This window comes from Siniperca chuatsi, linkage group LG20 (assembly GCF_020085105.1).
Source record: "Siniperca chuatsi isolate FFG_IHB_CAS linkage group LG20, ASM2008510v1, whole genome shotgun sequence".
NCBI classification, from domain to species: Eukaryota; Metazoa; Chordata; class Actinopteri; order Centrarchiformes; family Sinipercidae; genus Siniperca; species Siniperca chuatsi.
Window position 1 is genome coordinate 17,499,820 of NC_058061.1, and position 70,233 is coordinate 17,570,052.

The following is a 70,233-nucleotide window of genomic DNA, read 5'->3' on the forward strand; positions in this document are numbered from 1 at the left end:
CCAGTTATCCTTGGAAATAAGAAAAAAACTCTAAAAATGTTTTGTAATGGTGACAAAAAATCTTTCCATATCTGACTAGTGAGTCAAACAAGAATCAACAGCCTACGAGCCTGACCAAATTTAGGTGGAGATGAACAAAAGAGGTCATATATACTGCCATATCCACTTCCAGCTCCTGAAGATGACTGGACTTGAAGTGGCCAGAAGACATGTTACGTAAGCAGCAGCATGTCACGGTCTGCAAGGTGACACAGCCATGCTCTCAGGGTGCGTTTGTTCTTGTACACTGACAGACAGTTGTCATATAAGACTGAACTTGGGGGAGACGGAGACCTTGGCGTTATGGAGGAGTGGGGGCTGATGCAAATATACGCACACATCATTTCAGACACAAATAGAGATAATAAATAGTAAAAGAGTGGGTTTACGTGCTAAAAATGGTCACTGAATGAGAAAGAGATACAGTGAGAGGGTATCCTTCATTCTGACCTGTCATGTCTCGTCTGCCAGAATAGCATGGCAACCAAAAGTCACATAGCACATTAAACAATCAGCACGGACAATGACAGGCTGACATAATGCTATTCCACACACACACACACACACACACACACACACACACACACTTAGTTTCTTTATAGCACTACTTACGTTAAACTCACATAATTTAATTTGGTGGTTGTATAACATGAATTAGGCTGCTTTCACGCTTTTATATGTGGGACTGAGAGGAGTTATGGTTTCGCTTTTTGTGTATGTGTGTGACCTGTGTGTGTGTGTGGTAGCAGCAGGTCATTTGTATTGGTTTGCCAGGGATCAGCAGATCCACAAGGAGAAGTGAAGGCATCAGCAGCCACACACACACACACGTTTGTTTCACTATCCCCGTGGGGGACAGTCACTGACATAATGCTTTCCCTAGCCCTAACCTTAACCATCACAACTAAATACCTAAGCTTAACCCTTACCCTCACCCTAACCTAATTGTAACCTGTACCCTAAAACCAAGTCTTAACCCTGAAAAAGCAGTCTCTACCCATGGGGACCTCAATTTGTGTCCCCACAGTGACACAGGTCCCCATGGGTTAGTGTGCATTCAGATTAAAGTCCCCACCGGGATATAAGAACATTAAACACACACACACACACACACACACACACACAATACCAGTGACCGTGAAAGGATGCTGTGCTACAGCAAAGGGACATCTGTGTGTTTCATTTGAAAGGCAGAAAAGGTCAGTTACAGAGGAATAATATTTCAGGGAGGCAGGGGGTCAGAAATAAAGCAACAGATGGAAAGGGGCGATGGGGGGCAGACAGGGTGTGTTTATAATTTACAATAAGTAATGATATGGGTGACAGCCAGACTGGATAATCATACTAGCTAAAGCAGCAGCAGCAGCAACAACAACAACAACAACAACAACACTGGGATTTATTCAGCACAGAGCCACTAAAACATGTAGGCACTTCTGTCTTTGCTTTAACATTTCTTCCATAAGAGTGGTTTTATTTTACTGCGGGTAAATCTGATTTAACAAGCTTGAATAATATGGAAATTAAGCTCAAATTCAAACAAAGGAACCACAAACAGCAAAGCTTGAAAAGACTTACCTTAGCCAATAGCCACAACAATTCACAGATGAGCCTGAATTTTAAGCCTGGGATTACAGAGGAGACACTTTATTAGTCGGGTAAATAAATGTTACCGTAAAGGCAAAGTATTTCTAACCTGTTTTAGAGGCTAGGCTCACCTGTTAAAGATGCTGCTGCTTTAAAATCCTCCTCAGCCACGTCACACAAACTCACGACCAGAAATAACCCAAAAACGGACTTAATTTCTCCTCAGAGCCGCACCGTTGCTCCCCGGACATCCATGTTGAGCCTTTCTGAGACTGCCCCGTTAAACTCTGCGTCTCCCCCCAGAAACTCGCCTCTAAACTTTGTCGCTCATGTTAAACTTCTATATTATCCTTTTAGTGCTCCTGGCTGTACATTAACATCGTCCTTAGTCAGTGTTTTTGAAGTTAGAGCTGTAAACGCCGTCATTACTCTCCGCTTCTCTTTTTCCACTCCGTTGACTTCACACCAATCCCTGTAGGATTAACTGCCGATACCACGAGCTCCGCCCACTCCGCGAGGACGAGCCTGTGCAGCCAATCACACACAGACTACCATTAATAATCCGGAAAAGGGCGGGGTTTGTTCATTGAACACTGAGCATGCGCGGGTCTATTCTCGGTCAAGCAGCAGTGGAAATGTGGGTGCTGGACTGAAGAAAGGGAACACTTCTTCCACACACTCAGTGATGAATTATTTGTTTCTTCCTGTCCTAACTGTTTAGTCAAATTGTGTGGGCAACAAATTCTCACCGTAATAATATTTGGTACTTTTGTTATGTTATATTGTCCTTGTTCACTGAAAGAGGGTACTGAAAATAACTTCAATTTAAAAGATTTTCATATTGTTCCAAGGACATTCAAGGCCTCTCCATAGACCTTTTTCATCATGGACAATAGCTACTATTGAGGTCAATTTGAGGCTTTGATGACTATTATTGCACTTCCTTAAAGTTGGGGCACACACAAGAAACACATTAAAAACAACAGACTTGTTTGACCCTGCCTGCCTAGTCAATGCGAATGTCTTTCAAACTCCAGATGACATCATTAGGGTTATTTTTTCAGACTCCAGAGCCATAGAGGCATTATACAACTGTTTTCATGGGCTAAATAGCACTCCTCATTACAAGTAAACTGACATTTGTGTGCAAAATCAGTGGAGTGTTTCTTTAAGAGAAGTTTACATTCAGCAATTATTTTTCAATCGACTCTCAGATGGTCCGGGACAGGTGTGCTTACTGCTCACTCCCCAGAGTCAGAACTAAACACAGAGAAGCAGCATTCAGTTTATATGCACCACCAAACTTGAGATCTGCTCCAACTCAGTTCTTTAAAATCAGGTCTTAAAACCTTTCTGTTTGTCACTGCATTTTATTAAGTCAAACTTCGGACTCTTCTTTCATATGCACTGCACTGTAGGTGCACTGTAAATTTTATTGTTTAATTTGTTTTACTCTTGTTTAGCTTATTTTAGCCTCTATTTTATTTTGTTTGACTCTTTTTAAAATCATATTTATGTCTTTTTATATTGTCTTCTTGTATTGCCTTGTGTTAATAGCTTTTATAAATGCCTTTTATGTCTTATGTAAAGCACTGTGAAAACAAATACACTTGTCCTCAACTGCCCATTGTATAAAATGTGTAAACTGAAATTTCAAGGGGTTAAGGGGTAGATGCCATTGTAAAATGTATATGTGGTGGAAATATTTAAAAAATCAAACATATTCAGTATCAAATAATAAATATGAATGGTCATATCGATTGAAACATACTATTAGAAGTCTGTATAAGCTGTGTATATCTTTATTGATTCAGAAAATATACACAAATATCATAGTAATAAAGTTGAAGCATGGTAAAGCAATGTACAAGACTTTAGACAGCTCATTCCCATCAGTGACATCCGTCCATCCTGACAGTCAAAACACTGCTTTAAGTATTTAACAAGAACCTTTCTGTCATTGCCTGCCACTGTAGAAACCAAAACACACACTTACGGCAGACTCTAAAGGTTACTGGTAAACATTTCTGTTTCACTTGCCCAAGGGCTGTCAGGGAGTAAACAGTCCTCTTCTCTCCAGCCCCATCTTTAAATAATCTGTAACATTCTGGCAAAAGGTATCTACACATTTTACATGTATTACAAAACGAAAAAAAGCAAAACAAAAATACAAATGTAACACCAGACTTGTTCACCACCAGGATCTTATAACTTTCTCAAGTCTTTTCACACCTGAAGTTACAAGCTGGACTAAGGCTATATCATATCATACAATCCTCATGGCTCTCCCTTTTATTCTGTCCTCAACTCAAAGCAGTCCTCCTTCTCTTTCTTCTTCTCTTTGCACATTCAATGAGCATGTTTTCCTTGTCAGAGGTAAGACAGGAACAAGTGTGCTGAAGAAGAGGACGTTTTAATTAGGGACTAATCCTCCGTTATAAGTCATGGGTAAAACAGTTACTTTTGCATCCCTCCTTTCCTCCGACTCTCTAAAGCAAAGCTAAAGGCAAAAAAAACATTTAAGACAATAACACACAGACAGATACTGACATTTATTGACAAAAAGCAGCCTCGCTCGCATCCACAAATTCACTCTCTCTCATTAATTCCCTTCCTCTGATCCTCTCCTTGCTCCATTTTCAAGCATTCTCCTGTCTCATCTATTGCAGCCCTGAATACACTTTTGTTTTGTGTTCGTCTCGATAGCTGTTTACACATTTATTTATAATCAAGAACACCATAAGCAGCGGATGTAGCTCTCAAAAGTTAGCGGTTGATGGTTAATTTTTTTAATTTAATCGCATGTGTAAACCACAGAATAACTGAAACTTTGTCCATTTTGTGCACTTTGATGTTTTTTGCAAGTTGAACCTCTGAGTCGATGGGCAGGTGAATATGAGTGAAGAAGGGGCGGCACCTGTGTGTTGTTTCACCCACCTCCCCCTCTGGCCGCACCCCGAAAAGCAGTACCAACCAGTTCCAGCCAAGAGTTTGTTTGTCTCACTGGTTTCTATCATCTCAGCATTCCTTCGGCTCTTCCTGGTCACCAGTGTTCACACAGCATACTGACAGACACACGGATGGCCTCGGCCCCGCTTTTAAGGGCCCGCAATGCCTCCTCCTGCTCCTCTTGTCCACCTCCACTCATTCATGTATTCATTCATCCATTTGAAAAGTAAGGGGTACTTGATACCCTGCAGCTGCTGAACCACAAGACACAAGACAAGGAAGATAATGTCACTTTTTGGGTTAATGTATGGATAAATATACAACAAATCCCACGAAAAGATGAAAACCAACAATGCATTAGTCTGTCTCTCAATACTTTCTAACTTCCTTAACCTGTCTGTGGCCCATTGGTTCCTACTGAAGACATTCATCTTTAAAATAAGGTCACAAATATATTCTTTCATCTTTAAATAAGGCTAAAACAGCTGGTAGTGTTTAGCAAACATTACTCAAACAGGAGTAAATAGTGCATTTGTTGGGGACTACTTTCATCAGCACATTTGATGCGCTAGTGAGTATTTACAGCAGCAGGATGGTGTTTGTGGGATTGACTCAAAATAAACTACTGTGTGTGTGTGTTCATGGTAATGAAGGAACATGTCACCCAGTGCAATAGTGTGGCTCATTGATGTTTTTAATAGTTTCTGGACAACAATGGAGCTCTATGGCACAGAGTAATAAGATATATTAGGCTTTGGATACACAGACAATACTTGTTAGTGGGATCATTGTTGGTTTTGGTGGGGTCATCAAGAACAAAAGACATGGATAGCAGTTCAAGCATACTGTGTGTGTGTGTGTGTGTGTGGGGATGTCCATACCTGCCACTGACCTGTAGGCCAGCCAGGAGGAGCTCACTTTGCCAGATGTTCAAATGGCACACTGACCTGAGTGTGGAGGGAAAGACGAGAAGCTTGAAGCAGATCAAAGCAAGAAGACAGAAATCTGAAGAATACGCGGTATTTAAAATTTGAGCTCTTCCATGACCAAACCCTGTAAGCTTTCTTAGTTCTTGATTTACCTCCTGAGTTTAGTTCTTTGGGCTGTTTGGTCACGAATGTGGCTATTTGTGATCTGTTAGCAGTTTCACAGGGGGTTTTCTTCTCACGAAGGTTGTTGCTAGCAAACAATTCAGATGACAGGTTGACCCACAAAGAAACAGAAGCAAACACTAAAGATCTGGACCAGGAAGAGCAGTTAAAATCAGAAAACCACCACAAAGTCAGGAAATCAGGGGACAGCTACTGAATAGAACTGAACTATCTACAACTGTCAAGATCATAGGAGGATAATATGCTAATGTCCTTGTTTTGTCTACATCATAGTTAATTTATGCTAATTCAGACTGTACAGAGTATGTAAGATTCTTTGAATAGTGATGTAAAGACACAGCACAATCAGACTGGATATTTAGAATGGCTGCTGTCATTACTGCAGGATTCAGACGTGATCTCTAATAAATGAAGAAGCACTGGAGAGTCCACTTTCAAATTATAAAGAGGCTTTGGGACACAAGGATCCTGCCTTGGTGGATTAGTCTATTCTGTGTTTATATCATGTCAGACTTAAACTGCACAGTAACAAAAACTCTTGGTGGTGGTAATTATGAGTAGATTATGTTACATGTTGCATAACAGAGAATCCAGCTGTCCAAGGTAATGAAAATTCTTCTGATCCATTTTATTCACAAAAAGCAATAAATGCTACATAAGAAAAGAGAGCAATATTTGCTGCAGTTTTTATTTATGGTTGCGTTTTGTACATTTCTAAAGTAACACGACTAGGAGTCTACAGCCATGCTAGCCACTCTGTGAGGTTGTACTTAGGCACAGCAGTGCCTTGAGCTAAATGCTAATGTCAGCTTACTAACATGCTCACAATGACAATGCTAACATAATGATGCTAAACAGTTATAATGTTTACCACGTTGAGTGTCTATGGACAGAGGGTGTCGTATGCTGTACAGATTGTAAAGCCCCCCTGAGGCAAATTGTGATTTGTGATATTGGGGTATTTAATTGACGTGACTTGACTTGACCATCTTAGTTTAGCATAGTACCATTTGGTAATTAGGAATAAACACAAAGTACAGCTGAGGCTGATGGGAATGTTATTAGTTGTGCAGGTATTTGGTGATAAACCAAAGTGTTGGTCAAATTGAAAAAAAAAAAAAACTAAAATGTGAACTTCATGGTGGCAGTACAGGAAAAGTGAGGTGATCACCAAAGTCAGCACTTGCAATTTGCACTTGTGATGAAAGGGACTGTTTGTTAGTACCGTGTTCTATGAACTGCCACCTTAATCACACCTTAACACTCTCAGCTGAAGCAACTGATGCGCATAAAACATGCAGCAACTCTCTTCACAACAAAGTCTCACTGAATCTGTAAAGCCCCAATCTTCCTACCTGCGACGCAGTGATGCGTGATTGGTCGAGGCGTGCAGTGAGGTCAGAGGAGGAGACGTTGGCCGGGGCCCCGCGGTGAAGCCTCATGGCCACCTTCCTCTCTCGCTCGGCTCGCTCTGCTCTCCCCGCCTGAGGAGAGCGGTTACCTGCACACGCACGAAGACACACGCTTGAAATGAAAGCCTTCACTCTGTCACAGTTGTATCTCACAGTTACTTCCAAACATCTAAAACCACAACCAGCATCCTGACCTGACTGCTGGACCCCACGTGTGGCCGGGTTCAAGGGAGCAACATCTGCCTCGTTCCTGACTCTGTTGGCTGCTGAAGGGTTCGGGCCAGGCGGCAAAGCTCGACCTCCAGCTCCTCTTTGGCCTCCTCCTGCTCGCTCCTCCCCCTCTTTTCCCTCCCTCCTCTCCCTCTCTCCATCCTCTGTGGTCCTGCTGGCCCCCTGAAACGCAGAGGAACAGTGCAGATGTGAATGTATGCTGGAGAGGAGAAAAAGGACACATAATGGAAATGGTTTTTGGACCTGCAAGCTGGAGCTAGTTTGCAAAAAGCATGTCGCTCACAGCGGTATGAATTCTGGACGAGCCACTCACAAACTTGAGCATGTTCCAGTCAAAAACGTAGTCGTAGGAGAAGCCCTGTCTGTGGAAAAGGTTCCTGAAGAGCTGCCTCAGATATGAGTAGTCTGGCTTGTCATCGAAGCGCAGGGAGCGACACAAATTCAGGTAAGTGGAGAACTCAGCTGGGAAACACGAGAGAGAAAGAGAAGTGGCTTTTAAGCAAAGACAGGTGAGGTGTTGAACCTTTTTAGAAAAAATGTGACAGAACTATTGCAAAAGCCCTCTTTTAATTGGCCTTTCAACTGGTATCAATTTCTGTTTCTCTTTACTTACAGGGGTATCCCTTGCAGAGCACCTCGATGGGGGTGGACATTTTCTTCTCACTGATGCGTTCATACTTCTGCCTCTTGGTGGCAGCCTTGAGCCCCTGCCAGGGCAGAGAGCCCAGGTTGAAGTACATGAGAACGTAGCCCAGAGACTCCAGGTCGTCTCGCCTCGACTGCTCTGTGGTGGAAAAGACAGAACGGAGAGAGAGAGTAGAGAGGAGAGTGTGAAATGGCAAAAAAGTTTGAGGGGGGAGAAGAAGAAAAGGGAGAGGATGAGACAAAGAAAGTGGTAGAAAGTAAAAGGAGGAGGACAGAAAAGGAAATGAAAGGAAAGGAAAGGAGGCTGCAGTTCTGAGAATCCAGTCCTGATCAATAAACGCTCATATTGCAACATATTATACTGACATTCTGCTGTGAACACACACACAAACCACACTGGGGTTAGCAGAACACACACATTCACACCTACACGGATATCTAGGCCACCCTCTGCGTGTATGCTGTCTTACCGATGCCCAGATGGGTGTTGATGGAGGCGTAGCGGGCGGTGCCGGTGAGGTTCTTATTCTCGCGGTAGGGGATGTGCTGGTGCGTTCGGGCGTCACGGTATTTCTTGGCCAGGCCAAAGTCGATGATGTAGACCAGGTTGCCCTTCTTGCCGAGCCCCATCAGGAAGTTGTCAGGCTTCACGTCTCTGTGGATGAAGTTCTTGGAGTGGATGTATTCAATCCTACTGATCTGGAACAGAGAGATGGGGAACAGGATTTAGTTGGGATTAAAGGAGAGTATTAGTGGTCTTGCATGTTGTAGCCCATTAACAAAAAAATGCCATTCATAAGAGTATACTATGTGCTTTTAGGTTTACCACCGGGTCGTTTCATATCGGTATGCAAAGACAGTCAATATGCAGAGACTTGAGACACGAAATTGGTCATGATGAACATTTCTTTGCCTTAAAGGGGTACTCCAGCAATTTAGCATTGTACTTTCATATAGTTGGAGGACTCACAACAAAAACAAAATGGTCATAATCAAAGCAGTAGAGGGCAAGATACAGTATCTTGACTTTTAGTCCTGATTACGGGTTAAGTTTCAAAAACACAATCCTACTATTCCCATAATGCAACTCAATAGGGTCTTTCGTTAGACCCTCCCTGGCTGATAAACGCCCACGTCTTACACCTCAAGTTCATAACGCAGGCTTTCGTTAAAAATTGTCTCAAGCAAAATTCAAGATACCCTGATGAAAAATTGACTGATCGTATGTTTGAAAATTTGACTCTATCTATCTTCAGGTTTTCAGATTAGTGAGTCATTTGGTCTGAGCGTCTGGCAAACAGTTACTCCTTTTCAGATAATCAATTAACTTTACTGGTGCTGTGAGTCTTTATATTCCCATAGTTAGAGTGTTTAGTGTAAAACTGAACGTGAGTTTTAAAGGCCACAAGTCTCATTGCCCAGTGAAATAATAGTTGAGTCACTGATATTGATCAATAATTCTGTCAGATTGTCTGCAGATATATAGAGGTCATTTTATGTTATGGGACAGTTCAAATCTTAGTTATTGCCCCTTTAGAGGAGAAGAGAGGAGAGGAGAGATGTAACAATGACAGCAGAGTGGCTAAGAGAAAATGGGACAAAAGAACAAATGTGCCAGTTGTAGACTAAAGAATGACATATGAGGGATTAAAGAGGCTCATAAAAGACACCACAGGCTGACCCCTGCGACAAGGATTAGGCCGTCTTGCGGAGCTTCCGTGTCCTAGATTGGAATTGACTTTTATTGAGGAGCTGAATGGTGGAAGATAGTGAGGGGATAAGCTTTGTCTCGAGCCAAGAAACAAGCTTCAGAGGTTTAGATGAGAATTATTCTCCGATTTCAAATGATCCATTTAGTTCCAGTCTAAAAATAGCCACATCCATTTATTGAAATCTGTGTAACTTCCCAGCCTGAGGTCGACTTCAATGCATTATGTGCAAGCAAAGGTGCAAGTTTAGACAACTGTAATTGCATAATTTAATGTGTACCTTTCCATTATCTATAACTATCACTTTTTATCTATTGTTTCTCAGCCTTGGGTGCCTTAATGACCCTCTTTATAAAGACGCAATCAACCGTGATGGTGCCTCCAAAAGTGTTCTTCAATTAGCTCATTAGTTACTGTGTAGGGACTGTGTGGTAATTATTGGCTCTGGATCTCAGAACAAAGCCCTGATGAACTATTATGTTTTACAGTGTTGACTGGAGTCAGTCAGTCTGTCTCACCATCTGGTCGGCCAGCAGCAGGACTGTTTTCAGACTGAACTTGCGGGAGCAGAAGTTGAACAGGTCCTCCAGACTGGGGCCTAGCAGCTCCATTACCATAACGTTGTAGTCGCCTTCCGCTCCGCACCACTTAATAGATGGGATTCCCACTGTTGGGAAGGGGGGGGAACGGAGGGTTAGGAAACAGAATGGTGCATAATAGCACAGGGTTGAGAAACTAGGGTATATACAGGTTATAATCCACCAATTTTCACTGACGTGCAATTTGCACTGCAGTTTGCATTTGTACTACTACCGCAACTCAACCATTTATCCATTTCCTAACTATTTTTCCACGCACTCTTAGTCACAACTACTGTTCAGGTGTTATAGTTGACTCAATATGTGGACATATTTTTTTAATCAAATCTAAATTTCTATTTTATCAAATGAGCTACTCTACAATCTTTCCACATACCACCTGCAGAAATACCCCTGGTTGGGAATCACTGCTCTAGACCACCCAGTATTTGGCTTTAGTATGTTGCACATTATAACAATGCATCTGCACCTTGTCCTCAATTATATATTATTATTTTAATTATCACTATGGAAGTATTTTTATATATATTTCATAGTAGCGTATTACTACAGTACATTATTACTGTATAGTGTGGATGTTACATATACTGCACATATATTATATAAACCCTATATACTTTCATATGTAGTTATGTATATTGTATTAATTATTCATAATTATACCTATATGCCTATACTTATATTATAAATAGTACACACATCATGTCTGCCATAATTTTCTGGATTTCTTTTGCACAAATATTTGTACAATTTTCTTATATAATTAATGTACACTGTATTATAGTTGTATTGTAATGTATATATTGTATATAGGTTATTAATGTGATCTCTTTTCTCTATTTATTTATATAATTCAAATAGTTCTTTATCTGCTTTTCTTACCTCTCAGCCCGTCTCTGTGCTGCTGTGAATTTCCCCTCCGGGATCAATAAAGCCTGATCTTACCTTATCTTATCTTTATCTCTCTATCTTATATCTTATCTTATAGTGCCCCTTAAACCCTTCACTGCCTCTCAGTGCCCCCTAATAAAGCCTTCAAAACCCCACAAAACACTTCTCCGTGCGTCGTACCTCCGCCCTGCAACATCTTGTAGAATTTGCTCTCAATGTGGAGCTGTGGATGTTTGGTCTTCACACATTCCAGTTTGATGGCTACTTCCTCTCCTGTAGCGATGTTAGAACCTGATGGGAGAAACGCCAGAGATGTAGTTACAACATATCAGTTATTTCCAACACATAAAGTATTTAACACAGTTCACAAAAACTGGAATATGTGTAATATCTGCTTTTTGCAATTTAAGAAGATAAGTAACAATGTCAGGTTAACACAACACAAAGTGAAAACAGTCCAAATTCTCACCGAGGTAAATATCTCCAAAGGATCCGCTCCCTATCTTCCTCCCAAGGCGGTATTTGTTCCCCACCCTCAACTCCATGGCTTCTGAGCTTTTCAACTCACTGAAGGGGTAAACACACACAAAGCTGTCATCAATCACTGGTGATCAATAAAGTAAAAGGACAGTGGTGCAAAGCTGCAGACTTTAAACTCAACGCTATGAACCCTGGGGCAGCTGTATCATGAAAGAAATTGAAACTGGAAGCTTACAACAAATCGACAGGAGAGATGAGAAACAATGAAAGTGTAAATTGCTGAGCCACAACAGTGACATAGTGCAGCCTGAGTTGAATCACTGGAACGAGGAAGGAATATGTTGCTCACTTCCAGCTATAAAGTGACTTTATGTGACTAAACCCACTGTGGAAGCAACGTATTTTTCAATACACAGGATCTAATGCAACGACCCTGCTCCTATCAGCCATGTTTTGTTGAGTTCGAGTTATTACACCTATTATACAGGACGCGATAATAAACTCTGGTATCTCAGAGGACAACAATGTAGGCCAATAAAATTTTTATAAAGTGTATGGGGGAAAAGGTGAGCGCAAAGAAGAACAGAGCGTGTAGTTGTATAACATGATTTATGCAGAGCTGCAGGGGGGGCTGGATCAGCATCTCACACACTCTTCCCAAAGCACTTCAAGGGAGTCTGGTCCTGTGTACAAGAGATTTGCATAAACTCCCAATTTCTGACTGGAGTCCCCTGACAAAATACGAATGAGTCATGTTTTCCTCACCCAAGCCCTATCTGTCTGAACAGCCATGAAATAGGGACTTAAAAGTGGGAAACAACTGAGGGCTTTTTTCGACAGAGGTTAGGCTTTACAAGCCAGTTTGACATTGCACTAAACGCTGACTAAGTTCATTTTTCTAATCTTAGCTGCATTGTAGACCTACCTACACCCCATCCACATACACTGTGCGGGGGAAAATAAGGCAGAGCAAGCCACTGCTGCACAGTACCAAACCCTTTACCTCAAGTCTGCCCAGCTCATCTCTTCTCTCAGCCTCCTAAGAGCTGCTATAATGTCAGTGTTACAAAACAGAGACCCACTATTGCTGCAAAGGACTGCAAAAACAGGAAAGACATAATATTTTAAGAGAGAGTACTTCATGCAGTTGACCCAGATACCACAAGAGAGGAAATGGGGAAGGTGCTGAATGCAAAAACACACTGTTCATCCCTCACTAACCATCAACTGTGGTAATAATTCCCATAGCCGCACCCTTTATATACAGGTAGGACTCTATTTGTCCAACCCAAACCACCTCACACACACCATGACACACACACACACACAAGCCTCCAGACACCTTGACTAGCCAACATACACCACCCACCCCATCTCCTCCTCACCGGGTTGTGTCAGGCTCCGTGGTTGCCCGCTGGTTCTGTCTCACTCAGGACCCTGGACAGGGACGCAGCGACGCGGCTTCGGACGGCTCATAACCCCGGAGATCTGTGACCTGAACCCCCCCCCACACACTTCCGAGAAAAAGACCCAAAAAATACAGCTGATCCGAGCCAAACAGAGCCCGTCGACTCTGGAAGCTTCTCACTGTCACGATTTTTTGGGGGGAGGAAAAACGCCGAAACCAGACAGAGGTCCTTCTCTCTCTCTTCTCCGGCTGCTCCCCCCCCCCCAGGCCTCTCTCAGTTTACACCATTGACAGTATCAATGATGTCATCCACAGACTTGAAGAGATGCCCGGATTGTCTTAAAGCCGCCGAGCTGCCGCTGCTGGTTTTTGCAGGCATGAATGAAGCGCACCAGAAATCACCCAAACCCCTCACTGAAAGCTGCTACATCATGTGTTTACACCAATACACCATTCTCAAATGAATTCTTTAAGTAATAATGTAGAAAATGAGATAATTATAGTATGGACAGGTCAGTGCTCTGTGTGTGTTACACTAATTGTTCTCATATAGGCTAGGATGCAGAATGTGCATGGACTGACCTGTGTCATGAGTCAACCCCCTCTAGTGGTAGTTCCTACAAAAACGTCTTTCTTTATACCTTTGTACAATGTTAACGTTTGATCATAGGCATGTTTGAAGTGGAGTTACAGACTGTGTATTATTCACTATACAGCAATGACCAACGAACTGTAACCCCATAACAAAAACTACTGATAAGTTATGTTTTGTTGCTTAATACTAGAAGTCTCAAAATAAATGGTTCAGTAAAATATAATTTAAGCATAATCAGTCACAGCCAGGGGTATAAGTTAAAACTGAATAGGGAATGTGTGGAAGCTGAGTTTCTGTAGTAATTTATCACCAGAGGGCGACTTTATCACAGACTTACGGTAACAATGGAGCCTCAAAGTGGAGCCTTCATTAGCTAAACTTGCACAAAAGTAGGCTAATTAATTTCACGTCTGTTGGACTAAAAACTCGTTGCTATAACTAACTATTAATAAAAAGTAGCGCTCAAAGACATTTTTGCCAGCATACATTAGTTTGTCAACGTGTTATGTTGGGTATAGCTTCGCACAGAGCATCACTATACGAGGTGTAGCGCATTTCAATAACAATAAAACGTAACCTGCTGTGCAACAGAAAAACAGTTTTCCTAGCTTAACAGCTAGCTTAATTTGTCATGAAAATATTCACCAGGAAATACTGTTTTCGCTGTATCTTTTAACAGGTTTTCATCCGGAATTTCAGTCCCGTGTTGTCTTCGGCAAGTAATCCACCAGTTTATAGTAGTAAATTGGTTCTCTTCATGCTTCATGGGAAAGAAACTTTACAGAAAAATTGTGAGAAAACGTAAACAAGATCCTGCGCATGCGCCAGAGTGATTTCAAATAATAAACATAAAACCATTATAAAAAAACATTTAAAACATTAAAAAACAAAAACTAATTACAATGTATATTTATAGTTAGCTTTCACTTGGATTTTTGTGTTATTTACTTTTTATATACACAACTATTAAAATTCAAAATAATGACCCAGATAAATTCCCAAAGAAAACCGAAAATAAGCCTATCAGCAGAAAGGTGTGTTCCACCAGCCTGGCTGTGATTGGCTGGTTAAGGTTATCACAACTGCCAAAAACTCTTTTCTAAACCCAGGTCAGCCTGTGTGTGTGAACCTAAATTACTCTTTCCTAAAGCTGTAAATCAGAGGGACACTTTGAACTTGAGGTTATTTTCTGCATTATAATTACTTCATTACTCATTTAAAAATACAGTAAGTTAAAACCGAGTAAATGCGGCATTCACCTTAACATGAACTTCTCTTGAACCGCTAACAAGTATAGGGTACATTTTAAATCTCTTTCGGGTGCAAGAAGTACACTATAGTCAACCAAGTCACTGCTTCATTCACTGTGTATGGAACGATGCTGCATTGGCAGACAGTCCTATTGACTTCACGGTCCCATGGCACATCAATAACATGTGAATTCATAAGATGGCTGACATTTAACCTGAAACAGCAAAGGAAAATGTGCTATGAATACCTGGCATCCTATAGGTCAACTGTTTAACGACTCTGTAGCACAAAAACAACAAACCACTACAGACTTCAATTCAACCTTTATTATCTTGTTCTTTTCTGCTTTAAATTAATTTCCTCTCCTTTTTGTAACATCTGAAGTAAATGAAAACATCCTGAACAGGAGTGATAATAAAGACTGACTTAATTTAAATTGATACATAACAAAAAAGAAAAAAAAAACAGAAAAATATAACAGGTAATGTCTTTAACGTGTCTGTAAAACACTGTTCCAGCTCAGCTTGGTATGGTAGGATTTGGCATCTTAATAGAAATGCCTTCAGTTGGTTGCTTTGTCTTAAAAACAAAATATTCTCTTATTGCATTTGGCAGAAAAAAAAAATACAAACAGGAACAAAATGCTGCTAAAAAACACAACTTACGAGACATATGCAATAGTGCCAATGTTTTTGAACTTTTTAGCTATCACAATATCCAGTCAGTCAAGCACGCAAACACATATACACATCCACACACACCCTTTCTCTCAAATGCAAGCTGTCAGATTAACATCTATTCACTTCCCTGACTGAAGCAGATAAGTGTTCAAAAGCAAGCGCGCGCACGCACACACACACACACACACACACACCTCATGAATCTCTCATGGACAAGAAAGAAAGAAACATTCAACATTGTAGCAATAACACAGACACTCCCGATATCATCATCATTATCTTCATGACATCCTCCTCCATTCGGTCATACTGTCATCACTCCTTTCATGCACACTCAGGCAGGCAGGAGGGCACCTTGAACAGCGAGTAAATAAGTGATCATAGTCATCATTAACATCATGACAATATAGAATAACCAACTTGATTTCTCGAGTAAGAAAAAAATACAATAGCGAGGTCAGTGTTTGAAGGGCAAAAAAAAGGACATCTCTGGATTTCCACAAAGTTTCACACATTTCTCTTTTCTTTTAAAACAGAAAAAAAAAATGATAAACAACCAACGTACATCAACAAGGAGTTACAATTTTGCTTGTCAAATATAAGAGCAGTGTGTAACTGATGAGAAGGTGTGATGCTGCTGACATGGCGGGCGGGCGGCCGGCCGCTGGGTGTTAGCCAAGGCCACTGCTGTTGTAACATTTAGTTGTCCTGTAAGGTCTGTGTAGTTGTTTTGTTGTAGCTCTGTTTCAAAAAATGGAGGGATTTGTGGAGGATGTGTCAACAACAAACCCAGAGGCATATAGTGCAAGTTTGGCTAATGTTGTTTTTGTTTAGATTTTTTATTTTTATTTTTTACCCTGGGTCCCATGTTGATGGCATATTTCCACCAAGGTAGAGGGTCGGTACCTACTAAAAACACTCTCCTTTTCCAGATCTCAAAGGTCGCTGATCGTCCATTTGACTCAGTAGTGTGGCGCTGTCCCAAATTTTCTACAAACTCCAGATCCTTCCCCACTCTCAAGCTTCCAAACATGAGAACTCAGAAGTACGCCAGCCAGGTCTACGAGGGCTCAGTCTGCAAGTCTGAATTTTGAGATTCGACCATTAAATAGTAATACAAAAGAAAAAAAAGTTGTGGCACACTAAAAACAGCAATAGCTAAACTTGTTGACATGTACGACTCTGGCTGAGCCTGTCTACAGTGCATGCCTGAGTGATCGGGTCTCTGAATGCAGATGGTGGAATTTGGAGTAAAAAGACAAAGAGCTATCCAGTTGAGTCCTAAGAGTTTAATGGATTTCACCTTTTTCCCCCGGTTCAAGTTTTACTGTTGTCTTCATTTAAAGTTAAGCGGTTATGTGTATGTATGAAAATAACGTGTGCATGTACTGCATGTAGCCTGTGTATAGTATGAATGTTGAGTGTCTGCGTGTTGGGCGACCAGTGTAGCTTTAATTCATGTCATCTCCATGTGTAAATAAATATAGAGTGTGACATATGTATTACTACTTGGGTGTAAAATGTGTGTGTGTCAGTCGGCCCCTCAAATGGAGTCAGCCCCTCCACCCAGCAGGTCCCCTGGCAGCAGTGAGGCAGGGCTGCCCATCTGGTGACGATCCTCAAGTGCAGGGGAACCCCAGAGGCTACTACTGGGATACCCTGCCCCACTCATCCCACCCATCCCCCCCCACAGACCCTGCCTTCCAGCCTCCATACCTCCAGCACCACCCACCCCGGTCCCATTGCTGCTCCACTGGGCGAAGATGCCCAGCCCGGGCCCCTGGGTGGCAGACTGGTCCGATGAACTGCCTGTGCTGTCGAGACTCTGCCACCCAGAGCTGGAATGCCCAGCTCCTCCATTTCCTGCTCCTCCAGCTGTGGAACCTCCTTCTACTCCTCCTCCCCCGCTGCTGCCTACTGCTCCACCTCTTTCACAGCTAACTCCGTTACCGTTAGCCCCCACTGCGGAGGTTGCCGTAGGCCCGGAGCCTGCAGAGCTGGATGTGGTTCCTCCGCTCCCTGCTCCTCCAGCCTGGGAATGTGCAATGTAGCGAGCCACGTCCTCCTCGCTCACAAACTCCGCCAAGATGGTGGTGTTACCCAGAACACACCTGGTATGAACAAAAAGTCTGTCAGTCACTTTTAAATGATGTATGGGTTTTATGGGAGTATTTCTTGGCTGGAACCAGTAACTTCCTGAAGTTTCTCCTGGTCCACACCAGGAAATAGACTGGCACATAACCCGTGTAAAATGGCAAATTGTCGTTTTTTTTAAAAAACATATAATATAGTTTTTGTATGGATTAAACAAATGAGTTATGTTTTAATTAGTGAGCTTTAGCGGTGCTGGTAGGCAGATTTTGTTGCCCGTGGACAGAGCCAGGCTAGCTGTTTCAACCCCGTTTCCAGTCTTTATGCTATGCTAAGCTAACGGCTACTGCTTTCAGTTACATATTTACCATACAGATATGAGTGTGATATTATAAAGCTGTTTTCAAAACAACAGACTGAGTCTTACATGTGGAGTGCACTCTGGGCTTTGGCTGCCTCCTGTTTGGAGCCGTAGCGAATCAGAGCAGTGCCCTGGGTCAGGCCCAGGTGAAAGGTCAGCAGAGGTCCGTGCTGCATGCAGATGGTCCTCAGAGTGGAGCCATCAATCTGCAGGATACAAGAGGGACGGAAGTGAACTTAAATGGAAGAGTGATGGGTTGAAGTATGAAATTCAGAGCATTGTTTCAATGTGGAATTACTTTTTTGTGCCTGTTTATAATTAGTGCATGCACAAAGTGAGATTGGACAAGCCAGCCTGGCAGTATTACAATAGTTACAGCTCTAGACCTTTACAAGTATCAAAAACAACCAAAACTAAAACATTTTACTTACTCCCCACAGTAGTTTCAGTAATTGTTTTTGTAAAATGTGAGTGTGTTTACCTGTGGTGTGAGGTTGCTGAGCACCAACCAGCAGCTTTCCCGAGAGCTGCCGTCACTCCAGGTCGAGCCTGCAGAGAGAGAGAGAGAGAGCAAACAAACAAAAAAAAAAAAAAATAATGAGTAAGAGTTTTCCACATTCCCTGTAAACACAATCCCACTATGTTTTTCCCCATGGCTTCTCAAATGTAATAAATGATGAATAACTTTCCCTGCTGCTTCTTCCAAATCAAATATAAATGGACTCCAAAGTTCAAAAGAGCACTGTGTTGTATCCCAGCAATCAGAGCCAGTTGTTTAATCTCCTGTGTACATTTAAAGCAGCTGAATATTTCAACAAGTACTGGGCCTGAATGAGGAAAAGGGACAACTTTGTAACCAAAACAACATTTAAAATGCGTTGGGGCATTACCAGTGGTGCTTGAGCTACCGCCCCAGCTCCGGCCAGCCAACCGAGGGGCTCCTCCAGACCAAGGGGAAGGTGATGGCTGCTTTTGACTGGCTAATCCTGGAGGTGGGCGGGACAGTTGGGTCTGGCTGCTGCCACGACTGGCTTTCCAGGACTTGTGTCCAATGGGTTCTGGGGGCCAGCTGGTCTTGTAGTCTGTGTACTTTGCTGTAGGGTGACAGAAAAGTGAATGAGTGTCTGGAGGGGCTGTATACTGGTAAATAATAAACAATACAAGCGTTGTAATCAAGAAGATCAAAACTTCAACGACTGCGACAAAGACAAGACGGAGACGTAAGATTATAAGATAAAGGTCAAGACTGCTCACAGTTTACAATTATTATAATGTCATTATGCCCATGCCCGAAGCCAAGCAACTGTGGTAAAAATTGTTGTGTCTCATGTGAGTGACTTCAGATTATGACACAGCTAAACTATTAAGTACAAGTCACATGTAAGTTGTGATTTCTATCATTTAGTTAGATACAAAAAATATTCTAAATACATCAAGACAAATTGTAATATGTGAGGGACAATCAGAAAAAGGGCTGCAACTAACTATTTATTATCAATCTGCAGATTATTTTCTCGATTAAATGTTTTGTCTATGACATGTCAGGTGATAGTAATAAAATATACATATTTTTAAAGTCATAAATTTCTCACAATCACAACTTCCGTAAGCCCAGTATGACGCTTCAAATTGCATGTTTTGTGTGAACAACAGTCCAAAACCCATAGATATTCAGTTTATCACATAAGATAAAGAAAAGCAGAAGTTAGAACTCGAGAATGTTTGACATTTGTTTGTCAAACAACAATTATTATTATCAATAATAATCAATTGCCGAGTAGCCGATTAATTCTCGACAGTTGAGTAATCAATTAATCGACTAATCGTTTCAGCTCTAAATTAGAAATCAAGACAAAGCAACGCACCAGCCCATAAATGAGATGGTGAGTGTTTGTTTGTGGTTACCTGAGTTGTGTGCGTTGTTGAGGGGACTGTCTGAGGCACTGTAGGGCCAGGCACCAGGTGAAGGCAGCAAGGTGTTGAGGGGAGGGGTGGAATCTGCAAACAAAGGCACCGACCAACTTTGTTAGTCATTCATTCATAAAAAAATGGCTAACAACTATTCCAACAAACAGAATCCATATACATTTATAGAGAAAAAGAAAGTTGTTTGTTTTTTAGCAGCTGACACCGATTGTACAATAGCAGAGGTTGCACCTTGCTAATGTTTGATCCTTTACTTCAGTTTAATCGATATGCAATGTGAACACAAATTAAATTATGAAAAAAATAAACAAAAAAAAAACCCAAAACAAGATATAAACGCAAAGAAGTTTAGAAAAACATCTTCCCTTATGCAACGTGGCAAGAAATGGTACAACACAATAACCCACAAAATGACAAGGTAAACTAACGATATTGTTGTACTAAAGGGGTGTCATCACACACCTTATGGTAGGGAAAATGAGGCAGTGGAGCTGTTAAATGCTTACCAGTATTATCTTGTAACAACTGGTGCTCAGTATCATTGAGGTTGGGGGACACCGCGTTTCCCATCATGCTCCCTGGGGTCATGTAGGGGTCAGATTCTGGGTCGACACGGTCGATTCCCTTCCAGGGCACACCAGGCTGGAACTCTAAAGAGGAAACACATGATGTGGTCTCAGGGCTCCATAGTGCGACCATTTCAGTCGCACATGTGACCAAAAATCTGTCAAGTGCAACTAAACATTTTCATTGGTTCACTGTTGTAAAATGATAAACAAATCTACCTTGTAAATTGTATATATTATTACAAAAAATGTAATGCTTAAAATGTATTATTGGGTGCACCTAAATTATGTACTGGTGCCACCAATGTAAAAAAGTTAGTCTGGAGCCCTGTGTCTGTTAATGCCAGTTTTTAAAAGGTCAGAGAGCAGGCAGATTGATATAAGACACTCCTCAACAGAACCTCAATCAACACTTCAACATCTCCTGGATACCAAAACACAGAAATGATTTATTTTGCTTTTATCTTATTTTAAGTCTTGTGGGATCCTCTAGCTCAGGTTATCACTTTAACTATTACTTGTCACTAACCAGGTGGCCAGCTGGCTGTGGTGGTAGGCTTGGTACCCATCTTGTTGCCAGGGGTGCGATGCCAGTTGTCACCCAGCCCGTCTCCAACCATCATGTCGTACTGAGAGTAGGGCGAGATCCCCGGCATCTTCATGGGGGTGACAGGACCTGCAAGGTTGTTGGAGGGGGAAGTTAATGTCTGTTAAATCACTGAACACCAGATGGGTTCACTAATCACCTATGTGACTTCACATCTAATCCCATTAACACGATCTGCCTCAACACCCTTTCATTTCTCTTATCAAACACAAATTTTGTATACATAAAAAATAAATAAATAAATAAAAAAAATCAACACAAAAAATCTTAACATCTCACCATTTTTGTGGAATGCGTTCTCAGGTGAGGAGGTGTCTGGAGAAGAGTGTCCCTCCATCATCCATTTGAAGCGGGACTGCTGACCCCCTAGGTCCTTCATGCCCCCAGGCCCTCCCACCACAGAGCCGCCCAGGTCCAGACCTGGGAGGTTCACCCCAGAACTAAACCCTGCACACCGGAAGAGACAGAGAACAGAGGGAAACATGAAGATGGTTATTATTTTTTAACATTTAGTTAAAGGAAACATGGGGAAACAAAATAAAATGGCAACCTACTCTAAATTCATCAACAGAAAATCAAAGTAAAAGATATTTCACAGTGCTTCTTCTTTTCCTTTCGGCTAAACGGGGCTTAACACGTGATCTCTGGGAAATGTAGTCCGTGCACACTACAATGGCATGAGTGAGCTTATGTTCCATATGTTTCATTCGAGGAACAATCGCTCACCGGAGTATGGTCCGAGAGTTTTCTGGTGCAGGTCAGCCACAGATCCTGCCAGGCCGGGATGGGGCAGGTTATCAGCCCCAGGCAGTTTGGGACCCCCTCCGCCAACACCACCATGGTGAGAGGGGGAGAGTTTGGAGCTGCCGCCTAAACTCCCGACTTGCTGCTGCTGCCTCTGCTGCTGGAGCACCGCCATGATCCTGGCCAGCTGAGGAGATATGACAAAAAAACAAAACAAAAAAAACAACAAAAAAACAGAGTCAGCAGGTGAGAGGAGGAAGTAAAGAAGTAACAAAGGAGTGAGTGATATATTGTGTTTGTGTGTACCTGTTGAGGGTCAGCCTGCTGCCGCACATTTGGTGAGAACTTCCTCTGGTTTTGCAGTAGCTGCTGTTGCTGTTGTTGCGGCTGCTGCTGCTGGAGGAGGAGCTGACAAGCCTAAATGAAACAGAAAAAGAAACAAAGGAGGAGTGAGGCAGCAACAGTGAAAAAAACTCAAAACGATTTTCAAGCTTTGCACTGACAAACCCATGTGTCAACTGAATGCTAAGTAGACCGAGTGTCATTTTATGGCTCCCCTGGGAGGTAATCATCATTATCTAAATATTTGGTCAGTGAGTCAGAGCTGTAGCAACAGTTTCTTTCATGAAAATACATTTGTATCACAAATAAAATGTGTGGTTTGAAATAAGCGTAATCCTACCATCGCAAGACATTTGATGGTGACAGGATTCCTACAGTTTCAATTTTCAAAATACATATTCTTCACCTTATTGCTTGATAAGATGTCAAGGATTTTGTGGGTGTTGAGTATAATTTTGGTGAGTCATTCTTCACCTCTCCTGACTATGTCACTTTATACATGAAAATGATTCAACAAGTATCAGATAATGCGAGATCCAGGGGGAGTAAAATCCCAATTTGTTGGCATTTACTGTATTTGTATATACACAATGTATAATCATATGTCTGAAAAGTATTTGAAAATTTCTGTGAAATTTCTAAACTGTTCAGGACTGTTAAATGATCACATCATATTTTTCCAGCGTCATCAGACCTGTGATGGAACCCTTTCAGAGGTGTATAGTGCTGCTTCTCACCAGCTGAAACTGGATGTGAGGTGGGTAGATGCTGCTGAGCATGGCAAGATGCTGGGGGGACAGCTGTGGAGGGAACACCCCCAGTCCTGCTACTCCTCCCACGCCACCGACACCCCCCACGCTCCCGCTGGGAGGGGGCATCTGCTTCAGCACGGAGCCTGGCACCTAGAGACAGACGCAACGGCAGACAGGCACACCTGTTACCACAGAAACACTTTGGTGCTGTAACCACTAGCAACCACATTGGCTTACTGCTTCTCCCCGATTAACATCGATTCTCTTTCATATTCTCATTAGCTGGTGTTAACAAGTGACTTGACCTAAGTGAGTGAATGAAATTAACTCAATTCCTGGAAAAGACATGCGTTTCACTTTTTATTTACGTTAGATGTAAGCGTGGAGACATGATCAATGTTGCCCTGAAGAGTGATTATGCACTCTAGAGACTGCACAGACTAATATGCACACAGCCAGCAGATCATATTGTGTAAGCTCATAGAAAGAAGAATCAGACAATTACACACTATGTCAAAGTTCACAGAAGAAAGCAAAGTCTGTGAAGTATGCAATCAACCCGATGCATGACCTTGATATACTTTGTCGATCCCACATTGGAGGCAATTTAGAAAATAAAAAATAAACAGTAAAGATGACTCACGCCAAAACCAAGACTATTTTACACCAACATTCAACCACATACTTCCTGTGTCTAAGTGTGAAATATGTAGACAGCTGAGAAGAATACTGATCACAGAAGAAAAGCAAAAGCATTAGTCACCTGAGGTGACAGGAACTGATGAGGCACTTGCGCTCGTATCCCTGGGGACTGGTTTATGGGTGGGACACTTGGCTGGTGTCTTGACTGAGCCATCCCCCCACCACTGCCAAAGATACTGTGACCACCCTGTGATCGAAGAGGGAAAATTAAACCTTAGAGGACCCATAACAGTAGAGACGTATACATAAAAATAAACATACAGATTAAGCAGAACATGACAGACTGGAGGAGGAAAATTTGGGGGTATAATTGTATGATTATCTTTCGAAAACTACAAGAACCTAATGTAAAGATGGTAGGACAGAAACAAGAGGAGCCGTTATCTTACTTGTCTAAAGGGGATAGTGTGGTTGAAGAGTGAATGGGGCTTGTAGACAGTGGGTGGTGAATACAGAGAGCAAGGAACCTCCTCCCCAAGGCACCAATCCTGATTGGTCAAAGGCAAGGTCTGTCACAGTGACAGCCAATAGAAGACCAATTTGAGTGGTGGTGAAGGAGGGGTAGGGGAAGGTTGAGACAGGGAGAAATGGGGCAGACCAGGAAGAAAAGGTAGAATCACAAGAGGAAATAAAGAATAGAGAGAAAGGACAAAATGTTATCTAGACATGAAAAAGACATAAGAGACAAAGACAGCTAAGGTGGCAGTGAGGCATTACCTTGTCATAGTAGGACCCAGCATCCACAGGTACTGCCTCTTTCGAACTAGGTGGACGATAAGCCATCCCCCCTCCTCCTCTTACTCCCTTTCTCATATCGCCATTGTAATCGTTGATCCCCATGCCTCTTTTCTCTGAATCCATCTTCTTCTCCTGGAGAGAACCTGGGGCCAGGTCAATGTTTGGGCCACTGGGATCATCATTCTGTCCAGCAGAAAAGGCCACCATCATCATCATGAGCATCATCATTAACATCATCATCATAATCATCTTGGAAATAACCAATCTGCTAAACGCCTGTACGTTTTGGCTAATAAGTGTGTGGGTACAAAACAAAGCATCTGGAAAAGAGAACATTTGATGTTTGCAATTTGACGTTGCTCTGCCACAATAACACTCAGGTGATGAGTAAAATGCAAAGACATTTTCTGCCTTACCAGCAGACCCATGTTAGAGAACTGTCTGTTGATTGGGCTCATCCACGAGTCTCCTCCGCCAGCCTTCAGAGGAACCTGAGAGACAAATACAAAGTGGGCAGAGGCAATGATTTCACAAGTTTTACAAGGGTTTTAACAGAGAACTCATAATTCAGTTTAATGCAATAACCTTGCGATACAAAACCAGTTCTTACTTTCCCAGAGTGGGACAAATTCATAGAACCAACTAAGTACCTTCAACTTTTACTTAGTTCAGCTTAGTGCATTTCAGAGATGTTGAGATCAAATAGTGGATAAGTAGCGCCATTCATTACATCCATTACTTAATTCGACTATACTACATAAAAAAACTGGACTATCTCTTTAAGAATTATTTCCCCACATGAGGGATGCAGGACCCAAATGTCATGACTTTGTTTTTTGAATAAATCTTAAATTTTTTGCACTTTTGCTTTATCAAAATTAATTTTCCCCACCAGTAACCCACCTTGTTGCTGGGCTTCTTCCCAGCGTGGCTCTGTCCCCAGCCCCCGTTGCTTCCCTGTCCCCAAGACGAGCCGCTTCCCTGGGAGCCAGTGCTGTTCCACATGCCGCCTCCCTCTTCCTCATCCTCCCAGCTTGAGTGACGTGAGGCAGCCACAGAGCCCTCTTTGTCCCCCCAGCCGTCTTGCATAGACTTTGAACCTGCAGGAGAAAAAAGTCATACTAAATGCCACTATCACACTGAAAAAGTAATCAACAGATCTGAAAATCCATTTCTAAGTTTTCTATTAGTGGACTGTTAAGCATGCCAATAGCAATGCATTAAATATCTTTAGGTTAACCTGGCACAACAAACACAATCCTCAAAATCAGATTGTATGGATATCCCACAGGTAACAACTGTGATTCAATTCAAACTAATTTTCAGCTGTTTTGACCACATATGCTTTAGTTTTTATTAGATTTTCTAACCAGATTTGATGGGGTTGGGAGAAGGGTTTGCCCAGCCCGTTGTCTTCCCTCCAGCATCGTCAGGGTCTCCCCAGCCAGTAGGGGCATCACTAGGCTTTCCCCAAGCTGCCGTGCCCTTGTCTACTGGAGGACTAGTTGGAGAAGTACCACCCCAACCTGACGGACCTGCAGACACACATGGACAACACAGGTTAAGATGGAGAAACCTGGTAGAGTAAGGACAATTTCCCTCAATACAAGTCCAACGTCTAGACTCTGCATATGCAGACTGAGCCATCAGTAAGTTTTGTTTATGTAGTTTGATGTCATCTGAACAGTTGTGCATGTATTCATGGGTTACCAATGGTGCAGGGGTTTAAAAGTGCGTAACAAAGGGCTATGGCAACTCTCTTCCTCAAACATACTTTTGTGATGAGTTATTGGCTTGATGTGGTCTGACACATTGATCCAAAATCAAAGCATCTTCTCTGCAGTCACAGTATTACCCAGAGAATATTCACTGGCAGAAAATGTGCTTTTACCTCAGCTGTGCTCAGTTGGAGCACCCACTGAAGCTGCAGTACTGTGGCTGACTACTGTTAATGTGGTTTTTGAGATGAAACTGCAGAGATAGCAAGCAGGTAGCTGGCTGAAAAACAACTACATCTCTCATGACTCAGATGGCACTTTGATACGCTGAACCTCCATGCTAACCTATAAACAGCAGATCAACTGTTCCCGTAAAGGCAGCAGTTGCAGTAGTGCATTTTTGAATCGTTAACTTTGCTGTGATTCTCATACAGTCGATAAGGAAGATTTGTCAAAATGCTTCAATATCTTTAGCTGTCAAACTGCCTGAGCTGATTCAGAGACAAACTCCAATCCACACGTGACCTTAAAGGTCACAAAAACCGCTGTTACACAGTGAGCCTTAAAAGGTAAGTCAGCATGTGTGAATGCATATTGTTTGACTAATGGGAGTGTTTTCTTATTTCGGAAAGCTGATTCTTTCACATTATGTGAGTAATCAATGCTTTCCAACCCCCCCCCCAATTTCAAGCAACGTATGACATAAGCCTCTTTTTTTTTCTTTTTTCAAGTTAACTTAAAAATCACATTCACAGTTTGTGGTGTCTTACCCATAGCTGAAGTTTTTCCAGGTCCATGGCCAGTGTTGAAGTCCCTGTTACCGCCAAGCCCTGCAGCCTGCCTGCTAGGCTGCTGCTGTATTGGAGGTCCCTGCTGTTGTTGCTGCTGCTGAGCCTGACCCTGGCCATGTAGCTGCTGGCCAGCAGGGGCACTGTTCTTATCCCACAGGTTGACCGGCTTGTAGTTGTAATGGGTTGGGTCTCCCCATGCTGATGTTCCATCGTCTATCTCGTTCTTCCTGCTTATAGACTGTGGCGAGGGTTCCTCCCAGCCGCTTGGTTCAGATCCACTTCCACCTCCTCCGGAACCAGCAGGGATGGGCCCCGAGGTCCAGCCTGAGCTTTGGTTCTGATTCTGAGCTTGAGAGATGGGTTTCCTCCCTCCGTCCACTTGCATAGCCCCTTGGTCCAATGCTTGCTGTCGCTGTGGATGCTGATTGCGGGGCTGTGATTGTTGCTGTTGCAGTTGTGCCTGTGGGCCTGTGATGGAGCCTGACTGGCTGTTTGGCATCTGGTGCATTTTGTTTCCTCCACTCCAACTTTGATGGGGTTTGGACCCCATGCCCCCAACAACACCCACCCCCCCTCCTCCACTCCCTCCTCCCCCTGTGCCCCCTGCTCCCCAGGTTCTCCGGGGAGCACCATCATCCCAACTCCCCCAACTCCCCACACCTGAATCCCCACCTGAGTTTCCTCCGTTCTTCCGCTCATCCTCCCATCCCCCTCCTCCGCTATTTGATTTGGACTGTTGCTCTCCCCAGTCCCTACCTGCCCCAACCTTCTGTCCTGATCCCCACCCACTTCCTCCTCTATTCCCTCCCATTTCTTTCCACCCCCCTGTCCCTTTCTCCTCCTGATTTCCTCCCCAGCCTCCACTCACTGGGTCACCCTGTTGCCCAAGATCACCCCATCCTCCACCATTTCCTCCTCTACTACCGTCTCTCCATTCCTCATTCCCCCAACCCTTGGCCTCCTGGCCATCCCCAGCCCCCATCCCTCCTCCACCCCAGCCTGTAGCCTTCCCCTGCTGGCTATGTCCTGGTATTACCCCTGACCCCATACCAGGTCCCGTTGTGGTCACTGGTCCAGATTGTGAGACGCCAAGATTCCTCATATTGGGGCCTGAAGGTGGTGGGGCTCTCCCAGACAGAGAGGCCCCACTACTGCTACTGTTGCTGCTGCTCTCCCAGCCCTCTCCAGAGGACCCAGCAGGTGGAACCAGGGAAGGATTGACCCCTGGACCCACAGAATCAGTGATTTGGGTCCTGGGTCCACCAGAATACTGAGAAGAACCACCAAGAGAAGATGGGTGTTTCGATATAACTGATGATGATCCACCTTTATTCTGTCCTCCATGTTCTTCAAAGTCCCAGGACGTGTTTTGTCGGATCTGTGTTTGGCCCCAGCCTGTGTTGGACAGGACCCGGGGGTCCAGATCAGACCGGCTGAGCAGGTTCTGTAAGGCATCTTCAGCATTAGGTGCTGGGCGGCGAGGACGACTGTGACTGCTGTTAGGCCCGCTCCCGCTTCTGGAATTTCCACCACTGGATGAAGATCCTCCCAGTGCTCCTTGTCCTTCTACTCCCCCACCCCATTCCCCTGTTTCACCCTCTCCCTTCTGATTGTCCCAAGCTCTGGTCATAGTGGTGGCTGTTGAGGAAGAAGAGGAGGTGGCAGGGGGGTTGCCAGCTGTGCTGCCCCCACTACTGCTGCTGTTACTGCTGCAGGCTCCACCCATTCCCTCGCCTCCTGGATTAGTTCCACCAATACCAGTGGAGCTCCCACCCCAATCACCACCAGAAACCCCTCTCTCCCCTCCTACTCCTGATGACCCCCACCCTCCCTGAGATACCCCGGAGGTTTGACTACTGTTTCCCCCAGTTCCAGCACCGCCCCAAGCATTAACCCCACTAGTGGAACTCGGATACCCCCAACCCGAGGTCCCATTATCCCCTTCAGCAGCTCCGAATCCCCCTGTGCCACCTCCTCCGCCCTCCCATCCATCAGTCCTTGAGGCACCCGTTTTGGAGTTAGCTGCAGGGTAAGAGGGCTGGCCTCTCCATGAGGAAGCAAGGCTGTGGTCTCCCACACTCATCTCGGTTCCTCCCACACCACGGTCCATTCCTCCCCCAATCCCTCCTTCCCCCCCTGCAATTTTTGGTCCCGCTGATTCGCTGTCCCACTTCCCCCCTCCAATCTCTCTGTCTCTGGATTGCATTTGGTGAAGTTGTCGCTGATGGGTGCTTGATTGATTCACAGATAAAGGTGGGTGACCCCCCAGCACCCCGACTGCCCCGCCTCCCAGCCCCAGGCCCAGGGAAGCAGAGTTGTTGGCAGACAAAGACCCTCCAGGGCCCTGGTGATGGAAGGAAGACGGACCTCCTTCCGCTGCAGCAGCAGGCCCATCCTGCTGCACCAGGGCAGGCCAGGCCGAAGGGTTGGCATTTGGATTGAAGTTGGCACCTGGAATCCCACTGCTGCTGTCAACGGGGCCACTGGCATCATGGCTCCCTGGCACAGCGGAGGCTTTGGAAAGTGAGGAGGGCTGTTGTAGCAGAGGCCCAGCTGCAGCTACTGCATTCCCTCCTCCAAGATGACCCTGGGAGGCAGCCATCCCCCACGCCACACCATTGGACGACTGCATACATTCATTGGGCAAAGAGAACGAGGAAGTGGGTGAGGATTGGTTGCCAGAGGCACTGATGCTGTTCACAGGCATTACGTTGTTGCTGCTGCCCCCTCCAGCCCCAGTGAAAGAAGCTCCTCCCCCATCACTGCCAGCTATGCTAGGCCACTCCTCCAGGTCATTGCCATCAACAATCACCTTCTCCCTGCCCTGAGAGGAGGCCTGGCTGCCTGAGCTCGCCCCCCACATGGAATTTGCATAATTAGAAGTAGTAGTAGAAGCAGCAACTGATGATGAGGTGAGGGCCAATGAGGAGGCAGCTGCACCAGAATCTGAAAAAGCAAATCCCACAAGAGAGAGAAATTATGGGTCAAAAGGAAGAAATGATCTAAACATGTTTACATAGAATGGGTCTATTCTAAATGACCTATAACATTGCTCACACTTACCTGAGACAGCAGCCATGTTTGCATTGGGGCCATCCCCTCCCCCTCCCAGCAGCATGGAGGACAGTGGCGGCTGACCCCTCTTCAGTAGCACTTTATGGTCCTGCTGGCAGCGAAATCGCGGCGGCACTTCTCTCGGCATGTAGCGCGGTTGCTGCTGAGGCGCCTGGGCTCCGCCTCCGCTACTTGTACTGCCGTTTCCAGCAGCACTGGGGCCGCCAGCGTTGGAGGAAGAAATGGTGGTGGAGGTGGGCTGTCCGTTGGCCACCGCCAGGCGCTTGGCATTGTTGCCGCCCTGTGACGGGGTGGCAGCACTGCCAGGGCCCAAGGTGGCTGGAGATGGGGAGGCAGAGGGGGTGGGTCCAGGGCTGGGGGAGGCAGAGCTGCTCTGAGTGGCAGGAGACTGGGCAGACGCCGGCTTGGTCAAGTCTGGCACTGCAGGAAAGGCAAGGTAGAGAGAGAAACGGATGGATGAAATTAAGCATAATTTAATCAAGTACATCTTAAGACAACAGTACACAATTAATTTTCTGTAAATATAAGCACTAACCATATTTTTGGTATGAAGTAGATAAGGAAAGGGAAGATTCTACAAAGAATTCCCTGATGCTGATGCTTTGGGTTCATGAATGTTGCTCTTAGCCTTTTTTTTTTTCAAAACTACAAAATGCAAATATTGCAAAAGACAGACAGAAGTATTTTTTTTTTTAGTAAGACAAGCCATGAAGTGTTATCTAGCACCAACATGGTTACTGTGCCAGAGGAATGGTGATGACAGAAATATAAAATCCAACAATAACCACAAACATATGTTTACAATCCATTTGGACATAGGAGACACCTGACATTTATACCTTAACATATACACATACATCACTGTGCTGCTTACCTTTGTTTTTTTGTTCTGTAACCTAAAATTAACAGGAAAAAAAACAAACCACATTAGTTACTAAATCATTCTTTAAAAAGCATCAAAGTGAGGACACCATGAAAAAACAACAACATTTCACTCAATTAAATGTCAAACCTCAGTACAACAACATGCACTGAGCAAAGATGAAAAAGAAAGTATAGGACAGGAGGGTTTATAAGAATGAAATTAAACTGTGATTGTGGTTAGATAAAGAAAACATTTCTTCTGAGTCTAAAAGTGCCAGGATAATAAATACATTACCCCCCATTCAAGATCCTGTAGTTGTTGAGACTTGCTATGTCTTAAATGGTATTCTCCTAACACTGACAGACATAATCCAAATATTAATATTCTTTTCATTAGTTCCATTTCATATTTTCAAAACAGTGCAACCTAAAACTGCTCCCGGTTAATGAAATATTTCAGAATTGTGCTCAATGCAAACTTTTGTTTTCTAAGATAAATTATGCATGTATACATGTTGGAAGGTGTGCCTCCAGTAGGAGCAAGTTAGTTGAGGCCCTGGATTAAGTATCTTTTCATGTCAAGTTAAGTTTCCAAATGTTAAAAATTCTCATTCACACATCCAGGTTTACCTATGTGCATGTTCTCTAGGGGTTGGACTAATATTTAAGTCCAAGAGAAGTTCTTTCACAAGAGTGATAGAATCACTTTCTTTTGATGTAAACGTAAACTACTCATATATAGAGTTAGAGATAGAGTAAGTTGGAAAATATGAATATAGTATAATCCTAACTCATCCCAAAAATTACACCACCCCAAATAAGCAAAAATAGCACCCCTAATCAGAAAATTTAAGGCCAACAATATACTCAAATTGATTTGTTCTCAAAGCTTATCAAACTGCTGTTGATCACGGCGCTGCAGCATGTTTGTTCAATGGTGTCCAATCCAGATGAAGGAGCTTGCAAAGCTGGGTTTCCACCGCAGGAACTTTCCCCCGGGACTGGGAACCTTTGGGGGAACTTCCACCGCAGGGACCAGGGTCTAAATTAAGCTCCAGGGACATTATTTTACCCACCCAAAAAGGTCTGTGCTCGGGGGGTAGTACTTTCTAAAAGTACTAGAACTTTCGGGGTGGGGCTTGCAGCGACGGCTATTGCACCGTTGGAAGCCATGGTGGAAGACACGATATCACGCAGTGAGACACGTTTCTGTTTTTTTCAACGTGTTTTTTTAAATAGATAAAACAGGTAGGCACACTGAACTGCAGGCTGCAGAGACTAGTATGTTTACTTCTGCGACCAACAGCAGCCCTCATCCCATGCCTCCTGCTGAGGCACACAAATGCTGTATTTTGCACATTTATATTTCTGAAGATAAATAAGTGGGTGTATAGTGGCTCTATATATGTAAAAATACACGTAATGCTTGTGTTACAATATTCTAATATTAACAACGCTCTGAGGAAGCAGTGGCTCTCAATTTCACCATTATACACCGGTAATTTCAGTTTTTAACATGTGAGAGTGCATAGGTTAATAAGCAAAGGTCCTTATGCTGAATTGCAGGTGATGTGTTTAATAAGTTAAAACAATAGAGTTATGCAGCTGTGTGATGGGTGTAACCTAATGTGTGTAATTTGCCTGGTCTTTGTGGGTCTTCAGACTGTGGTGGAAATGCAGACAACAATGGGTTGAAGGAACATAGTTCTTTGAAAAGTAGTTCCTGGGAATAAAAAGGGCTCACCTTCTGAGAGGCTTCCCTTTTCCTTTTGTCGTCTTTTTTCCTTTTCTTGTCTTCCATGAACTACAGCTCCTGTCCTGATACTCCTTTCTTCTAAAGAAAAAAGGAGGATATTTCTAAATGTGGTCACACATTTTAAAATCACTGAGTGCTTCTTTGTATAGCCAGTGGCTGTAAAGTAAATCACTGCTCAAAAAACACGAACTAATAGTTAATGATGACTGCAGCAAAAAAGAGAAAGGGGAAAAAGACAGCATCACAGTCACTACTACATGGCCACGTGAGCCTCCATCCATGTGTGTAAGCGACAATGGACTGCATGCTTGATTGGATGAAACAAGCCATCAGGTGCTAGAGCTAAGAATACTGCTGGACATGTGGGCAACAAACACAGTAATTATCCCTATCATAAGCATGCAGAATACTGTAAGCTGATCACACTGGTAGGTTCAACCAAATTAGACGGTTTACAAGGGGCTTGATTTAGTCAGCCAACTCATCTTGTCAGCAGATTGACTGAATCTGTATGCAGCTATGGAAACCATAAGTGACCAACTGAAGGTTTGAGACCCATGCTTCTGCTTTGTTTCTAAAATGTGTGAGCAAATCTCCTGGATTAGGCACTTAAACAGCTTTTATACAAGAAATGCATTGTCATTAGGATCCCCAATATAGGAACATAGAGCAGGCTGATATGGATATATCCAACTAACATAATATTTTTGATCAGATGGCTTAATATTGACAAATATTGGTAAACCATAACTCTGTTTTAGGGTTAGGTTTTGACGCTTTTAAGATATCTATAGACAATATGTTTTCCTAAAGAAAACCATTAGTAATGTAGATATGATGGCCAAACAGGTAAAGGGATTCACTATTCATTTAACTTAGCTTTAACTGTCTAATAGGCTTACAGATATGTTGTCACTCTACTGTAATGTAGCCAGGAAGGAACAAATTAAGGAAATATCTAAACTCATGTTACCATGTTGAAAATCGTAAGTTGATTAACTTAGAAGAGAACAGAAACTTGCTGAACTGCTACGCCCTGACGGTGTCTGTTTTTAGTTGGTTTCGTTTTTGCTTAATACCATAAACACTTCCAGCAGGCAAAACTCCTAGATTTACGTGCGACGAACCTGACATCCTTCCTGAAACATTTCTGACCACAGGCCTGGTGGATCAGAAAGCCAGACCTGATTATTACGAGCTGCATTCAGTTCTGTCCAGCTACCGTTCAAATCACTAATGTAAACTACACCAGCTAATGTTACCGTACCTGTGTTGTCCTGTCAACGTTGTCACAAGCTCATCCGCATTTAACGCTAGCTGTTAGCTAGGTAACGTTACAACATTAGAAGAATTGAGCTTTATGCTAAAAATGGAAAAGCGTTCTCCAAAAGCTTAAACACAGGTGATTAAAGTAGCTTAAACTGAACCGTGCATAAACGGGTTATCGTAAGAGATAATAGCCAGCCACCTCAACCACCTTAATCCCTGTTCTTAGAAGTTTATACAGTTTTAACAGCAGCTGCTGGTAAAATTATTTCGTCGACGGCTAACATTAAGGAGTGGTTTCTGCCCATAACGCTACTTAAAATACGCAGACACAGAACAGCTCGCACATTAACAAGCTAAATTAACGTTAACGAGATCAACCAGCTGTCAACTAGCTTGAGTCAGGTAACTATTCTGTTCTGTGTACACAACGGTCCTTACCAGCAAATACACCGAGCCTTGAGCCACATATCCACCTCTGCTAATGCACAGCCACTAATACTGCTACATCAATGCTAATGCTATCGAACGTCAGCTAACTAGGTAAGCTAAGTTGCGTACAGACAGCAGCTACAAGTAGCCAGGCTAACGGCGTTGGCTTGGCTAGCAAGCGCGGTGGCATGGTATTTCATTAACAAAGACGTTGCAGTCGTTTTGCATGCATACAAATTATGAAATGTTAAAACGCTTAGAGATATTACCAATATCTCCAGCTAACATTACTCACCTCAGGAATCACATATGAAGAAAAGCTAGCGTGCTAGCTAGCTTAGCTAAAGTGCTTCAGTGCGATTTTTTTTTTTAGCTTTTTGAGGCATTCGTCGAGGCTACAAGAACAGCGGCGCCTGAGCGGATAGTCAAGTAAGTGACAGATGATGAAAATACACGCGCAATAAGCTACTGGTGTGTAAATAAGTACTAACGTTGTAATAGTGTAAACCCTAATGTGCAGAAGAATTTAAATTTCAAAGCGCTGTGGAGTCAGTCGGTTGACGGGCGGCCATTTTGCTGCTCAGCATAGAGCGTCTCCAATGGCCAGCCTGTGGCAGCTGCGTGGAAGCCCTCTGACTGGCTGGCTTCTACCGGGAGGGATGCATAAAAGACGTATTTTGACCTTCACAAACTTTTGACAGTCAAACTTAGTACCATCGTTCGTGCTTCGTAGCGTAACAGTTCTCCCAAACGCATATTTTAAAGTAGCCACTGAAGTCATAAACAGAAAACGGTCAGCCTTTTGCAGAAATTTGCAAAGTGCTGTTCATGACTTTCTCTTGATAGCATGGGTCCGAGAAAGAGAGGAGCAAGGAAAAGGAAAACCGAGGAGGCCTTTGGAGGAGAAAAGGACGGAGAGGACACCGAGGAGAAGGAGGCTGAGGAGAGAGGAGACAGGAGGAGGAAGGACCGTGGGAATAAGAAATACATCGGAGCTCATGTTGGCATCCAAGGTAAGGCCCAATGCCATCTTGTTAGACTCTCCTTAAATAATTAAAACTCGCTCACACTTCTTATATGTCCCCAGGTGGGATATGGAAAGCAGTGGAGTCCTGCACAGAGATGGGTGGCAGCAGCTTCGCCCTGTTTCTGGGCTCCCAGCGGTCATGGAAGAGGCCAGCACTGGACCAGACGGCTGCATCCAAGTTTCGGGAGCAATGTTCCCTACAAGAGCTTGACCCAGCTCACATCTTGCCTCATGGGTCCTACCTGATGAACTGTGGATCTCCTAAAGAGGGTTTGTCAGACACTGATGGATGCCTCCTGCAGATTCTGTCCTTGACTTTACTCCCTTGCTCTCTCACATTCAGTTGCCTGCCCTTGTCTTGCATTGGTTATTTAATCTTTCCAACTGTGTCTTGTCTTCTGACAACCTCCTCTGGTTTCTGTGCCATGTTGCACCCAGATGTGTTTGAGAAGAGCCAGGCACTGCTAGTGGATGAGCTAAGCCGCTGCAGCCTCCTGGGTCTCAACCTCTACAACTTCCACCCTGGCTCCTCCCTGGGCTCCATCACCACTGAGCAGTGTGTGGACAAGATAGCAGGATCCATTAACCACGCTCACCAGCAAACACCTGCTGTGGTAACAGGTACAGGGGGTGGACAAAATAACAAAGACACCCAATCTTATGCAGTAGCTTTGCAGTAACCACTGTTCCTCTTTACTGATGCATTTTTTTGGAGATATTTTTGAGACTTTTCCCCTCACTATGTTAAATACCTTTGCTGTATTTGTGACTGATGCATCTGCAATTCATGGAGGGACTACTGTAAAACGTAATTACCAAGGTGGCTACTCCAATAAGGCATATTCATTTGAATTAGCAGCGTGTGTCCGCTTTAACAAAGGTCTTACAATCACTGTTGTAAAAAATTAGTTTTCAAGAAAGGCAGGAACGGGGCACAATGACATATGCTAAAACAGCAGTTTTAGCATATGTCATTGTGCCCTGTTCCTGAAGTTCTACAACAGTAGAGAACTTCACCAACACTGACCCACAGACACTTTAGGGGGTATCTGCCCTATAACACTACAAGCTACAGCTCAGCAATTACAGTGATTTTAATCCACACCTCTTGATGGCCTTTTCAAGCAGAGAACATTATGAACTTCGCAGAAATAGGAACTTACTGCAAGATAATGCGTTGAGTATTTGAATCTCAGTGTAGCGAGAGAACTTAGCAGTCGCAGCCAAGCCCAGTGCACTCAAATTAAAATACGTCACTAAAATCATAATTGGTAGGTTAATCCCTTTTGCATGTTATTAATAAAATTGGGCTTTAATATATTTTTGACCTTATTCAGGAGGATTAATATTTTACTACCACAAAAAAATTAGGCACGTTATCATCTCAAACACAACCATTTGACCTCAGACTGACTTTTGTGTTAATCCATAACTTTCAATTTGCAGAACTTACTGCAGGCGCTTACTGCAGGTGTTGCATTACTTGTGATTCATGGCACTGACCAGTCCTTTTGATTCACATATCCCAAATGCCGCTGGTGTGACAAGAATACACTGCAGTGAGGATGCCTGCAAAAACACTGAAGCAGTACCAAAAACGGCCCTCTGGCTGTGCTTCGGGAGTGAGCAACACCAGCCAAACCAATTTTGTATGTGTATCAGGTGTTGAGGGAAATTTTAGGTGTGTCAAACTGATAGCACTTTCTTTTCCTTTGCCCCCTATGTGGTCAGTGCTGGAGAACATGAGCGGTCAGGGCAGTACGGTGGGCGGTAAGTTCTCTGAGCTGAAGAGCATCATAGACAAAGTGAGAGACCAAACCAGAGTCGGAGTGTGTCTGGATACCTGCCACGCCTTCGCAGCAGGTGAGTGAAACTTGAGGTTGATCTTTTTGTCCCACAAGATCAACAGAAATCAATTAAATCTATGTTCAGCACCATTCCCTCCCCAATCTTTAAACTTCACACAGTCTGCATTCCAATTGCAACATGGGCAGTTGTGTAAAAGGAAAAACAATTTACCTCTAGTTCATAGTTTGCTCAAACTTCATGGTAGAAAATAAAATCTACTTGATATCCATGCTCATAACAAGGCTGCTGTTTGTGGAGGAGGAGCACGTGAAGCCTTCAGATATTAAAACTGCCATTAAGGTTGCAAGTTTCTTTTTGTGTTGAAGTGTTGTTTCTTGTCCTGGCAGGATACGACCTGGCTGCAGAGGGAGGAGTGAAGGCCATGCTTGATGAGTTTGATCAGGAAGTGGGGCTCCACTATCTTAAAGCCATCCATCTCAATGACTCCAAAGGTAGAGCTAGGACGTTCACATTAGCTAGATGATTAGTTCATTGAGTTGTACAAACGTTGTGACTATTATGAATTCAACTCTATGTAAACTCACTGTCCTTATTTCTTTATTTATTTATTTCTTTATTTATTTAATTTGCAGGTAAACTAGGCTGTAACCTCGACCGCCATGAAGACATCGGCAAAGGTCACATTGGAATCTCTGCTTTCCGAGACATTGTCAATGAGCCCAGATTAGACAACATCCCTTTGATACTGGAGACACCTGGACGGTGAGATAACTGCAGAGTCCCCTTGTCTGTCTGTAACAGCGGTTAGATATGGTCTTTACATGGGAAAACTAAAAAACTTTTTTTTTCTCAGTCTATTCTGATTGAGTTATGTTTTCTGGGTCTTTAAGTAAAAAAACAATAATTTTATGGATGCCATTATGAGCCACTGGCCTTCAAAGTTTTCAGGTGCAGTTTTAACATGACTGTTATGTCCTTTCCCCACAGGCCAGGATTCGAGTATGCTGAGCAGATTGAACTTCTCTATTCCCTTTGTGAGAAAAAATAGAAAGCACCCTTACAGATGAATTAGCACTGCTAAACTTAACCCTGCAAAACCACTGCTCACACGTCTGTTGAAAAAATGTGTTTCTCAAGGACCAAAATGGATGGGTGATTAAACACCACCAAACAAGTTTGTTAATCAGTGTCAGTGGGTTTTGTCTCTGAATGAACATGAGTTGAATAAGTGTTTTTAATTTGACTTGTTCACAATGAGCCATTAGAGGGCAGCAAGAACACACAGAAATACAGTACAAACCTAATTTCAGATTTCTAAATGGGTTTTGGTGTCAAATGATGCAGGAGGAGATGAGGAAAATTTATGAAAATCGACTTGCATGCATTTGGCAGTCAAATTTTTAATGGTGCAGTTAAAATTTATAGAACCTAATAATGTAGTTATTAACTTAAATTCTTTAAGGTCTTTAACACTAAAAGCATAAATTATATTTTTTATGAATGACATCACATCAGTTTAACCATTCAAGGATTTGGGTGATAAATTGTTCCCACACGGAACATTTACAAAATTAGGAAGAAATCTGACATAAGGGAACGAGCACGAGGTAGCATCCAATTGACCCGATATATCACTAGTAAATAAAATCATTAAAAAAATATTTGGAAAAAATAAACTCTACACCACTGCTTATGTGATGTGAAATAATACAATCCGTTACCTGTAATGCCATATTATGAAAATGGGAAATCTCTCAAACAGGATCAATGCATCAGCTAGGAAGTGGTGCTATCATCACTTTAATCAACATCTTATGTACATCTATAATTGACAATTGTCACATATGTATATGGATTTATAAGGACCCCCTACAAAAACACCCAAACCACTCTCATACATAGTAAACCCCCACATTCCTTCTCTAAAATGGTCCAGCTGTCAAATACCAACACTTTGGTGCAGCTGTTGATCCCTGGGAGGACAGCAATTGATTGTCACACCTATTCCAACACACCACAGTACATATAAACATGTAAGTGTACACACACAAGAAAACATTCCCTGACATTCGAGGGTTGGAAACATACAGCTTTCTACATGTGACTGCAGAGGAGAAAGAGACACGACAGAGCAAATATAGAGAACGGTGGGGGTTATGAGCTATGTGTTGACTTCACTATGACACGTAATACTCAAAATAGTGCAAACGCAACCAGACAAGGTGCCTTAATGTTCATCTTAAACTTCTCCCACAGTTGTATGTATGTATTTATTTTAAACACAAAATTGATTAGACAGTTTGTATACAGGCGGTTAAGACACATCAGGTAAAGCAGTAACAGGAAGGTTTAGAGAGTTTAAAACTCATCTCTTTAATAAATGCTTAGAAATTTACCTAACATAAACTCCACTTTTACCTGCTCTAAAATGTACTTTCCTGAAGTTTCTGTTAGTTTGCTTTTATGCACAATACCGGTATCTTAACTCTTTTCCTAGCAGTCAATTTAGCATTAGGTACACATGATTGTTTATCTGGGCACTGAGACTTTGACCTTGCACTTCTTACTCTTGTTTACATGCAACATATAATCTTGGACTTTAAACTTAATCTACTGCTGGATAAGAGTGTCAAGTAAAGTGTAAAATAAGAGCAGGTCCAGACAGTATGTCTTTCAGTGTGGCGTTAACAGAGACAGGAAGTGGAGGTGCCTGGCCCAAGAATGTCTCTGCTGTCAGGTCCCACCCACAGGAAATGCCTGTCCAGCCTGTTTGAGTCTGCACTGACGAAAAAGAAGTCAGTTCTGTTAGCGGAGTTTGGCTTCTGACGGAGGAAAGGATGGATGGAGTTTGAATAATGAGAAGGCTGGTCCTGGTACTTGTATGCTCTATAGTCTAGATAAGCAGATGTCTGATGGGTTTTCAGAGGTGTTCTGGTGATCTGGTTGGGTCAGGGGTTACAGCCCAGGGAAACTGAAGACCCAGTGAGCACACATTCCTGAACTCTAAATTAATCATTTGCTGGAGGAGGCATGTGGAGGGAAACACTGATGGGAATATAAAAATGCCTTTCCATTCTCTAATTATCTTAAGATGTGTGGTATTAGCTGGTTCTGGTGCACTGTGCGCCCATGTTTTGTGAGCGCTCGTCCAGCCGTTTCTTCTCCTCCTTTCTGTCATTACATTATGCTGTGAAAATTTTCCACTGCAGCCTAAAACCACTGATCTAATTATGCAACTTTGTAAATACTTCCAGATATCTTCAGTTAGACTATTTCAGTGTCTTGTGATCAGCCAACCGATGATCGCTCACTGGACTCAGTTTCCATACTGATAGCTGCTGTGGGAAATGGACATGAGCCTCTTATCGGCCTGCCAAAGTGGAGCTTGAAAGAAATGTCAGTTAAACAGTGTTTGTCCTCAGTGGCTTAAAGGGGGGAAAATAATTATTAAAATTGCACTGGCATGCGTACACCAGTTTGCATGAATTCATTGTACCATAAGCTGTTGTGGATAAAAAGACAACCTACCAGATGATGTGTGTGTGTGTTGGTCATTAAAAAAGGTACAGATGGTCCCTTCTCTTACATGGGAATTCAGCAATGTAAAAAAAAAAAAAATTGACACCATCACACTGGTTTTAATTGCTTTTTTCATCTCCACCAAAGAGAATATGACTTTGTAAACCACTCCTTTGTGCTGCCATTTGTTACAAGCACTACAAGTGTTAACTTTTAACACTTAACAATGTGCATGGACAAACTAAACTCTTGCTGTTGGTTTTAGTTCCTCAATTTCCTATTTTATCCTAATTTATTTTAGCTGAGGGGCATTCATTGGCTCTGCTCAGTAAAACCACACTCTTCCATTGAACTGCTCCGCTGGGACAGTTGCAAGGTTTTGGTCATGAGTGCAACCAAACAAAGGGAGGGTGATCAGCGTGAGAGTGTTCACTCTCAGACTCTCACATACTCTCATACAGGGATTTTAACTGCCAATCTTCAGGTCATAAACCCATCTCAGTGACCTTTTAAGCTGCAGAGTATGACTATGTAACTGTTTTCCATAGGAATATAACAAATGTCATAACCATTATTTCATAACCCACCAAATTACTCGCAGTCTTCTTACTCACTTCAAACACATGCTGCAGCAAAACAGCTTGTGTCACTTATACGGTATTAGAGTAGAGCATTGTCTACATGAGATGCTTTTGATTAAATGATTGAATATGAAAGGAACAGAATATAAAAGTGTACAATAGAATTTTAAATTAGTACCAATGATAGATTAGAATATCTGAAAAAACCCATTGTTACAACAAAAGTATGCTAAATACCCCACACAGCCGCATCACTTCAGCTCGAGTGCCCCTTCATTAACACCACCTGTCATGCTCCCAATAAGTTTTCAAGGGATTTTAAGGAGGAGAGAGAGAGAAAGGACTGTATGCGTGGCTCTTCTGTTCCAGTGTGGCTTGGAGTTGCAAGCTGAGCCAAACTTGATTCGTCCCTCTATACCCACAGTCTGACTGCTACATCTGCCAGCAGATGCCACACACACACACAAAATCCTCTGTATTGCCTGCACACACATGCTCCTACAAGCCTCAAAACTCGCATACACACACATGAACTGAAGTGCTCAGAAGAAATAAGAGCTGAAGGGCAGGGTGGAGTCCATTCTGCTTTCTCAGCAAATCTTTTATTTTTGCACCTCAGCAGCAGCGCAGGCATCATAACTTACCTTCAAGATATAGCATTTCATTTCCCACTGTGAAAAAAAGAAAGCGAGGCTGTGTGTATTTTTTATTTTAGTAGACCCCTGCATGGTCAAACTGTGTGGGTATCTTGTGGCCTGGGTGAGAGTGTTGTAACGAGTGAGCGGCTGTTTAAGAGTGAGTGGATGTGACTATAAACAGAAGGGCTGGAAAGGAAGGTTTCTGACCAGCGGGCACTGTGAAAAAGCTGGAAAGCGACAAACAGTTTGGAGAAGAAATTGCTCCTCGCCCCCTCAGCAAGGTCACAGATATATAACATAACACTCTATATAAGGAGACCCGCTGTGGTTCTTTCTCCCATTCCTTCCATTTGTCCTCCTCTTCCCCCGATCCCTCTCTTCCCTTTGGCTCGGGGTGAGGAATGCTACCCAGTGGTGGCTGGGCATTGGGCCACGAGGAGACAGGCAATCACAGCAGCAGAGCAGGAAAAAGATGAGGAGAAAGAGAGAAAGGATGCAAAGAAAGGAGCAGAAGAAGATTGAAAGAGCAGAGAAAGAGTTAGGATGAACGAGCATTGCCTGAAAGACTATCATAGACCTTTACTGCTGAAGTCAACTCACTTGTACATACTTCTCACTGTAGCAGTTGTATCTCTTCTTTCCCACTTTTGTCTCTGCGTGTTGTTACAGGGCTCTCCAAACATGTCAAGGAAAACCTGAAAAACACTAAGTGAAGGGCAAAACCACTTAAAACAGTCATACATTCATTGTATAAAAGTGCAAATATAATGCAATACAACCACAGTTTGCATCATCATTGAATATGTCACTGGTGGAGAGGAGGCTCAAAGCAGCAGCACACCATGCCATTGTTCTCTGTCCACTGTCACTTTTCTTCATTTGAAAACTGCACTATGGTATTGCCATCACTCTCCCTACCTCTAGAGTTCAGCTCTGTGATCTGAGAACCCCCTTCTCTGAGTGTTGTCAATGGAAGCCTGGGAAATGTAGTTGATCATTAACTAAAGTAAAAATTTCCAGGGTAGTATAATGGAAACAACAAAATTAAACTACAGTAACTCTGCAGTTGGGGTGGTAACTAACAACTGGCACTTTGGGGAACAGCATTTGTTGTTTTTTTTATGCAAATACATGATGGAATGACAATAAAAGGAGATCTTGAATCTGGAGTTCCCATCAGTTTTAGTGTCTTTTAACTCATTGTTTTGGTTTTCTGGCCCACGACTTTACTGTTTTTGTTCAGTCTCAACCATAGACTGACTAGTTAACATAGTCACCGTGACATCACCCATTGGTTTGTGGGCTACCGTTTTGAAACCTTGAGATTGGCATTTTTGCCGTCGCCATCTTGTTTTCTTGCAACCAGAAGTGACCATATTTGGATGAGGGGGTGAAGCTGGGGAGCAAAGCAAATGCTAAGTTATCAGCTAACACTAGCTAGGTTAGCAAGGTGCATCTGTAATTCACGTTAACTGTGATATTAATTGGGATGCTAATTTTGGCTAGCGAAAAACAGGCTTAAACCAAAATGTACTTACCGGAAAAAATTAATAGCCTTTTAGTACAACCGAATAAGACATTTTTAGGCGACCTTAACTTTCATGAACTGAAAACACTGTGAAAGGGTTTAGTGAAAGTTCTTAGACGAAAACACAGACAGCACACAAAAACAAGGTCACAGCTAGTTAAATGTACACAGTGCAGTGGATATGCGTCTCCTCTATCCTGATTGACAGGTTGCCCAAATGGGCAAAAAAATAAATACAAATTAACGGAGGTTTAGTTCTTTTGAGCGCTTGTCCAGTCAGGTCAATTATTTGTACTTCTACCTTGTTCGTTTGAAGACATTAGTAACCAGTACTCTTCCAAAACAGAAATAAAAATCACAATTAACGCCAACACCCAGAATGTGACAAAATATAGCTGTCGTTATCATTCACAGAAAAATGTTACGATTCACCAAGGCAGACTCAGAGAGGTGAGTTAGAGATAAGAGGGATTTATTGTACAGTTCACCAGTTTTGATGGGATTGAGGGGAAGGGAGGACGGAGACCGAGGGGTGAGAGGGGAGCCGTGGGTGGATGAGGTATGGCTGGGGTCCAAGTCCAGAGGTACATGTGGCCACGTAACTGAAACCAAGTGAGGCTGGCAGGCAGAGTTGCTGGGCGAGGCAGACAAGCAAGGTTAGCACGATTCAAAACACAAGTAAGTAAAGTAACTAAAATGAAATCCTAGGGGCTGAGGACATGAAATACCAGATGAGTGGAAGGAAGACCAGGGTTGATATATTGCAGTGCTTGATTAGTGGATGAGTTGCAGGTGTGCAGCTTGGTACAGGTGTGTTGGGTGATGAGTCAGGAGCCCGTGGAGAGAGGGAGTGCCACGCCCACAACACAGAGAGAAACAGACAGAGACAACAGAGAAACTCTAAGGTTATGGCTCAGGCCATAACAGAAAAACTCTCCTCTTAAACCTGTTTTCTCTCATCATACTGAAATAGAAACTTTATGTAGCTGTGTGTGTGTGTGTGTGAAGCCAGCACCCGGGTGAGTCTTCCAGGTCAATCATCCATACGCAAAGAGCACAAAGGTTAGACATTGACATTCCTCACAGCACAAACACACACACACACACACACACACACACACACAGACTCTTCTATCAGGGCCTTGGGCATCGCCATCCAATGGATTAACTAAGTAAACACATGGTACAGTTTATATAAGAGTCTCTGTTATCACACCTTCAGATTCACAGGCTTTGACGAGAGAATCCGTACTCTCAGCCACACACACACACAGCACAGAAAACAGCATTGCTCTGCCACATACCTCCAGTCTGTAAATAGCCTCCCTTCCTCTACATCTTTCCCTTCCTTTGCGTCTTTTGACAGCCTGTGTGAATCCATAGATCATTCAGCCTCAGAGCTCAGGTCTCCCAGCTGACCTGAAAGGTGACATGGTCGAGGTCACAGGCTGAGACATGGACATGGTGGTCAGGGACCCATGCTGGAGGACTCTGTGTGTGTGTGTGTGTGTGTGTGTGTGTGTGTGTGTGTGTGTGTGTGTTGGGAAGGTCTAGACCAATGTATTGCCTTGTGCCTTTTATTAAAGGAACAGTTCATCCTAACTACAATAAAGCTTATTTTTCCTTTTTCATGGGGAGTTATCTATCAGTCCAAGTAGCAGATATCAGCTGTAGCTCGTCTCGGTATAATAGCTCAATCAAATTTGTATGCGTTAAAAATGTTACCATTTTTTTGGTATATTTTTCTGTTGCTAATTTTCACGGATGAAGCCATTTTTTTCTGGCTCTGGCACAGTAAGATGACGTCCCCATTCTTAATCCTACCTACAAAGTTTTGATCAGACAAAAACTATCATTGAGCAAAACATCAGACCTATTTAAATTGCTGCAAAGATGTGGGCGGTGATGGAGGTTCCTCCCTGATCAAAGAGACAAAGTCTGTAAATTGCAATGTAAATCTATTCTCTTTCCATGTTAATAATTAATTTGATTGGTTCAGAAACTTGTACTTTTAGTCATTTTCATACCACAGACATACTTCAGTTAGTCTGGTCATTAGGCTCTTACACCCTAAAAGAAGAAATTACTGGGGACAAATTTAAAGTTAATAAACATCAACTATCAGGGACTTTAAACTCCCATATCCAGTGTGTACACATACATGTTTGTGTGTGTTACTGTAGCTATGTACACACGGGCCCTTCTCCAAATGTATGTCTGTTTCCATGCACTGTATGTGATTGGATATATACTGGTGTAAGTGTGTTTCATATTTACTATAGTATGAAAAAAAGATGAATGAATGGACGGAGAGTGAAAATCCAGCACAGTGAGAAAGTTTTCCTGCCTCTCACTTTGAAAAGGGTTATATTTAGGGTTGGGGCTTAGCTTTAAGGTGAGGATTTAGATTGGGTTCAGGATGAGGGTAAAAGTTTAGAGTTACTTAAAGGTAAGGTCAGGAGAGGTTAAAATTGTGCCATCAATTAAATATCCTAATAAGGGTGTGTGTGAGAGAGAAATAGGACAGGGAACATGACAGTCTTTGCTGGGGTCTTTGTGTTTGTGCAGGATAGAGTGTGTGTCTGCATGCGCCTGTCTTAGTGCATTTTCCTGTTTTAGCCTCGCATGGACATAAAGTGCAGTCTTACAATAGCCCATTGTCCCGTCTCCCCTCCACGCTTCCTGTCAGGTCAGAATTCACGGAAATTAGGACACAGTGCAAACAAACAGCGGCGGCTACAGCTCTCCACCGACTGCCGGGCCCTCCAGGAGGAACCCGGCTTTGACTGCAGGAGTGGGTGGTGGTGTTCCTGCCAGGAAGCTAATCAGCGTCGCATCCCAGTTTGACAAATGCAAGAGATCCACATCTACAGTATGCAATGAGTGCATTCAGATGTGCGTGAATGTGGAGTGATGGGGACTGGAGCAGGAGGTGAGTGGTGGAGGGTGGGGTACAGAAGGGTTGGGGTTTGAAAAACTAAACCAGGAATGGTGGGGATTTCCAACAGAGGCCTTCATGGTTTATAGTATATCAAATAGAGTGTGATTACACCTACAGTGTGTTGGTTTTCTGTGGTGGGAATGTGGACTTTTCATTTTTAGGTTTGGGTGCATATAGTCGAAACAGCCTGGGTTCATTTCCTTCAGAGATATTTCAGAAAAACAGTACATAGAGAGTTTTAAGCTCTGAACCAAACCAAGTAGCGATGACATAAACCTGACCTCATAACAACCGACTCGCACACAAATTGCTGGGAAGATCAGGTGTCTGATTATATGGTTGTTTGTGCCAACTGAGTTTGAATGACATCACTCTCACCTTAACAAACAACGTGAACTAGACGAGGTAACATGCCAGATTGAGAATAAATTGCCCCAAACATGCTTGGTGTGATTACAAGTCTTTATCTGAAATTCTCTGCTTCTGGACTCCAGGCCATCAAATTCAGTGCAAACAAGGCACCAGCTCATTAAAAGCTTTTTGTGTAGTCATTGTGGCATCTACTGAATCGGTAGCTGTTAAAAGAATAAACTGCGCAATATATAAAGGCTGAATGACATTCAAGGAATCGTTTAAGAAACATTTAGGAAAATACACTTATTTGCTTTCTTACCCAGAGTTAAATAAGAATGTTTGTACACTAAATAGGAAGCTACCACCACCAGCCTGTTAGCTTAGCAAAAAGACTGAAAAATGGGGAAAACAGCTAGCCTGGCTCTGTTTAAGGGTTAAACAAAAACTGCTTCCCACCACCTCTAAAACTCACTAAACATGTTTGCTTAATCCGTACAAACTATGAGTGTAAAAAACGTTGTGGCCAGACGCAGTAATTTTAGATGTACAATATAATGGAATCTAATGTAAAATTTCAATCCAGTTCACTTTAATCCAATATAACAGCCATACAACAGGGATACTGTTTTGGGTTGAATTACATGGTCAGGTATTCTTCTCCATCACCTTTGTTGTCAAACTCATGCTACTTTTATTTATATGAATAAACTTCCCAGTTGTTATCAAGTGGCCCAGGTCATTCCATTAATCTGTGAGTGTGTGTGCATGTATGTCTTTGTGTCAATAATACCTGCATGGTTGGAGCCGTGCGTAGTGCTTTTTGAAGACCACTGGACTTTGATCAACTGTGTTCATCTACTGTGTGTTCAGTGGGTTTATGGACTGTGTGTGTGTGTGTGTGTGTGTGTGTGTTATGGCTGCTTTTGTATATACATATTTTCCTACAGATGACTGGACTAATATTTTCACATTTTCATTGGCACAGTTACTGTATGTATGTAAATGTTTGATGTAAGATTATTAAGTTTTTCATTTCAAATTTCAATTTCCTGTCTGTAAATTGAAAGGAACTGAAAATAAATGTAATTATTTTTTTTAAAGTACCTAAAACTGCTGGTTACAACTGAAAGACGGTAATCTGTAATCTGAAAGGGATTAACTGGCAGTCATGCACTCATACATACATTTACACTACACATATAACATAATAATCACACCCACATGAGTATGCAACACACACACATGCTGCCAAATCAACAGACAGACTGGAGAGCAAAGATTAGTTCAGAAAACACACTTGATGAAAACAAGACATTTGTGATTTTTTTTTAGTAAAATAGTAAAACAGTCCCTCCTGAACACATAACTCAACCATAATCCTGAAGGAAGAGAGAGAGAGAAAGAGAGAGAGAGAAAGCCAGCACCTGTGTCCACGGCAGACTCCCTAGACGGACATTTGGTTCCAGACTCCTGAAAAACACAGTAGCTGCTGTTATTCTAGGAGTCAAATTAGCGGACGGGCCACTGAAGGTTGGAGAGGCCTAATTTAAACCAGTCTGGCCGCTGGGGAGCAGATCATGCCGCAGAAATAGGATTTACTAACTGGTACTCAATCCCTATTTTAATGTGCACCACTGCGATAAAAAAAGAGGATATTACTTAGACTGAGATTTTGAATTTAATTAAGTTTGGTTTTGTTTGAAAGTGAGAATTTGTGCTTTATAAAACAGTCTGTTGGCAGGCAGATTGTCTGCTTCAGTGTCCAAAACTCACACAGAGGACACTGGGCCACTTAAAACCATGGCTGAATTTTGGGGGGATTTTACTCTTTTCCTACTTTACCAGTGAGAAGAAGTCATGGCTGTCTTTTCAATGTCTCAGCATGTATTTTTCATGGTATGCTGAATGGTGAGATCAGCTTGTTTTGACTTAATCCATGCATTTTTATAGGATCAAGTAGCGGCAACATAATAAAATTCACCCAAAACACAACTATTCCTGTAAGTACACACATTATAACAGTACATAACTCTCTAATGTTGCTGCACAATTTGGGAGGGAGACTTTGTTCCTAACCATTACTTATAATTTCAGAAGGCTGTTGTTCATTACCTGAAAATGTCTCTGGTCTCAAATGAAAATACATTATAGGTCACGGCTGGCTCAGCAGTGATTTCTTTGAAAATTACTTTGGTAATTTGGGTGAATTTTTTTTGGGCTTGTGCTGCTGGAAATGGTTTCAGTGTATCTGGCAGGCGTTTGCACTGTGTGAAAGTAATTTCCTGGAAAGACATCCCCACGTTCTGTCTGTGAAATATTCATCCTGGTTCAGCACACCACCTCACTCCCTTCACATCCTCCTCCTCTTCTCCACCAGCCTCCCTCATCCTGTCTTCCGCAAACTTTCCCCCCTCCGGCCCATTGTCAGATTTTTAGATCTCACTTTGACATAAGATGCTTTGAATGGACTCTTTTCTAAGCCCCGCACCATTAGTTACTGTTCCTACTCCTGTCAAGCTTTCTGTTCTCTCACGGCACATTTGCCTTCTCTCACACAGCTTACAATGATAACGGTCGCACATTTACCACTCAAAATTCTTGGTTATTTTTTTAAACAATGGGTCTTTATTGATTTCAGACAGAAGTAGACAAAAGAACCTTCTCATTTCTAGCCAGGTATCATCCATTTTGTTGGATGAAATGACAACTGTCGCTAGCAGATTTGATCAGCTTTAGCTAGCTAGCAAATTAAGCTAACATTAATTCCATGAGTTGCTTGAACACGTTATTTGGCTGACTTTTTAATGTTTCCAGCTGCCTTGTTTTAAAACGAGTATCCTGTAAAAGAGTGTTACACATTTGATAGCTACATATTGTGCTAAAACATGAGGCTAAAGCTGCATCTCCAAGGGAAAAAGTAAGCATCCTCATCAGTCGATAATCCATGTAGAAAACATGCAAATAAAGAAACAGCGTTGTTCTTGTATTGCAGTAGAGCTGGTTAGACCTGGTATTATAAGTATGATATGAATTAAACTCTTATCAGACTGTTATTTCAGTCTAACAACTGTTTTTGGCTGCTTAGCTTACATACAAGGCAAGTAGAAAGTGTTAAACTTCCCCAAATCCAATAAAGAGTAGAACATAGCTGCTAACATTACATACTTTACCATGCACGTGTTAGTCATGAACTGGCCTATTTTTAAAAGGGCACCTTTAACCCCAAAAAATAATATGGTATGAAATGCTCCTTGGCCTTGGAACTAATACCGGGTTAGATACTGTAGCTAGTTAGCTGGACATGCTAACATTTGCAAGCTTTCGTTAGAGCAGATAAACATATTTTTCAATCCATTCCTTACACTTTTGCTCTTGTATTTTTGGTTATGGAAAGGTAATAAAAAGACACAACCCTCCAAACAGCCCTATCCACACCGCTTCGACATGAGCTTGACTGGCCTGTTGTCTTCAAACGGTAAATTCCCTTTTCCCCTGCTGTCTGCGTATTTCATAAATATCCATGACAAACGATCTGCTTTGATTGCTGGAGGTTTTAAAGGAAAACAATTCTCCTTGTTCCTGAGCAAAATGCCGTGACTCACGTCGGCAGATGCATCACACAACACATTATTTGCACACTCCAGCTGACAAAGATCATGGTTGAATCTTCTCTCTTCCAGACACCACTTGGAAGGATTCACAGAGGCAGCAAGCCACAGACAAATTGGTTGAGTCCAGAGAAGCAGCTTCGATACTCTCAGACACAAAATAAATCACAGTGAGGGGTTAACAAGCATGTCAGACACTGACGTTTGTCGTCACACACCTACTTGTGAGGCAGGAGGCAGGTTTAGTGGTAGATTTTTTTTTTAGTCAGACATTTTTCATCATCATAGCTAATACTGGTGGCCATAGTGAAAAGATATGACACTAAATCTGCAGGTCTGTGCTCCAACCCCCCCCTCTCAATCACTATCTCTCTCTCTCTCTCTGTGTGTTGTTTTCCCTCTGGTTAGATATAATTACCCCTTCATCATGCTTGGGAAAGCAAAACAGTGATCTGTATCTCCATTTAGGAATGGTGGCCTAGTCTAAACACAGCCACTGTGTTGTTGTGCATATGCATGTACGCTGTGTCTGCACTGGGATATAAAAAGAAACAGATCTCAGTACACATCAATGGCTGTGTGTGTGATTGTGTGTGTGTGCGTGCGTGCGTGTGTCACAAGATGCAAAAGTGTCGTGCATCACCGCCGGCTAGGCACTGAGCATGTTGGGGAACGTGTTTGTGGTTCCACCAATTCAAAGTGGGGATTCAATTCAATTCAATTTCATTTTATTTATATAGCGCCAATTCATAACAGAAGTTATCTCATTGCACTTTTCTTATAGAGCAGGTCTAGACCGTACTCTTTATAATATTATTTACAGAGACCCAACAAATCCGAGCATGAGCAAGCATTTGGCAACAGTGGCAAGGAAAAACTTCCTTTAAGAGGCAGAAACCTTGGATAGAACCAGACTCAATGGTGGGCGGCCATCCACCGCTGCCGTGTTAGGTTTTGAGAGATACAGAGAGAGAGACAGATGTCTTCAATTGATCTCTCTCTCTCTATATATATAAGCTTTATCAAAGAGGAAAGTCTTAAGCCTACTCTTAAATGTGGAGATGGTGTCTGCCTCGCTAACCCAAACTGGGACCTGATTCCACAGGAGAGGAGCTTGATAACTGAAGGCTCTGGCTCCCATTCTACTTTTGGAGACTCTAGGAACCACAAGTAACCCTGCATCCTGGGAGCACAGTGTTCTAGTTGGATAATAAGGTCTTATGAGATCTTTAAGATACGATGGTGCCTGACCATTACGAGCTTTGTAGGTGAGGAGAAGGATTTTAAATTCTATTCTGGATTTTACAGGGAGCCAGTGCAGAGAAGCTAATATTGGAGAAATATGATCTCTTTTCCTAGTTCTTGTCAGTACACGTGCCACAGCATTCTGGATCAACTGGAGAGTCTTAAGGGACTTATTCGGGCAGCCGGATAATAAGGAATTGCAGTAGTCCAGCCTAGAAGTAACAAATGCATGCACTAATTTTTCGGCATCATTTTGAGACAGGATGTGCCTGATTTTTGCAATGTTACGTAAGTGAAAAAAGGCAGTCCTTGAAGTTTGTTTCATGTGGAAGTTAAAGGATAAATCCTGATCAAAGATAACTCAGAGGTTCCTTACGGTGGTGCTGGAGGCCAGGGCAATGCCATCTAGAGTAACTATATCTTTAGATAATGTGTCTCGGAGGTGTTTGGGACCAAGTACAAGTACAATAACTTCAGTTTTGTCAGAGTTTAACATCAGAAAGTTGCAGGTCATCCAGGTCTTTATGTCCTTAAGGCATGCTTGAAGTTTAGTTAACTGGTTAGTTTCATCTGGCTAGACCAATAGATATAATTGGGTATAATCTGCATAGCAATGAAAGTTTATGGAGTGTTTCCTAATAATATTGCCTAAAGGAAGCATATATAAGGTGAATAGAATCGGTCCAAACACAGAACCTTGTGGAACTCCGTGACTAACTTTGGCGTGCATGGAGGACTCACCGTTAACATGTACAAACTGAGATCAGACTGATAGATAGGATTTAAACCAGCTTAGTGCGGCTCCTTTAATGCCAATTACATGTTCCAGTGTCTGTAATAGGATGTGATGGTCAATGGTATCGAACGCAGCACTAAGATCTAACAAGACAAGTACAGAGACAAGTCCATTGTCTGATGCAATTAAAAGGTCATTTGTAATTTTCACCAGTGCTGTCTCTGTGCTATGATGCACTCTAAATCCTGACTGAAAATCTTCAAAAAAACTATTGTTATTTAGAAAGTCACACAACTGATTGGCGACTGGTTTCTCAAGGATCTTAGAGAGAAAGGGAAGGTTAGATATAGGTCTATAGTTGGCTTAAACCCCTAGATCAAGGGTGGGCTTTTTAAGAAGCGGTTTAATTACAGCTACTTTAAAGGATTGTGGTAGATAGCCTGTTAATAAAGATAGATTGATCTTATCCAGTAAAGAAGTGCAAACTAAGGGTAAAACTTTTTTAAGCAGCCTAGTTGGAATGGGGTCTAAGAGACAGGTTGATGGCTTAGATAAATTAATCGTGAAGACAGGTGAAGATCATCGACAGGAGCAAAGCAGTCAAAACACACATCAGGCTCTACAGCTGTTTCCAAGGTTCCTGTGTTCGAAGACAAGTCGGTACGGTTGAAGGCAGGACTTGATTATTTTTTTCTCTAATAGTTAAAATTTTATCATTAAAGAAGCTCATGAAGTCGTTACTACTGAGGGCTATAGGAATACATGGCTCAATAGAGCTGTGATTCTCTGTCAGCCTGGCTACAGTGCTGAAAAGAAACCTGGGGTTGTTTTTATTTTCTTCTATTAATGATGAGTAGTAAGCTGCTCTGGCATTACGGAGGGCCTTCCTATATGTTTTAAAACTATCTTGCCAGACTAAACGAAATTCTTCCAGGTTGTTGGAACGCCATTTGCTTTCAAGTTTTCATGATGTTTGCTTTAATTTGCGGGTTTGGGGATTATACCATAGAGCTAATCTTCTTTGTTTTATTATCTTCTTTTTTAGAGGAGCGATAGAATCGAGTGTTGTTCGCAGTGATACAGGGATACACACACATTGTGAAGGAGGGAGACATTTGAGAAAATAAACTGAGATAAACACTGAGATCAAAAAGACAAAGAAAAGATGTAATTTGTGGTGAAAAACATTGAATTTAAAAAAAATGCAACACAACTGCAAGTCTGCAGACCACACAAGGAAAAATGTGTGAACCAAAAACAGAGGCGTACTTTGAAAGTTCTTGGTTTTATCTCACCACAGAACAGCACATTCCACTATACACACACATACTTACACGCATCCTTGTCATCAGAGAAATGTCCACTTCAGGTCATTACACTGAAAAAGCTTTTCCAAACAACTCAGCGATAAGCAAATGCCAAACTGGGAGTGTTTTGCCAGAGAGTCACTCATGTGTGCGTTGTGTGTGACTCTCAAAAGTGACTTTACATAGTCTGCCAAGAGGCATGAGAACTGGTGTTCGGTTCCCCTCGTGTGTTAATCAGAGAATAGTGATGACAGAAAATAAATCAGTGTTTATCAAACAAGAAGGGAATTTGAAGATTCTATATGGTCAAGCTGGTTGGAATAGCAGGAACATAAGGTCAAACATAAAGGTGGCAAACTCTCAAATCTGGGAATCACCAAGTTTTAAGGGAGAGATGTACAAGTTGTAAGAGAGTTGGAAGAAAACAAAGAGCAGTGTAGACCAAGAAAAATGAAAAACAGAGGGATAGATTGTGAAAAAGCACTAAATTTGTAATCTTGCCTCCCTTCGGAGACCCAGCTCTGAACGGCATCCAAAAACTTGAGCTTTTTTGAACAAATAGTTGACATGCCTCAGAACAGAGGTTGTTTATCTTGGGATGGAGTGAAGGGGAGAGAAAAGAGGGATGCAAGGAAAGCCTGGGAGAGAGAGGAGGGGAAAACAGGAACAGAGAGATGGACAGGAGGATTTGAGATTGTGCAAAAGAAATAAAAGGGAGGCAGAAGAGAGATGAGATGCTTGGGAAACCGAGCTATAAAAAATACCCCAAATGACAGTTTCGGCAGATCTACAGGAATAATATTTTGCTTCTCAAACTCACAGCAACAAAGACATGAGCAGTCTAAAAATCTAGACAAACAACAGGTCCAAACAGAGATTTACATCTACTGGAGTGTGAAATCAAGACATGTCAAACAGTGCTTCAAACACACATGAGTCACAAAGTGGTTTAGAAAGATAGGAGAGGACTGGACAACACCAAGGAGTCTGCAAGAGAATAAGTGACAGACATAAGAAACTATGCTACAGTGCTAAAGCTGCCACATAGGCCTACAGTTGTACAAAACACAGTTTTTACTTGTAATATCTTAAAAAGCATTGCAGGCTGAAGTGCTGAAATTAATGCAGATAACATATCAACTAAGATAACATTCAAAAAGCACTGACTAACAATTACATACTGTAGACATTCAACAAAAGAATCATGACATAATGAAAATATACACCACTGTGACAACAGGATTGTGTACCATTTACTACACAAACACTTCAAATATAGGCCTATTACCAACTGTAAAAGCACCCCTTAAAAAAGTCACTGTAATGACTCAGGCATCCAAACATTTGTACAAGGTTAAATTGAGTCCATCACTTAACCAAGGCCAAAAACACAAGAAAGGAAAACATTGTGTATATCTATCTCTTTGCAAGTTGCACCTTCAAATCTACAAAAAGGAAGTAAATGTAAAAAGTTGGAATTTTAGATACTGTAGCTTAAACCTGCATTAGTTGATTTTTGCCACTCAGGGAAAACGCAACAAGCTACAAAAATTGACAAAGTTTCACCTTATGAAGTTGTTATGACTAACATGTTAGCAAACAGTTGTGTATTTACACATCCAACAGACACGTAGCAACATTAGCATTCAATTGGAGTCCAATATTCCAATATTCCAATTCCAAGTCCAAATTATTTCAATTCTAAGTCAAATATTAACTCGGCTTTAGGCTCTGTTTTGGTCTCCACCAACTCCTGAGGATAATATCTGTCTCTTTAGCTGCAAAATGCTCCGTTATGTTCACCAGATACTTGATAACTGTGTGTCTGTGCTTTGGTGCTGTGTAGGTAGTTAAGTGGGTTTATCAGAGCTTTTTTGCTGAAAACAGCTGCTTGCTGTTGAAAATGACACTGATGAGTGGTGAGACTGAACCAACAGACATTTTTTTCAATAAAATAAAAAATTGCCTAAATCATTTTTTCACACATTTTCTAACACAAAATAGACATTTGTTGTTTTAGTGTGTATTTACAGCACCATGACATTTTATGTGAGATGGACTCAAAGTAAACTACAGTGCCCATGTTTATGGTAATGAAGAAACATGTCACCCAGTGAAACTGTGTGGCTGATCAATGGACAACAATGGATGGGTGCTCCACTGGTATAAAGGAATATCAGGCTTTGGCTACACAAATAATATTTAGGCCTATTAGTAGGATCAGTTCAATTTTGGGGTCTTTTCATGGGATTTGTTGACAATAAAAAAAAATATAGACCAGCACCAGCCTTATCCTTTAAACTAGACTAACACATTATTTGTTTAGTGTGTTAGCTGTTTGTTTGCATTCTGAGGTGTTTGCTAGTGGTTATCATGTGGAACGTTTTAGCAAGAAATTATGTATACTGGTACAAAAATGTGATTTTCTTTAAGAAAAGGAGCTTGTTGATTCTGTCTTGTCTGGAAACTGGATGGCAACTTTTTTGCCACCTGAGCCAAAAAGCCTGGATATTTGGTCAACAAACATCCAAAGTAAATGTCACCTAATGAATCTGCTGAAAGCACCACGAAGCCTGGCTGCTGCTGGTGTTAAATGAGTGTTTGTTGGAGCTGCAGTAAAGGCGGAACAGCCGTGCGAGCACCTCATGCCCGAGAAGTGTGGGCAAAGGTGGCAGCTGGAGACAAGACAGACCAAATACAGACATGCTGTTTGACACACACGGGTATGGAATGGGCGCACACACACAAATCCTTAGATGCCCTCCAGTACTGTATACACAGATTAGAGGTGTGTATTAAACAGTGTCTGTACTAAAAGGACATTCAGCCCCTTCGTCACTAAACAAACTATGAATCATCTGATGCTAATGATACTGTTGATTAAACAATTAAAATGTCATATTGAATACATCTGAAGGCACAGTCCTCCAAAAAAGTGGATCTGATTGGCTGACAAGCAAACCTGTTGTCCCAACAAATGCATGCAGGCACCCTGGACCAATCAGTAACAAGTAACTGCATGTTTCACTTGGTTTTGTCCAGTCAGTCAGTCATTTTGGTGTCAGTGTGAGATATTGTTCACATGGGAAAGACAAGTGGAGTAATGAACTAATGTATAATGGAGAGACCACGAGGTAAACCTACTGAGTGAACATGTTCTGGTTCAAATTCAGCAAAATGTCCTGATTGGATGAATTTTAGTAATGGTGATGGGAGCCAATCAGGAAGAAGTATACTGGATTTATTCTGAAACTTCCTGTAAAGAAGGTGGATTTTTGAGACTGCAATAAATTTAACTTCAAACGTTTTAAAATCTTTGACAGTGTGAGTAAACAGAAAAACTTAAGTCTTGTGAAATGAGGAAGGGTGTTGTCTCAAACAGTGAGCGATTGTGGCTTCACAGATTGTGCGTGATTGTGTTTACTTCCGCCTGCCTACATGTGAACTCTGAAGTGTGTTTGAGTGAGCTCTGAGTGTGCATGCGTTACCAGGGGTGAGGGGGCAACAGGGAAGTGCTGTAGCACTAAGAGGTGGCATGTGGCTGCGGTGTGATCAGCCTGGTGTATGCTGGCAGACTTACAGGCCACCTCTGAGCTTTAACAGAGACCTTTGAGGATGGGGTGAGGATGCTTCTGTTCCTGTTGATAAGACTCTGTTTCCTGTTAAGGCAGGTCAGTGTGGGACTACTGACATTTGCACTTTATGGGGCTACACCTCTGATGGCTGTTGCTCCTTGAGTGTTGGAGCAAGTTTTGCAGCAGTCAGTCATGGAGCAGTAAATCTAATTGAAGTTTAAAGCTGAACCTGCTATTTGTATGTGAAACTACTTACGTCAGCATAAACCTGAAAGTGGGTCTGCAATAGAGGAAAATAACTTGTCCCTCTGATGGAAATGCTAAACAATGGATTTACTTAGTTTGCTCAAATGAAAAAGATATCATGCATGAACACTTCTCACAACTTAGGAGTGAAATACAAACATCATAAACAGCAGTTAGTAAGCCATGTGTCCAGTGACTTACTCAACTCAAATTTTCTTTAGTTGAATCATCACAAACATGAGCAGAATGACAGTTTTTCCTCAGGATTTCAGTTTTGAAATATCAACATGGAAAACTGCCCATAGTGCAGTTTCAGCTTCCATTGTGAGGAAAACTTGGATTTTTAAACTGCTTTTAAAAAATAAAATAAAAATAAAAAATAAAATAAAAAAACCAAGTACATAACCACATCCCCCATGTATTGATAAATACTTAAGTATATCACTGTATGAACAGACAATCGTCGAGAACACTTACAGCTAAAAACTATTAAACTGATTTATATGCAATAGTACTAAGCTATTCCAATAAGTCAAACCATTCCTTTAAAAAAAGTACAACTGTTCATATTACCATCAACAGATAGTGTAACGTTTGTGCCAGACAGTGTACACAAAGAAAACGGGGGAATGGACCCAAATGCAGACACCGGAGGCAGAGCAGGTGCAGTACAATGATTTAATGAATAAAAGTCAAAGTACAAAGGCTTACAGGGGTGGTCAGGCAGGTAGAGATCAAAGCCAGGAGACAGCAGTCCAAATACAGACAAACAAATCCAAATAACAAGCAGAGTCCATAAAACCAAGGTAGAAAGTCCAAACACAGGTAGAAACCGCAAGACCACAATGCATATAACCAAGACTAACTGACACAGAATAAGGGAAGGACACAGACTATATACACAGGTGAAGGCAGGATAACTAGACACAGGTGACACTAATTAGGGTGGAGCAAACAATCAAAACTGGAGGGAAAAGCCAACAAAGACAGGAATTAAAACTACACAAGACACATGAGGCAGCACATTTACAAAATAAAACAGGAAACAACAAAACCCAAGACCCCAAACCATGACAGATTGTTGGTCATCATAAAAGCTACAGTTTCATTTGTGTTAGCTTATAAGGCACATAAAAAGTCATTGTTAGATTTAGGTTTAAATTGAGTTGGCCTACATTAACATGTGGTTAGTCACTGGACATTAAGGCAAACTGAGTCATCATGAAACAATTTCATAATTATGTGTTTCCCTCTAGCTAAAAGTCAGCAGATACTCAGCAGATACTCAGCTGTATCCAAGTCTGATGACAAGAAATGGTTGGCTCACTTGTAGATTTCTCTCTTTTGAACAGATGAAAACACTTGATACAGCCACTGTATGTCAAAAGGGGGGGGCCTTAAAAAAATCGTACAAATAAAGTTATGAGGGTCATGTTACAGCGCCCCCTTGGCTGTAACAGCAGTGCCTCGTTTCTCCTCGTTTCGCCCATGGATGTATAAAGAGAAGGTTTAGCCCACTTATTGCTTCAAATTGTGTTGACAAGTCTATTGGCATGTTGTAGAGAGACATCAAACTGAAGTGTTAACAATGTAGCAGTGTGGGAGCTCCCGGTGTGGCCCTCTGATGGTTTCATTGGTATTTGACGGCCCGCCCCTTTCCTCATCCTCCGCGCTACTCCGCTCCACACACCCGGCGCACCAGCGGGACAGTCCGGCTGCACCACCGGCTCACTCTGACCACACGAACCTAAAACACATTTCTATTGGAAAGATAATTAAACTAGAGTCAACCTGTCTCCTATTCCTCGTGCTGCAGTTTCCTTAGGTGAGTTTATATTCAATTCTGACGTTAAATCACTCTATAATGTTCCTTTAGAAAGACACAATGACTCTGTAATACTCAGTGATGAGTTAATGGGGATTTTATCGCAATTTTCTTTTATATAATATTCATGTAGAGACTTTGAGTGTGTTTGCAGTAAGTAAAGTACATCTGTATTGACTTTTCGGTGCATGTTGAGTTTATCTGTACAATGTAATTTCATCATTGTGGGTATTTTATAACCTATATACAGTATATATCCCATAATATTCTTATAAGAGTTTCTGTGGTATTTGTTTTGTATCCTCATATACTTATTACTGTTTGGAGGGGGAATAACTATCAACCTATCAATTACCTGTCGATTTTTTTTTATGTTCGCTACATATCATATGATTAATTATTAGCAATGTTGTTTTTTCTGCTGAAAATATATATTCATTAATAGGCCAGTTGGGAGAAAAAGCCTCCTGCTGACCAGAGAAAGAAAGCAAACATATTATTAGGTTTAGTTTCAGATAAGGTAATACCATTAAGGCTAAAAAAATGTTGACTGAAACCAAGCTGTTATCAGACATGCTGTTAATGGTCATACTGTGTAATGCTGGTGGGTAAGTTGTTTTTGTGTTGCGCTAGTCTTTTCTCAGATGTCTGACATGAAACTCAATCTGCTCTGTAACATTTATATTCAGCAGCAGCAGTATATCATTACTATTTCCCCACTGCAACCTTGGTCAGAATGAACTCTGCCTCTGCTTTGATTTTGTATCACTCTGCCTTGTAATTACAGCAGTTACATGACATAACCTATCAATTTTCATACATGTCACTAAAATGACCAAGATGTACTGTGATTCAGTGGAACATGAAGTTGAAGTTGAGGTTGGTGGCCTTGAGGTGTTTTAATTATGGAGACAAACAGGCGGCACAGTGTTGGACTCATTACACATTGGGGGCAGTGGCCTTCTGACCCCTACAACCTGCCAGCAAGCCTCGAGGGAGGCCGCCATGTGAAATACCACACACACACACACACACACATTGATTGAAGAGCTTGTTGGCCCACTAAAGCCCACCAATAAACAAACATGCACAGTGGTGATCAATAAAAAGCCAGTCTGCTTCAGTGATAATAACACGAAATCCTATAAACAACAATGAATTCAGTCTTCCTTGCTGTGGATCTGTACAGTGTCTTGCTTTTTCATGCTTAACTGGATCTGTAAATCCACCAGTTAGTCTCCCCAGAGAAGGCGTACAATATATCCTCCTTGACTATATGCTTTGATATTTCCATGTCGGCCTCCTGTATGCACTCAGCTCAGCCAGCAGCAGATGATTAACACATGCATGTAATATGTTTCCTCTACATCCCCCTCAATGATACGGTACTTTTCAAAGCATTTGATTAAGTAAATGAGTACAGACATTCCCTGTGGATTTTCCAGGCTATTCCTCATTCGTCTTTTTTTTTTTAAACTTGAGTTCTACATTCCTTTGAGGGGGACCCTTTGTGGCCTTTGGGTGTCATTGATGCAACCAACTAGAAAAGGGTCAGTAGCAGAGGTGCGAACTCTGAATCCGACTGCTGTATTTGTTTTTACACCACAGAGTTCCTTTGCATTTTTTTTTCCTGTGTTTTTTTTTTGCCACACATGGTGATGTTGAGGAAACTGCTCCATCATGGTCAGTCGTCGCCAAATGGTCACAACTCACTCATCTGACAACATGATCCGAGACACCAAAGGAAGACACCAAGTTTTTAGGAGACTGAGATTGGCTGACATCAACAGCCAAATGGTCACTGCTGTCAGCTGTGTGGAGGCAAATGTGGGAAAACTCTTTGTCTCTGAACTACTCCCAAATCTTGTAGTTATCATAGTTCTAAAATTACTATTTAGCAACTCACTTAGACAGATTTTAGTGGAAAACCAGGTATAGGATCAGGTCTGTTTGTTGAATGGCTGCTGTCCAAGATTTGACTGCCTGTGAACTTTTCAGATGATGATTGATGTGGACGACTGTAAAGTTTCTCCAGCTCTGGCTAGTCTCCACCTCTCCCTGTTCTCCCTGAAACCCACCCTGGGATAGTAGCTGAGTACCGTTATGCAACAGCAAAATTTAAACTTAACTTTTAGTCTTTTTTTAAACTTTGTGATAGCTGCTTATCATCACTCAAAATGGCAAATGCAAAACATTCAACATGGAGCACCATGTTGAATGGTTTGGTCTCTTTGCCATTAAATATGAAGCTACAACCAGGTGAGAATTAGCTTAGCTTAGCATAAAGACTGGAAACAGGGGGGAACAGCTAGCCTGGATCTGTCCAAAGGTAACAAAATCCATCTACCAACATTTCTAAAGAAACATTTTAGCACATATTGCCCTGCAAGCACCTCTAAAGCTCCCCAATTAACCCATTATATCTTGTTTCCTGTGTTTCCAGTTTTTGTTCTAAGCTAACCAGCTGCTGGCTCTAGCTTCATAGTTAGCATACAGATGTGAGTGTCTACCTTCTCATCATCTCTCAGCAAGAAAGCAATTAAGCGTATTTTCCAAAATGTCACGCGATTCCTTTAAAGACTTGTGACCATGACATGTACAGGGCTGGACATTTTGTAGTAAAAAATAAACTTGTCATTGCTCTCTGACGGACAAAGTCTTAAACATATCTTTGGCATTCCAGTTTCTTGTTTCTTTTTCTTGTTTCTATTGGCCGACATATACAATGACACCAATATACAGTATATATGACAAGATAAAATTGACAGATAATATCAGCCATGTACACGTTTCAGTCTGGCTGCAGTGTCTACGTATTTCTTTAAAGACCTGCAATGTGGCAAATATCAAATGAAGAGAGAGGGAATGTGTGTGAGTAGAAAAAAGGCAGAAGAAAAGAAAAAAGTTTCATGTATGAGCGCAGAAGAGCTATAAACTGAGAGAGAGGCAACAAAGAGGGCAAATTGGGACTGCCAGTTCCAGCAGATGCAGGAAGCAGAGAGCCTCAGAGAGTATGGTTATTTGTTGAAGCATGATAATGTTTTCTTGGCTGAGGAGGAAGTGTAGCCGTGTTTTGCTTGGATTCAGACTGAGCATGGATGTTGAAAATAGGAACGTAATTGAAAGTCAAAGGGTGAGCCTAAAAAATGTGGCCTTATCTTGTATGTTTGTTCACCTGGTTAGCGGGGTTAGTGAGTGAAGGACATGAGAAAAGAGAGAAGGGAGGGGAAGACGCGCGGTGAAACGCAAAGTCCATCGCTGATTTTACTCAAGACAAACTATAGTAGAGTAAACATTTTTGAGTTATAGTCATTAAAAGTAGAGATTAATGGGTATGCGTGTGTGGGCCCAATAGCTCTTTAAGCCTTCTTAAGTCAGTCAAGACACTCAAAGAGAAGCAAAGAAAAGAAATAAAAGGGAAAGAAGAAGAGAATAATTGAAGAAACAAAACGGGCAGAAAAAGAGAGGGAAAAAGAGGGAAAGAGAAGGAGCAGAGGAATAAACAAAGAGAGGAATGAGTGTAAAATGAGGGGGAAAGGAAGAAAGAGAAGACAAAAGAAGGAGAGACAAAGAGAAGAAAATAAACATTAGAAGGCAAGAATAGAAAAGAAATGAGAGGGAAAGATTTGAGAGAAGCAGAAAGAGAAAGAAAAAGTGAGGAAAGAGAAGAAGAGAAGAGAATTAAAGAAAAAAAAGATGGTTCAGACTGAAACGTGGTTTCAATCAGCGCCGAGGTTGAGAAGAAGGATGTTTGATGGTCGTAATCGAGAGAAAGACTCCACCGACCGATGCTCTGCTCAGGAATGTGTTCGTACACACACACACAACACACACGGCTCCTATTAGACTGAGGTTACTCTGGTTTATATCCAGCAAAGCCACCTCAAGCAAATACTGTACATAGTGACATGGAAATATTTTATTGAGCCTGTCTGTGATGTATGAATGCACCGAAATCCCCTGAATGGTGAGTTGCCCAAAGAAAGCAACTCAAAGCTGCAGCAGAAAGATGAACTAAGCAGAAGTTTTAATGCAGAAATGCTCTCATTTGATCACAAACTGGGGCTGTGACAGAAAAGAGTTTCCCATTAACGATGATTGAGTCTGGCCTACTGATGTCTCGTTGCAAGATTTCTGGTTATTGAAGTTTGAACAGTTTTCATACAGTTATCTCTCACCACCTTTGGATATATCTATTCAGATTGATCTGGTACAGCACTGGCAAAGAGCTTACACTCAGTATCTGACAGTTTTTTTTTTTGCTTAAAATCATAAAAACATTTAAAAAGAGAAAGTTAGAAAAACAAAAATGTCTGGGTGAGACATGATGGCAGTGGTTTATAAAAGCATATATGTCCCCAAACAAGATAAATTTGACAAGTATCAAAGACTTTACAAGACAAAAGACATGATAACCAGATTAAGAGTCTACAGTCATACTTTGTGCGGTGCTTTGAGTTAAATGCTAATGCCAGCATGCTAACATGCTCACAATGACGATGCTAACATGCTGATGTTTAGCAGGTGTAATGTTTACCATGTTTGCCATCTTATTTTAGCATGTTAGCATGCTAACATTTGCTAATTACTACTAAATAGCTGAGGCTGATGGGAATGTCATTAGCTTTGCAGGTATTTGTTCATAAACTAAAGTGTTTGCACCTCATGGTGGCGCTAGAGGAAACGTCATGAGGGGATCACCAAAGTCAGTAGAATTCATCTTCTGGGGTCCACATGTGTCTGTGTAAAATTTGGTAGATGATGGCAATCCCTCCAATAGTTTGAGATGCTGTTAGCGGGGCTAATAATGGTACAAAAACAGTAAACGTTACAAATTATAAGGAAAATAAATAAGATAGGTGTCAGTAATTATCAATGATGATAATGTCAAAGATGATGATCCTAAACTGCATATTTCTCTGATCGTATATCCATTCACTGAAATCTTACTGGGTCTTTTATGTCTCAGTCTTGATATTTCTTCCTCAGTATGTTTTCTTTTTTCTTCTTTTACGTCCTTCTATCATTCTCCTCCCCTCACATCTCGTTCCCCTCGTTTCTCTCCAAATCTGACCTTTTCTCAATGTCTCAGTTCTCTCAGCATTCATTCCTGTCATCTTTATTTCTGCCCCAATTTGCCATCCTGCCCCTTCACTCCTTTTTGTGAAAATGAAACTTAATTTCTTTCATCCTGTGCTTCCTTCCATCACTTCTCACCCTGCCTCGCTTCAGTTTTAAATAACTCTCTTCCTCCCTCAAACTCATTTTGCATTTTATTTCTTCTCTGACAGGAATCAGAACCAGTGGAGCAGCCAACCAGGGGGCAGCAGCCAGGCCTTGCCCAAAAAGAGGCGTCCTACCGGGGTAATGGAGGAGATGAAGGATTAGAGGATAATCCAGGGTAGGTCCAAGTCTGTTGATACGTACCCTATTCTTTTCTGATATCCAAGATGCAGGCAGGCTGCTACTGGAATTATAGCGTTAAACTTATTACCTTTTAAAGACTCAAAATATTGGTGTTTTTGTACTTGTGGTGCTTTTCAGGCCATTTTATCTGACGCCTGAGGGTGCTGGCTGGTATCTGTGTAACTCAGCAAACAGAGGAGCAAGTACAAAGAAGGATCACAGAGTGGAGGGAAGAGGAGTTCAGCGGGATAGAAGCATATGTGCAGATAAAATGAGCTTTGCCTGGAGGGTCCAGATACATAAGAGGTTTCGGAGGGAGCGACCCCCTCTGAGCTGTGGTCAAAGGTCTTTAACGGGATTACAGGCAAAGACAAAACACCAGAGCTTTCCGTAAGCGCACAGCCAGAGTAATTAATGGCCCCATGTGTATTCCTGTAATACTGTAGGTTATCAATTAGACTGAGGTTTTTCTTGTTCAACCTTGATATAACAAGACAAACTTTTTCCCTTACTGGGAAGAGCATAGTGCCATTGTGTCTGTGATTGCTGTTGCTGGGGAGCTGTAATCATGGGAACGTGCACAAGGTCTCTGCAGGCTCACGCCGTATTAGATTCAACATCACACCTTGGTATACTGGTCCCTGGCGTCCCTTTGTGAGCCTTGATATGGCTCTGCTCAGTACTGGTATGTGGCATGTTTCCTCCCTCTCCGCTCCCAAATGCCCCTCTTAAAACGCCAGCCAGGGGAAGTGGAGCGGTGGGCCTGGGATTGCGGTCAGCAGCAAATTAGAAGGGCTGCCTTGGACCTGACGCAATCCCCATCTCTTGAACCATAGCAAGTCATTAATGAAGCCAGAAGGGGCTGTACATGTGTGGGAGGCCTGCCGACATTTAGCTGCTGCAGTGGAAAGCTTTTAAAGAGAAACAGAGGTCCTTGTCAGGACTGCCTTTTGCTATCAAAATATTTTAGAATTGGATATCCATTACTCTGCTGGCAAAGAACAACACATGAGAAAAGGCCAATTTTTTGTCTGCCTTCATTACAGACTTACAGACTTAAGGAGGGAATGGAGCTACAAAACCGAAAAAAGGCAGTAAAAGGCTATCAGTCATATAATAATACATTTATTCAAATGATTAAAATGGAATGTACTGTAAAAATAAATATAAAGCTTTATACTTTTTCGTTACCCTCCAATCAGTTGGTAAAAAGAGAGAAACGGCAACTAATGCTGCAATGGAAAAAAATATTATGGAGACAGAAATATAGTGTCTGAGAAATGTATGTTAGTTAGCCTACTTTGTTAGCGTTAGCTTGCCGGCCAAAATGCTTTAGCTACTGTTAAAAGAGTTTATAAAGTAAAGCTACAGCACGAAATGTGCTTGTTTTGTTTTTGTAATTTTGTTGCAAAATGCACATGCAAAAATGTTGCACTGAAGTGACTATTCTGCTGTAGTATGGCTGCTGTCAATTTTTCTGGTGTGGAAAAAAGTTGAGAAAGAGATTTGAAATTTGTAGCAATTGGGGTTTTACAATAAGAAGTTTGTCTATATATGTATGTATATGGCTAATTAACATTAGCTGCACAAAAGTTAGCTTCAGCTAGGTAGCTAGCTGAAAAGACTGGTGCTCATTGTATATAGCTTTCAGCCAAGCTAGCTAGCCACACAGTTCTCTCATTGCTCCACTGATCCTAAACACACCCAGACAATGAAAACATTTAGTTGCATGAGGAAAATAGGGAATAGATAAATAACTTGCACTAAGACCAAAAAATAGGAAACCTAAAAAGTAAAAAAATTATTTGAGCCAGTAAAAGATAAATGGAAGAGTAGAATGAATTAGCCTAAGTTTTAATTTATTTCATCAACCTATTGGAGGTGAAGGAAAAAAATACTTCAAAGCCTTATATTTCTTTTCACATTCCATTTTAATTATAGAGTAATTCATTCATGTATTCCATTTTTGAGTCGTCTGAAAACATTTGACTGCCTTTCGACGGTGTCGGTGTTCCATACACAGGCAGTCTAGCAGTACAGCAAGGCAGCAGCAGGGATTTTCTTATCAGGAAATTTTCATTATCTCTTCCTATCTTGTGAGCATACTCTGCCTGTTTATAAACAAATCTAAGCCTGTTGAAGGAGGGCTTCTGCTCGGCTTTAAAAGCACGATAAGTCTATTCAGAGTAATGTAAAATGAACTTTGTGTAACCTTCATGCCAGACAAAGCAGGACAAAATGGAAGTAGGAATTCCCTGAAAGTCCACCCATTATATGGATAAGAAGCAGACTTTGGTTTGTTGCACAGAGGAGTGACTGTGGTCTAAATTTAGATGGTTCCAGACCAGCGGATCTTTGGAACGCGGAACCCTAAAAACCTCCGCAAAGATGGACCTGTCCAAAATGCAGTGAGGTTACTTTACAACTACATACAGCATTCAGAATAGGAAGGCCCAGTGGTCTCTCACTGAATCTCAACTTCCACAGAATAATCTGCAAATCCATTTCTCCCAACAGCCCTCAAAATCAAATACATTCCTGTCTACATTTTAAAGATAGATGTTTTTTCTCTGTTTTTACTCTCGATAGATGGTTCCACGGTGCGACCACAGAGCCGTTTGCAGCTGGACCTATTTCTGAGCTGATGTCGACAAAACCAAAGCCCAAGGCAAGCGGGGGAAACCAGGCGACCTGACCACACTCCAACTGGCCCGGGTGCTTCCAGGAACACAACTGCACAGTGTTCTCCTCAATTTATGTCTAACGTTTAATTCAGCCAGCTATGCATAACAACGAGCTACAAAGAGTGGGACAGAGTTTGGCCTGCTCATGATAAACAGAGATAATATTCCAGTGAACTATTTGGCGCTGCGGGCCTGGAGTTCAACTTTTCAGGCTTAGAAATTACGTGGTTTCAAGATCTTGGAATAACCTTTCAGAGATATTTTTTAGGTCCATACTTTGGACTGCTGAACTGTCAATGATTTTGACACAAATCTAGGAGGAGAAAAGTTGAACTTTGCTAGTTCAGTTTTGCCATTCAGTGGGATTAAGGGCAATTCCAGACATTGCTTCAGGTTGATTTTCAAGAAATATCGAGCCATTCACCTCTTGTAATCATGAATCTTCAGGAAAAGCTGTCAGGCCTAAAAGGTCTGGTCTCGCACTCCCACAGCAAGCGTCGGTTTAAAGGCGACCTCACGTTGGACATGATCAGCCCTCCTCTGGGTGACTTCCGCCACACCATGCACGTGGGTCGCGGCGGCGATGTGTTCGGGGACACCTCCTTCCTCAGCAACCACGGCGGCACGGCCAATGGGAATAACGGGGAAACGGATTCTATCTCCACCCCTGACAACAAGATCGGAGCGTTCTTCTCCAGGACTCTCCGTCAAATCAGGAGGGGTTCTGACAACCGACCCAGAGGAGAATCCAAGGATCTTTCGCCGCCACCTCCCGCCGTTTCTCCCATCATCAAGAATGCCATCTCCCTCCCCAGGCTGGATGTGGATATGCCTAATGGGAGTCCCACCACCAAACTGCTCTTCCCCAGTTCTCAAAGCACGCCAGAGGAGAAGAAAAGCTCTTATGGTGAGTATGGTGATATTATTTTCTGAAAGCTGCTATAATAACAATATTTTTACATCAACAATGGATGAAATGACTGTGTCTGTGAAAGGGGTCGTAGTGACAAACCCACAGAGAATAATTAGAGATTTTTAGCGTCTTTAAGTTAAACATTTTGGTTTTTCAGCCTTAACTTTACTGTTTACACTTAATGCCTGAACTTGTTACATTCAGTATGTGTAGATGGAGAGCGAAAGCAAAAAAACTTTATTGTTGTTGCACAAGTTACGCAAGATGCATTGTGTATCTTCACTGGAAATTTCTCAACATGATGGCATGCCATCTATTTTTGCCCATTCAAAGATTAAGAAAAGTACACCACCAAATCCCAAAATGGTCCCTACGATTAAGGGGAGATGTTTTCATCAAGTTAAGTGACACTGTTGTTAAACAAAATGAAACACATGGGCAAAGGTCAAATGAGTTAACCAGTATTAACTAGAAACTGCAGAGAAGTGGCAACCATCTGTACAGCTGCAATGTAACTCATCCATCAGTTCTAACCAGTAATTTAGACAGAGTTGCTCCAGGTGTCCTTATGAATCACCTTGGCTTATTATCAGCAGCGCTCGCACTGATAACACTCAGAGATCCAGACAGAGCTGGCAACAAGCTGTCTGAGAGGTTGTTTGTATGACCCACATTAACACCACACTCATGGCTCATACAGTCTGACCTCCCCTGTGTGTGGTGCTTGGTGAATGTACATGCAACACAGAGGAAAGTTAATTGTCATTTTCAATGTTATCACTAACTTCTTCACATATGAGAGTCAAAGAAACAGTTCGACATTTTGGGAAATACGCTCATGTCTAGATGAGAAGACTGATTCCACTTAGTCAGGAGATGGTTAGCTAAGCTTAGCATAAACATTGGAACGGGGAAAGAGCTAGCCTGGCTCTGTACCCCGTCAGACCACAACTTGGCATTTTTACTTCTATTTTTGTAGAGAAAGAAGCAAGATATAATCTCTTAATTATTGGACTTTAAAGGTAGCCGAATTTAGTTAACTTTGGACAGAGCTAGCTGTTCCCCCTTGCTTCCAGTCTTTATGCTAAGCTAAGCTAACCTTATTCTGGCTCCAGCTTCATATCTAACATACAAATATGAAAGTGGTATCGATCTTCTCATCTCACTTGCAATAAGAAACCGAATAAGAATATTTCCCAAAATGTCAAACCATTGTTTTAAATGATCTGAAAGTGATCAGAATATATGACGTTTGAAGTTTTTTAGTCCTTGATTACATTTTGGATGATCAAATAAGTGTAAAAGATTACATTTTAAGTACCCAATTCTATCTATGTGTGAGTTTGTGCATGCTGTTAAGGACATTTTTATCTAAAACCTTCACCAAAAATCCCATAACACACAGTTTACTTTTGTAGTAATAACTGAAGCTACTTTACTCAACAGTAATTATCCATTATGACACATGGATGGGAGAGTCTGCAGGTTTTTATTCAACCAAATCCTCCATAAGATGCTGTCACTGATTACTTCTTCCTTACTCTCTGGTTAAAGTGTGTTAATCTGTGAAATCAGACACTGTTTTCTTTGGTTGGTATGAAAAACCTCCAGACTCTTGGCCCTTTATGGCTGGCATTGAGAGGTGCTGTGGTAATTTTACCCGTTTGGGTCATGAAGGCAGGAGTGTGTGAGTGTGTGTTAAGTGATCTGGCAGGGCCAGGCAGATGATTCACTGTTCACAGAGCAGAACAACTCAGCACTCTTCAAGCCTGTCATTATCAGGCAGGATGTTCAGATGGGTTTACACTGCCCCCTGTTGGAATTTTATAATAAACCATGTTAAGAGTGTGACTCCATAATCTGAATCATATTTAGTGTTTGAGATAAGACATAAATTATATACTGTATGTATATATAAGTTATATACTGTATGTGTGTGTGTGTGATTTTTGACTCTTGTCCAACTAATTTT

At 42.0% G+C, this 70,233-nt stretch overlaps 5 protein-coding genes across 20 annotated transcripts in view; 2 read left to right on the top strand and 3 right to left on the bottom strand.

The window, feature by feature from the left end:
* tmem184ba (transmembrane protein 184ba) overlaps positions 1-2,164 on the bottom strand; it is a 15,336-nt gene extending 13,172 nt beyond the window's left edge. Inside the window, exons 1-2 of one of the 5 annotated variants that reach the window (XM_044178783.1) lie at positions 1,758-2,164; positions 1,618-1,684 (exon numbers count right to left, since the gene is read on the bottom strand). The gene's annotated coding sequence lies outside the window, so the exon portion shown is untranslated. The remainder of the gene's footprint in view (positions 1-1,617; positions 1,685-1,757) is intronic. The other 4 variants (XM_044178781.1, XM_044178784.1, XM_044178785.1 and 1 more) reach the window with 4 other exon arrangements.
* Positions 2,165-3,412: 1,248 nt separating this feature from the next.
* On the bottom strand, positions 3,413-14,483 carry csnk1e (casein kinase 1, epsilon). Of its 7 annotated transcripts, none has more exons than XM_044178776.1 (11): positions 13,024-14,482; positions 11,644-11,741; positions 11,355-11,465; positions 10,203-10,351; positions 8,446-8,674; positions 7,944-8,114; positions 7,644-7,792; positions 7,294-7,492; positions 7,043-7,188; positions 5,468-5,522; positions 3,413-4,826 (listed from the first exon to the last, which is right to left on the bottom strand). In XM_044178776.1, the coding sequence occupies exons 1-10, from the start codon at positions 13,026-13,028 to the stop codon at positions 5,490-5,492; spliced, it is 1,290 nt and encodes a 429-aa protein (XP_044034711.1). In that variant the 5' UTR covers positions 13,029-14,482; the 3' UTR covers positions 3,413-4,826; positions 5,468-5,489. The 7 variants fall into 7 exon arrangements, with proteins under 7 accessions (XP_044034711.1, XP_044034710.1, XP_044034709.1 ...); XM_044178775.1 differs by having other exon boundaries at positions 3,413-4,829; XM_044178774.1 differs by having other exon boundaries at positions 5,457-5,522.
* A 736-nt stretch (positions 14,484-15,219) lies between these two features.
* On the bottom strand, positions 15,220-34,753 carry tnrc6ba (trinucleotide repeat containing adaptor 6Ba). 4 transcript variants are annotated; one of them, XM_044178768.1, is made up of 22 exons: positions 34,615-34,753; positions 32,610-32,696; positions 30,876-30,897; positions 29,990-30,421; positions 26,906-29,872; positions 25,788-25,952; positions 25,321-25,517; positions 24,834-24,908; positions 24,397-24,600; positions 24,069-24,188; positions 23,741-23,866; positions 22,963-23,127; positions 22,190-22,300; positions 21,866-22,070; positions 21,419-21,586; positions 21,062-21,208; positions 20,473-20,616; positions 19,946-20,038; positions 18,931-19,134; positions 18,522-18,589; positions 18,107-18,246; positions 15,220-17,699 (listed from the first exon to the last, which is right to left on the bottom strand). In XM_044178768.1, the coding sequence occupies exons 2-22, from the start codon at positions 32,664-32,666 to the stop codon at positions 17,132-17,134; spliced, it is 6,378 nt and encodes a 2,125-aa protein (XP_044034703.1). In that variant the 5' UTR covers positions 32,667-32,696; positions 34,615-34,753; the 3' UTR covers positions 15,220-17,131. The 4 variants fall into 4 exon arrangements, with proteins under 4 accessions (XP_044034703.1, XP_044034702.1, XP_044034705.1 ...); XM_044178767.1 differs by having other exon boundaries at positions 32,610-32,699; XM_044178770.1 differs by lacking the exon at positions 34,615-34,753 and adding an exon at positions 34,329-34,389 and having other exon boundaries at positions 32,610-32,699.
* On the top strand, positions 34,610-38,338 carry si:ch211-141o9.10 (probable endonuclease 4). Of its 2 annotated transcripts, XM_044178789.1 has the most exons (8): positions 34,610-34,748; positions 35,166-35,332; positions 35,407-35,616; positions 35,785-35,967; positions 37,078-37,209; positions 37,542-37,646; positions 37,788-37,917; positions 38,143-38,338. In XM_044178789.1, exons 2-8 carry the CDS (start codon positions 35,167-35,169, stop codon positions 38,201-38,203), a joined length of 987 nt encoding a protein of 328 aa, XP_044034724.1. In that variant the 5' UTR covers positions 34,610-34,748; position 35,166; the 3' UTR covers positions 38,204-38,338. The 2 variants fall into 2 exon arrangements, with proteins under 2 accessions (XP_044034724.1, XP_044034723.1); XM_044178788.1 differs by lacking the exon at positions 34,610-34,748 and having other exon boundaries at positions 34,919-35,332; positions 35,407-35,967.
* Positions 38,339-58,865: 20,527 nt separating this feature from the next.
* cdc42ep1a (CDC42 effector protein (Rho GTPase binding) 1a) overlaps positions 58,866-70,233 on the top strand; it is a 13,998-nt gene continuing 2,630 nt past the window's right edge. Inside the window, exons 1-4 of one of the 2 annotated variants that reach the window (XM_044178787.1) lie at positions 58,958-59,258; positions 64,550-64,659; positions 64,803-65,054; positions 67,254-68,255. In XM_044178787.1, the coding sequence (XP_044034722.1) occupies positions 67,784-68,255 (472 nt within the window). In that variant the 5' untranslated portion in view covers positions 58,958-59,258; positions 64,550-64,659; positions 64,803-65,054; positions 67,254-67,783. Of the gene's footprint in view, positions 59,259-64,549; positions 64,660-64,802; positions 65,055-67,253; positions 68,256-70,233 lie in introns of both variants that reach the window. The other variant, XM_044178786.1, reaches the window with a different exon arrangement.

What these genes read in the sequence shown, in the direction of transcription:
- csnk1e (XM_044178776.1), bottom strand. An exon ending in TGCTGCTGGCCGACCAGATG is followed by an intron (nt 8,675 to 10,202) that starts GTGAGACAGACT and finishes TCTCTGTTCCAG; the next exon opens with ATCAGTAGGATTGAATACAT. An exon ending in CACGCATCACTGCGTCGCAG is followed by an intron (nt 5,523 to 7,042) that starts GTAGGAAGATTG and finishes CTCCACACTCAG; the next exon opens with GTCAGTGTGCCATTTGAACA.
- tnrc6ba (XM_044178768.1), bottom strand. Translation starts at nt 32,666, where the DNA reads ATGGAAGACAAGAAAAGGAAAAAAGACGACAAAAGGAAAAGGGAAGCC. An exon ending in CTGGGTCCTACTATGACAAG is followed by an intron (nt 24,189 to 24,396) that starts GTAATGCCTCAC and finishes TCACTGTGACAG; the next exon opens with ACCTTGCCTTTGACCAATCA. An exon ending in CTCACATCCAGTTTCAGCTG is followed by an intron (nt 22,301 to 22,962) that starts GTGAGAAGCAGC and finishes TGTTTCATTTAG; the next exon opens with GCTTGTCAGCTCCTCCTCCA.
- si:ch211-141o9.10 (XM_044178788.1), top strand. Translation starts at nt 35,167, where the DNA reads ATGGGTCCGAGAAAGAGAGGAGCAAGGAAAAGGAAAACCGAGGAGGCC. An exon ending in AGCTCATGTTGGCATCCAAG is followed by an intron (nt 35,333 to 35,406) that starts GTAAGGCCCAAT and finishes ATATGTCCCCAG; the next exon opens with GTGGGATATGGAAAGCAGTG. An exon ending in CTGCCACGCCTTCGCAGCAG is followed by an intron (nt 37,210 to 37,541) that starts GTGAGTGAAACT and finishes TTGTCCTGGCAG; the next exon opens with GATACGACCTGGCTGCAGAG.